We start from the raw sequence: 72089 nt of genomic DNA, 5'->3' as shown, positions 1-72089 counted from the left end.
TTTTGATTATATCAAATTAAAAAACCTTTGTACAAACAAAACTAATGCAAACAAGATTAGAAGGGAAGCAACAAACTGGGAAAACATTTTTACAGTTAAAGGTCCTGATAAAGGCCTCATTTCCAAATTATATAGAGAATTGACTCTAATTTCTAAGAAATCAAGCCATTCTCCAATTGATAACTGGTGAAAGGAAATGAACTGACCATTTTCAGATGATGAAATTGAAACTATTTCCACTTATATGAAAGAGTGTTCCAAATCATTATTGATCAGAGAAATACAAATTAAGACAACTCTGAGATACCATTACACACCTGTCAGATTGGCTAAGATGACATGAAAAAATAATGATGAATGTTGGAGGGGATGCAGGAAAACTGGAACACTGATGCATTGTTGATGGAGTTGTGAACGAATCCAATCATTCTAGGGAGCAATTTGGAAATATGCCCCAAAAGTTATCAAACTGTGAATACCCTTTGATCCAGCAATGTTACTACTGGGCTTATATCCCAGAGAAGGGAAAGGGACCTGTATGTGCCAAAATGTTTGTGGCAGCCCTGTTTGCAGTGGCCCAAAACTGGAAAATGAGTAGATGCCCATCAATTGGAGAATGGTTGGGTAAATTGTGGTATATGAATGTTATGGAATATTATTTTTCTGTAAGAAACGACCAGCAGGATGAATACCAAGAGGATTGGCGAGACTTACATGAACTGATGCTGAGTGAAATGAGCAGAACCAGGAGATCATTACATACCTAAACAATGATACTATATGAGGATGTATTCTGATGGAAGTGGATTTCTTCGACAAAGAGAAGATCTAACTCAGTTTCAATTGATCAAGGATGGACAGAAGCAGCTACATCCAAAGAAAGAACATTAGGAAATGAATGTAAACTGCTTGCATTTTTGTTTTTCTTCCCGGGTTATTTATATCTTTTAAATCCAAGTCTCCCTGAGCAACAAGAGAACTGCTCGGTTCTGCACACATATATTGTATCTAAGACCTACTGTAACCTATTTAACCTGTATAGGACTGCTTGCCATCTGAGGGGGGGGGGTGAAGGGAGGGAGGGGAAAAATTGGAACAGAAATGAATGCAAGGGATAATGTTGTAAAAAATTACCCTGGCATGGGTTCTGTCAATAAAAAGTTATTTAAAAAAAAAAAGATAACTCTGAGATACCACTATACACCTGTCAGATTGGCTAAGATGACAGGAAAAAATAATGATGAGTGTTGGAGGGTATGCAGGAAACTGGAACACTGATGCATTGTTGGTGGAGTTTTGAATGAATCCAACCATTCTGGAGAGCAATCTGAAATTATGCCCAAAAAGTTATCAGACTGTGCATACCCTTTGATCCGGCAGTGCTACTCCTGGGCTTATATCCCAAAGAGATACTAAAGAAGGGAAAGGGACCTGTATGTGCCAAAATGTTTGTGGCAGCCCTGTTTGTAATGGCTAGAAACTGGAAAATGAATGGATGCCCATCAATTGGAGAATGGTTGGGTAAATTGTGGTATATGACTGTTATGGAATATTATTGTTCTGTAAGAAATGACCAGCAGGATGAATACAGAGAGGATTGGCCAGACTCACATGAACTGATGCTAACTGAAATGAGTGAACCAGGAGATCATTATTTACCTCAACAATGATACAGTATGAGGATGTATTCTGATGGAAGTGGATTTCTTCGACAAAGAGATCAAACTCAGTTTCAGTTGATCAAGGATGGACAGAAGCAGCTACACCCAAAGAAAGAACACTGGGAAATGAATATAAAGTGTTTGCATTTTTGTTTTTCTTCCTGGGTTATTTTTACCTTCTGAATCTAATTCTTCCTGTGCAACAAGAGAACTGTTCAGTTCTGCACACATAATATTGTATCTAGGATATACTGTGACATATTTCACATGTATAGGACTAGTTGCCATCTGGGGGAGGGGTTGAAGGGAGGGAGGGGGAAAGTCAAAACAGAAGTGAGTGCAAGGGATAATGTAAAAAAAAATTACCCAGACATGGGTTCTGTCAATAAAAAATTATAATTATTTTTTTAAAAAAAAGATGACAATACTACCTAAACTAATCTATTTATTTAGTGCTATACCAGACTCCCAAAAAAACTATTTTAATAACCTAGAAAAAGTAACAATATAAAGTTCATATGGAAAAACAAAAGGTCAAGAATTTCAAGGGAACTAATGAAAAAAATCAAATGAAGTTAAGTCTAGATCAGTGGTCTTTAAATTTTTGTTCTCATTATCTTTATCCTATTAAAAATGATTGAGGATCTGTCCAAAGAGTTTTTGTTTATGTGGATTATAGTTATATTGATCACATTAAAAATAAAAACCAATTATGAATTTGTAGACTCTCTGAAAGGATTTCAGAGATTCCTCAGGATGCTCTGGACCAGACTTTGAGAACCATTGAATTGTACCAGATCTAAAATTATATTACAAAGCAGAAGTTACCAAAACCACTTGGTATTGGCTAAGAAATAGACCAGTTGATCAAAGGAATAGGTTAGGTTCAAAGGACAAAATAGTCAATAACTTTAATAATCTAGTGTTTGATAAACCCAAAGACCCCAGCTTTTGGGATAAGAATTCACTGTTTGACAAAAACTGCTAGGAAAATTGGAAATTAGTATGGAAGAAACTGGGCATTGACCGACACTTAACACTGTATACCAAGATAAGGTCAAAATGGGTTCATGACCTAGGCATAAAGAATGAGATTATAAATAAATTAGAAAAACATAGGATAGTTTACCTCTCAAACCTGTGGAGGAAGAAGGAATTTATGACCGCAGAAGAACTAGAGATCATTATTGATCACAAAATAGAAAATTTTGATTATATCAATTTGAAAAGTTTTTGTACAAACAAAACTAATGCTGACAAGATTATAAGGGAAGCAATAAACTAGGAAAATATTTTTACAGTCAACAGTTCTGATAAAGGCCTCATTCCAAAATATATAGAGAATTGGCTCTAATTTATAAGAAATCAAGCCATTTTCCAATTGATAAATGGTCAAAGGATATGAACAGACAATTCTCAGACAAAAAAATTGAAACTATTTCTAGCCATATGAAAAGGTGCTCCAAAGTCATTATTAATCAGAGAAATCCAAATTAAGACAACTCTGAGATACCACTACACACCGCTCAGATTGGCTAGAATGACAGAGAAAGATAATGTGGAATGTTGGAGGGGATGTGGGAAAACTGGGACACTGATACGTTCTTGGTGGAATTGTGAATACATCCAGCCATTTTTTTTATTATAGCTTTTTTATTTACGAGTTATATGCATGGGTAATTTTACAGTATCGACAATTGCCAAACCTTTTATTCCAGTTTTTCCCCTCCTTCCCTCTATCCCTCCCCCAGATGGCAGGTGGACCAATACATGTTAAATATATTAAAGTATAAATTAAATACAATATAAGTACACACATATCCAAACAGTTATTTTGCCGTACAAAAAGAATCAGACTTTGAAATAGTGTACAATTACCCTGTGAATGAAACCAAAAATGCAGGTGGACAAAAATAGAGGGATTGGGAATTCTATGTAGTGGTTCACACTCATTTCCCAGAGTTCTTTTGCTGGGTGTAGCTGGTTCAATTCATTACTGCTCTATTGGAACTGATTTGGTTCATCCCATTGCTGAAGATGGTCACGTCCATCAGAATTGATCATCATATAGTATTGTTGTTGAAGTATATAAAGATCTCCTAGTCCTGCTCATTTCACTCAGCATCAGTTCATGTAAGTCTCTCCAGGCCTTTCTGAAATCATCCTGCCCGTCAATTCTTACAGAACAATAATATTCCATAACGTTCATACATCATAATTTATTCAGCCATTCTCCAATTGATGGGCATCTACTCAGTTTCCAGTTTCTGGCCACTACAAAGAGGGCTGCCACAAACATTCTTGCTCATACAGGTCTTTTTCCCTTCTTTAAAATCTCTTTGGGATATAATGTATCAGTGTCCCTGTTTTCCCACATCCCCTCCAACATTCCACGTTATCTTTCCCTGTCATTTTATCCAATCTGACAGGTGTGTAGGCATCCAGCCATTCTGGAGAGTGATTTGGAACTATGCTCAAAAAGTTATCAAACTGTGCATACCCTTTGATCCAGCAGTGTTACTACTGGGCTTATATCCCAAAGAGATCTTAAAGAAGGGAAAGGGACCTATATGTGCAAGTATGTTTGTGACAGCCCTCTTTGTAGTGGCCAGAAACTGGAAACTGAGTGGATGCCCATCAATTGGAGAATTGCTGAATAAATTGTGGTATATGAATGCTATGGAATATTACTGTCTGTAAGAAATGACCAGCAGGATGATTTCAGAAAGTCCTGGAGGGACTTACATAAACTGATGCTGAGTGAAATGAGCAGGACCAGGAGATCATTATATAATTCAACTACGATACTATATGGTGATCAATTCTGATGGACGTGGCCCTCTTCAACGATAAGATGAAACCAATCAGTTCCAATAGAGCAATAATGAATTGACCCAGCTACACCCAGCAAAAGAACTCTGGGAAATGAGTGTGAACCACTACATAGAATTCCCAATCCCTCTATTTTTGTCTGCCTGCATTTTTTGATTTCCTTCACAGATTAATTGTACAGTACTTCAAAGTCCGATTCTTCTTGTGCAGCAAAATAACTGTATGGACATGTATACATAGATTGCATTTGACATATACTTTAACTTATTTAACATGTATTGGCCTACCTGCCATCTGGGGATGGGGATGGGGGGAATGAGGGGGAAAATTGGAATAAAAGGTTTTGCAACTGTCTGTGCTGAAAATTTACCCATGCATATATCTTGAAAATAAAAAGCTATAAATAAAAAAAGAGTGTAGCTGTCTCTGTTGTGGGATTGCTGATAAGACCACTGCAGCCCATATCTCAGTACCTCTCTCTCCCTTTTCGTTGAAAGAATCACTGCCTTTCATCCTCTTGTCTTGGTCTCAGAGGCCTTTAGCCTAGGGACCTCCTATTAGGACAGTATCTGCTTCAAAAATTACAGGCCGGTCTTTCATTCGACCCAAAATGAGCCACCACCTTGTTTCTTTTATCCATGACACCCTCTATACTTGAAGTGTCCCCATTCTCCTTTGTTCCCTCTCCCAAGAAATTTCTGTTTGAGTCTCTATAACTCCTAGCAGCAAGAGGCCATAAGGTATCTAGGAACAAACTCCAGTTGGCTCTCCTCTCTGTAAAGTTACAAGTACATCACTTCTCTGCCTCTGGAACTTGCCTAGACTCAACCTATCTTAAAACTATCACTCAGGTTCCTGTATCCCACACCAAGCATCACCTCCATGCCTTCTCTAGTCTGGCAAGTTATGGTCTCTGCATCCCCTGGTTTTTCAGGTGTTGCCCACCCCCTGTGAACTTCTTACCCAGAAACTACAAACTTATTTGATTCTTTGATTACCCAACTATCTCCCATTTTTTATTCATCTTTGAGAAAGAAGAGAATGTAGTTAGAGTATTGACACAGAAACATGCTAAAGGCTTCCCAGGCTGCCTTCAGGCAGTAGTAGCCCCAATTGTTCTTGTCTCTGCCACTGAGGATATTTGTCTTGATGCCATTGAAACACTACTGAATTCACACCATAATCAGCATTTCTCCTCTTAACAGGCTAGCCAACGTAGAAGTGACTGTGTTACCCGAGTCAAATTTGCCCATCAAACATGTAAACATATTCAATCCTGCCATCTTTCTACCTGGGGTAGAAAGTGAGGATGAAACTTCAGACCATGACTATAATTTATCTGGATATCCCCAAGAGGAACTGAAAGAAACCCTCTTAGAAGGTGCAGACTTTGACTGGTATACTGGTAGACTCTACTCAGAAATGAAGAAGGAAATTTGACTTTTGATTATGCCATCCCACTACCACAGAAGGGACTGAGGCTTCATCACTACCTAATGCCCGGTCAGCAAAATAAGCTGAACTTGAGGCAATAGCCAGTACTTGTGAATTAGGAAAAGAAAAAAGAACTAATATCTACACGGATAGCAGGTATACATTTGAGGTGGCACATTCTCATCTCAGGCCAGCCCATTAAAAATCAGAAATAGGTTTCCCCAGGACATAGTAGTAATAAAAATTCTAGGGCACAGCCAAGAAAACAGCATTCATGCCAGTGGAAATGATTTGGCTGACCAAGCAGCTAACACTGCAGCTTCAACTACTGAGGGCACAGCTCCCTTAACAGAAGCTGCTATGAAACTTTCACTTTGTATGGCCTTCACGTATCCATCTCACCATTGAGAGAAGTAATTCATTTTGGATCCTTACTCTATTCCAATCAATATTAATCAGTGTGATAGAATTATAACAAAGTTCTGTATAGAAGGCCCCAGAGTTGTAAGCTGCAGATACAAAGTTCACTTGCTCAGCCATAGCAAATTAGCTAAAGGCCCTCCATTTTTGTTTTGCCTTGTCATGGTGACCAAGCCCAGCATGGCAGAGATCACAACTATACAGAAAGTCTCTAAAAATATTTGTGCCTCCAGACCAATCACTTGTCTAAGAGAAGCAGGTGATCATCTTATGACCACTCAGGGCACTGACTTTGATAGCTTGTACCAATCCTCCTGCCAAAATTAAAGAGTAGCCTGTCTGTCTTATATGGAGACACTCCTTGCTTCACTCAACTTTTGATCCTGCTGACATCTTTCTATGGAATTATTCTATATTTGCTATAGCTAATTATGGAATGACTGGACATCTAAAACAGGGCCCTGGAAAAAGGAGACATATCAGTTTGTGAGGAAGATCTAAGATCTACTTCATTAGAGAGGACCATGGACTCCATTTTAATGAAGTGCCTTTGGCTCAGACCTTGGCCAGTCTCTCTTATAAGTGGTATCATTTTAATCCCCACAATGTTGGCAACCTCAGAAGAGACAGTGATGCATCAACTCAACTTCTTTTGGTTGGCCCCTGGAAGGGACCCAAAAATAAAGTACAGACCAGGTAGATTTTTCTCCAATGGCTCCACCATGGACACTAGCCCGGGGACGTTGGGCTCCCCTCACTGTCTGACCCAAAATTCTCTGTGCCTGAAGTGAGTCTCTTCAAGCTTGGTGAGTCTGCCTTGATTTACCCTAAATTCATTATCATTATGAAGAGACCCTGATTGGGCTTAGAGGGACTGCTTGGATTTGTGATTAATTTATCTAAATTTATAAGTTCTGGAGCACTCAAATGCTATTTTTATATAAACTATATGGTCATTATTTTAATTTTTTAAACATAGATTACTGGAGAGGAGGATTTCCTCCATTTTTTCTTACTTTCATTTTATTAAGACCAGGGTGATTCAGGGGGCGGAGCCAAGATGGCAGAGAGCATACACGACTTTCTGTGACCTCCTCAGACCTCTCAAAGCAACAGCAGATGAAGCCTCTAAATTGGTTTTGAAGTCAAAGAACCCACAAATATTTGGAGAAAACACATTCCCAGAAAAAGATACCTTGGAAGCAGGCCTGTTTCAAACAGGCAGGGGGATAGTCTGCTGAACCCAGACTCAGCACAGGGAGATGGGGCAAGGAGCTGGGGCGGGGAGTCAGAAGATTGCAGCTTCCACACATCTAGGAATCTTCTGTGAGCCTCTTAGGCTACGCTGTTCTGGTTGCAAGCAGGTGGTTTGGTAGATTTGCTTCAAAAGGCAAATTGTAAACCACTGAGCGCTGGAAGAATGCAGGACCTAGCCCCATTACCCAGCACCAGAAGTCAATCAGCAGAACTGCCCCCCCCAGGGCAAATTAAAGCAGCTGTGGCTCCTTTGCTTTGAACAGACCTCAAGCCTTTTAAAAAATGAATAAAAAAACAAAAAGAACTCTCACCATAGACAGCTTTTATGGAAAGAGAGAACAGACCTCAAATCCTGAAGCAAAAGCAACTAAGCCCCAAAAAGAAATGAGCTGGTCCCCATTTTCACAAGGCTTTCTTCGCAAGGTGCATAAAGTATCTTAAGAGAGAAGAAAAATGGGGAAATGAAATGAGATCACTGCAAGAAGGAATGAAAAAAGCATATAATGCCTTACAAAAGAGATATGAAAAAGACACCAATTCGCTGAAAAAAAAATTGTGAAATGAAAAAAGAATGCAATGAACAAAAGACCAGGGATATTTAGCCGTGTAATTGTTAGTTCCTCATTGTCATCCAGCTAGCCACACAAAAAAACCTTCCTATTGGAATAGGAATAAATAGAATAAAATAGATTTTATTTTGCTTTTAAATTTTTCAATAAGGAGTAATAGAATCATTTTTGTCATCAACAGAGAAATCTCTTAACTTGGTTGAGAGGGAACTTTCTCAGTTCATAATGTGGTGAGGAACTCATTCTATGATCAGTCTCTTGATGGGTAGGTTTTAGGGAGAGATTTCCCACTCTATTGCTCTTGAAAGACCAATAATATGAGATAGAATTGACAGCCTTAGGGAGAAAGATTCCTACCACAAAGTAAGCTGTCAAGGCATGTGATCATGCTGGGAACAATTCCACCCTCTTCTGATCTAAGAAGAAAGCTTATTTCACTTATGTTTACTTAGGATTAAGTCAGTTATTGACAATCCGAGGTAAATTTTGACCAAGTTTTAAAAGAGAGTAGGTATAAATTTTGACCTTTAGGCCCTAGTTGACCAGTCTTAGAACTCTAGAGGTTAAGGCCAAAAGTTGAGAATTGGAAGTATTAGAGAATTTGTCAAAACAAATCCCTGAATATCAGTGTTTGCTATAGGAAAGACACCCATCTAAGGCAGATAGGAAATTTCCCCCCTTGCTTCATATTTGAGGAAGGTAATCTTCAGTGCCTTCAGTTGGGGAAGATCTCAGAAAGATAAAGCAGATCTTTAGGAATCTAGTCTAATTGTTCTTTTGAAGAAGTGCCATTCTTGGTTGGGGATGCCCACAGGAGAGATGGGGTCAGGTGTAAGGGGAGAAATACAACCAACAGGATCCCAATTAGGACATAATTGGATTCCCTGTCAAGGAGATGACTAAAGAGTTATTAAGCTGGGTAAAATTTGGTTTGAAAACACAAAAGGTTTAGAAGACTATTTTGGCTAAAGCATGGAACCTTTGATTACTTAGTAATTTGTGAAATTTTATTGAACACTCTCCCAAAAATCAGCTTAGAACAAATGAATTATTGATATTGCTAAATTCTTCATTATTCTCAGTTTTTCTTCCTGTAGTTATACCTTAGGGGAAAAAAGTCCAGAGAAATGGAACTTTAATCCGCTCTTTTATGTAGAAGGGACTAATATTAGGGACTAAATACAAAGTACACTTAAAATAGGTGAATGCAATTGGCAAATTAGGCTAAAGCAATTTTGTATTGTTACTAAATTACATTTTTATAAGATTCTAAAAGTATTAACATAATTAGGAAAAAAGAAGGATTATTCTAGGATGATAGGTTTTAAGTTCCTTATTTAATAGAGGAGACATGTAAGATTTTGACCTCAAAACCTCCTAGAGAAACACTTCAGGCCTGATTTAATGTTATGTCTTCTTATATGTTCGGGGTATGGGTGTTCTGAAGCCAAGTTTAGGAATTTAGGTTCTTTACTTCAAATAGAAAGGAACTTTATACAATGAGGAAAATCTTTAAGAGAATCGGAAGTGTGTCTGTTTTGTCTATGCTATTCATGCTAAGCCACAGCTAACAGTTGTTTTACCTCCATGCTTTCTTTTGGCATGATCAAACAAAAGAAACAAGCTATGAAAAATTAATGAACTTTCCAAAAAAAAAGGCTTAAAAGAGGACAAATCTCTTTTTTTCTCTGTTTTCAATACTGGTCATGTTGGAGATTGATGAGAAGAAAGACAGATACCAAAATTAATTGAAAACTAAGATACAAAAATAAATTTAGAAACTAAATATATGGGGGAAAAGATTAATAATCAAATTCCTTTCATTTTTAAATTATAATTTGCATAACTTTATAAAGTATTTTGATGAGCTTATGAAATACTAACAAACTCTGTAGAGTTTAACGAAAACCACAGAAAATTCACAAATCAGTCCCTAAAGGGACCTTTTACAATGAGTAGGGATTGATTTAAAGCTGAAGTTTGAGTTTTAAAAGCAGTCTTATTAGTCATGAGATATGTTTAGGAGAAATTCAATGAAACAGGAATTCAGGGAAGTGTTAAAATAAGAAAACCTCAGGAAATATTGTAGGAGAAATTAGATTAAAAATCCTGTGAGCTTAAATAATTTCACAACTCAGAATTTAAAAAGGAAGCATTTGCTAAACCTAGGAAAGTTTCAGTTAGCCAATCTCTACATCTGAAGTTTCAGGCTATCAAAGTGTGATATTGATTTTAATTTAATGTAGACTCTTAAGGTATACTTTTAAACTGCATTTTAAAGTTGGGATAAGTTTATCATAGGAAAGAATGTATTATTATAAATCAGAATAAGAAAAATTTAGACCACCTTCAGAAAAGGATAAAAGTGGATAAAATCAGAGTTCGTTCACCTATTGTTGTTTACTGCTTTTAAATAACCAACTGGAGGGCACCAAGCAAGCTCTGATTGGGAACCTGATTGAAGGTGAATCCCAAAGGGCTCTCAGAAAAAAAAAAAAAAAAAAAAAACTTGTTTTGAAATCAGAAAGCAATTGAAGCTAGGTGAAATTCAATGATGCTACTTGCAGTTTAAATCAATTGTTTAGATAAATTAGAAACATGGTAAAAGTTGTGTTGAAATCAATTTTTAAAAATCAGTTGGTTAGTGAAAATAAGTCCAAATGGTATAATATGGCTATAGTAAATTAGGGAAAGAATTATTGAAGAAAAAAATGAAGAATATGCATAAAAGATGGATATAAAAAGAAATTAAATGCATGCACACCTAATAGAGCATGCTCAGATTAGAAAAGGTCAAATTAAAAGGAGCATATAGCTTATAAAAGTAAAAAATGCTGAAATTTTGAGAAGGAAAAGCAAAACTTGTAAATTGTTTTTAAAAATACTTAATTTTGAGTAATTTGAAAATAAATAAATAAAAAATTACATCCTCAGCCCTTCAGAAAGGTGTAATCTCTATCAGATATAGTTTTCCAGTAGTCCAATTCCTGTTACATTCCTGTGCCATAGTTGGGCTTTGGCTAAATCCCTTGGGCATTGCCAAAATAGCTGGATGAACGATTTTTCCAACATAAAAGAGGTTAATTTTGAGTAGATGATTTCTTCTCTAACATCATCCTGCTAATTAAAATCTGTGACACCATACAGTGAAGAACTTGTTATATTAAGTGAGTTGGTTTTGAGTCTATTTGTCTATCACTTATAAAAAATGAAACAAAAGGGGCAGCTAGATGGTGCAGTGGATAGAGCACCAGCCCTGGAGTCAGGAGGACCTGAGTTCAAATTAGACCTCAGTCATTTAACACATACTACTTGGACAAGTCACTTATCCCCAATTGCCTTGCAAAAACAAGAAACAAAACAAAATAAATAAAATAAAACAAAACTATGTGATTGGAACCAAGATTGCCTAAAATCCCTTAAAAATATTGATACGACTGTGCATTTGTAACCATTAAATAACCAAAAAAGGGTTTACTAGAGGGATCAAGTAAGTGGAAGAAAGAGTACTATTTTGTATAAAGAAAGAAGAAACATTAAAGATATGTGGATGGGTAAAGAAAGTTAGAGTTTGTTTGCACTGGTAGTGTAAATTCAGGGTTTGAAAGTAAAGTGTTTTGGAATTTTGAAAAGGAAATTTCAGGGAGTCTTAATCCCAATCAATATAAAACTACAAAATACATTCATAAAATAAATCTTTATTAATTGATTGATAAAGGATTATCTCTGTGCTCTGATTTCAATATTTATTCTAAAGGACTAGTAATTCAGAAAATTTGAAGAAATTGGTTTGGGTCTTTGAGTAACTTAAACAAAAAATAAAGCAATAATGGGAATTTAGGAGTGTCACAATAATTTTTTTTAATATAAATCAATTAAAAATATTGGAACTTTGTGCAAAATAAAGTTTAATTATAGCCACAAGTCATTAGAAATCAAAATTGACTGAGTTGGAGATATTGTAATAGTAGTAAATTAAAGAATCCAATCAGTCCTTGTATGTACAAAAAAAATAGTGAGTGTCTACACCTGTCTTTCTGAATTGTTGAGATAAACACAGCCTGGCTTATGTAAAGAATGAGAGCTATACTACTCAGAATTTATGGGAATACAATTGAGCAAGATACTAATCCATTTATAGGTATCTTTTTCTAAATGGCATAGAATATTAACAAAATTGGGAAATACAGGCTAAACATATTAAAGTATTATTAAAAATAGATTTAAGCAATTTCAAGACATAGAAAAAGGCTGATACGTGGTGGGCACTGCATGAACCATTATGATTAGCATGAAAATGCCAGGGGTAATGAGATAAATGACTTTCTATGAATTGATAAGTTTAGAAGGTAAGCTGTTATCATTTGTTTGGTGATGTCTTAAATGCAAGAAAGCTAAGAAAAACTGTTAAAGTATTTCTTCCTCTTTTCAACCTAAATACTGTTACATTATAAATATATCTATTATATGATTATTGGAGTACATTTTTAAAAACCTAGAAATTAATAGTAACTAGTAAATAGTTTAAAAAAATAGTAAATGACTTACTGTTGGAAGAAAACCACAGTAAAGTCCTCTTAGGACATCTTTATCTGTGAGGTTCTTTGGGATGAGCCCTACTGACAAGTTATTGTGAAACTTCAGCACTGCCATTTGAGGAATTAAGAATTCTCCCACCCATAGTGGAGAAATGATATTTTGGAATAGTAAAGGAGATGTTATTTGGGATCATTGTGAAACTCATATATCTTTTAATGTTATTACTGAATCAGCTATTCCCTGTGCATGAACTTGTAGTGAAGAAGTGGAGATAGTGCAAAACAGGTCTCTTGGGATTGCATGACTGAGGAAGATAAGGCATTCCTTCCCAGAACTTCTACCACCAGTTATACTTTTTTAGTTCATAAAGGGGTGTTATTGTATTACATATTGGATGCTAGATTTAATTAAGCAAGAGTGTGTTACTTCAGACATCATCCCAGGACAATTTGTATAACAACCCCTTGTCCACCTTCTGAAGCTTTAATCAGCTTGCCTTTCAAGTCACATTGGCCATCTGCTACCGTGTACCCCTCTTAGAGCACTTACAGAAGATTATTATTGTGCCCAAGTCAGTCTTTGACTAACGTTGAGTTATTTCCTAATTTTAAAGCTATATCTCCCTCTGATACCATAGCCTTCACTAAGGAAATTGTACCCAGGTACGGTTCACTTTTCTATATGGACTCTATGGAGGGAATCTCATCTCAGTCTTATCCCAATGTATTCTAGAAATAGTCCAATGTTATCACTTTGGCTTTATCTGGAGTCCAAAGTGGGGGGAGAATGATAGTTACTAATAGATGAAATTTGTGAATAGATAAAATAAATTCTAGATGAGATTTTGAGGCTAATATATGAGGAAAACAACAATTATCTAGCTCTATGCTAAAAATTAGTGAAAATTTGCTCTTTAAGGAAGAGTTTCTTTGGACTTGAATTTGCTGCCATTCTAAGTCTTGAATCCAGGTATAAATGTCTTGACCCTGCGTCAAACTGTTGGTTCATTATTCAAGGGAAATGCCATGTAACTGCAGTTAGAGGACTGCCATAGGAAAGTATCTGTCTCTGGGAATGTCAAGAAAGCAACCTTGTGAAAGTGAGGGTAGGAGTCTCTTAACCTATCTCTATCTTGGTGAATACAAAATTTTCTCGCCTGGCTAATTCTGAGTCTGGCCATGACATCCTGTCATATATCTGGCTGCTTATGACTCATAAGAAATCAAACAGAACTAATGCTGCTGTGTCCTTGCCTTTCTCTTCACATAGCAAATTCCATTTATAAGATTTATAAAAGAAGAAAAAGATGGATCCTATTGCTGATACATGCTAGTATAGGGAGGGATCATTTTGAATTGCCATTTGAATCCACAGATAACAGAGACCCAATTGATGGGTTATTTAGTTTATAAGATACCAACAAACATATATAGAAGAACTGTACATGTTTAACATATATTGGATTACTTGCTATCTAGTGAAGAGGTTGGGAGAAGGGAGGGAGAAAATATTTGCAACATAAGGTTTTGCAAGGGTAAATGTTGAAAACTTTGCATGTATTTTGAAAATAAAAGGCTATTATTTTTTAAAAGATACTACCCTATAATATTCTTTCATTATACTAATGATTTGTAGTAGATGTGATACAATTTCCAAAATTGGATTAAGAATTTTACATGTAAAAATTGTTTGAACCATCTATCTAATAATATTAAGAGAGATTATTTTCCAATTCAGGCCCTCATGATGCAACAATTAAAATTCTCTGAAGTTTTGGGTGAATTGTGTATTTTTAATATATGAATTCTTCTTATAGCTCTATTCTATATGGAGTTTGAGTTAAGCCTGAACACCTGAGACATAGATTTAGAAGGAAGAAGCCCCTTTAAAGCTTATCTAAAAACATAACTTGTTTTAGAAACATAAAGTTAAATGCCTTGAATTTTTTAAATCTACATCAAGGATATGTGATCCTTAATAACTGAATCCATCTAAACTATGAAGCTATGATTATTGGAACTTGGTATTAGAACTCATGGGATTGGATTTAATATTATTCTGAGTCTGATTCCAGAATTGATATCATGAAATGCCAGTAACCCTGGCATCATGAATCATTGGCCTTATAGGATTAACCCCATAGGGTTAACATCCATGAATTACAGGTGAAGTACTTAAGGGGAAGACTGGGAGAATGATCCTTGGCATGAGCTGACCTAGGTTTCTCCTTACTTGATTTCCTCTTAAATGGAAAATATTCCCCCTTTTAAACCTGGCTCAATAAAGTTGGCTATCTATATGATTCTAGACTGGAACTGGCATGAAGTTAAGGAAGTAAGGGAGCTCCCTTACTATATAATGTCCCTATTTTCTTTCTATGGAAAATGTCTATAATCATGGCAGGTTAACAATATAAATACAATATTAAATCTTTATTTCAAAAGTTAGTATTGGAACATATCTGAGCTTTTACAATAAAATACAGGTATAAGATTTGAGCTATTATTTAACCAAAAATTTTAGACCTTCCTAAAATTAATATGAGGATAATTATGTATTGATGGAAGAGTTTATGGTATCAAATTGTTCTATTAATTATTTAACAGAAACATTTTTACTTTGGGATTAAAAAAAAAGAATGATAGAATATCTTCTGTTATCTAAATGGGAAAAGCCAATCTTATTTGTGTTTATTATTATCACTCAAATGTTGAGCATGTCTTGAAAGGCAAACATTTATATAGTGTCAAAATTGACTACTCAGTATATTTATACATCTCAATGCAGAATTTTTTTATAATTGTAATTATTTGGGTAACTTTTAAATGAATTAAGTTGTGTATCAGGGGTCATTATAAAACTGTTGTAGCTTGCTTTTTTCTTTTCATTTTTCCCCTTTTGATCTGATTTTTCTTGTGCAGCATGATAAATGTAGAAATATGTGTAAAAGGATTGCACATGTTTAACCTATATGGGATAACTTGCTGACTAGGGGAGGAGATGGGGGGAATAGAGGAAGAAAAACTTGGAACATAGGTTTTGCAAAGGTGAATGTTGAAAACTATCAGCATGTATTTTGAAAAAAACCCACTATTATTATAAAAAATTAAAAATGTTCTATTAATAATTCCCTAGCAAAATCTCATCCTCCTAAGGAAGGGATGAGCAGTTAAATGAAAGTAGTGATACTTTTCACTTGGTTTTAATACTTATAACAAGATTAGATGCTTAAAAATGCCAAATATAAAATTGTTTTTAGAATTTTTTTAATTAAAAAATTTTCAGCTATTATTTGAATTTGTCAACCTAAAATATAAATTATCTGGTTTGGTGATGTTTATGTTAGTGCTATTAAGGTTTGAGCTGGTTCTCACTACCCGACCTAGTTATTGCAATAGCTAACTACAATTGTATTTAGATCTATTTTGTCAGTTTTTTAACAGAGAAGGAGACCTCTGCAAGTGACCTGAACTAGAGTAGCAAATCCACAGCTGCTCTCAAGTTCCACTCATTCCAGCATTCCTAAGAGGAGAGATCTCCAGAGGACTACAGGACTGCACAGAAAGCTCACAGCATCATAATGGAGTAGCTCTTTGTCAAAATTGTTTGAATCTTTTTCATAAACTCAGAGTTTTCCCAGAATCATATGTGGGGCAGACAATGCTAATGTTGCTGTGCTTGATCAAATGCCCTTTGGACTCCTAATTTTCATATCTTGTAGGGCATATTTTACCAGGGGATACCTCTCCCTCATAATTCTTGTCAGTAAGAAAATCATCTCCAATATTCATTGTTCATTTAGGGTATAATGAGTTTCTGTTTAATCAAATGGAACATAATCAGTATGTTATAAGCTGTGCCCATTTCCTTCTTCTCTAATGTAAACTTTGTGCCTCAGAAAGGGGACTGCCCCCTTCTGGTTTTGTGTCACCCATGGAGAACTGCCCTCCATGCATTTAGATTATAGTGATCCATAAAAAGACTGGTGGCTTTCTGTGGATCGAAGAGAAGGGGAATGAGTGAAGCGATTCATTTGGAGTCCTACTCTATTCTAATTAGTATTAATTAATTTGATAGATCATATCAAAGTTCTATATATAAGTCCCAGAGTTGCAAGCTACTGATTTTAAGTTCACTTGCATAGCTATAGAAAGTTAGCTAAAGGCTAATCCTTCTTTTGCCCAAACCCAAGCCTTGACCAAATCCAGTGTGGCAGAGATCACAACTATATGTAAAGTCCCTGAAATTATTTTTGCACCTTCAGGCCAATGACTTGTCCAATAGAAGCAGATAACTATTTTATGACTTAGGGCAATGACTCTTATAGCTTGTACCAATCCTCCTGCCAAAATTAAGGAGGAGCCTGTCCATCTTATATGGAGACACTCCTTGCTTCACTCAACTTTTGGTCCTGCTGGCATATTGCTTATTTTAGTTTGTCTCACATGTCAATAAATGGAATTATTCTGTATTTGCTATAACTGTTCTGGAATGACTGCACATCTAGCCATTTAAAAAATAGGGACCTGGAAATAGGAGACACATCAGTTTATGAAGAAGATCTGAAGTCCACTTCATTAGAGAGGACCATGGACCCTTTAATAAAATGCTATTAACAATACATCTAAGCCTCTGAAGCCAGCTCATGGACAGTTTCCTCTCCCAGATGCACCCTTTTACATTTGGCAGATCAGCTTCATTTACTTGCCACCATGGTTACAAATATACTTTGGTTATGGTCCGTATGTTTTCCTGCTAGGTGAAGTGTTGACCCTGTCATACTGCCATATCTTCTGGGGTAATAAAAATCCTCAGAAAAAAATAATTTCATTAAGGGGAGAAGTCGTAAAAAAAAATACATAGTGATAGAGGGTACCCATTTTACAGGAGCTTCATTAGTTAAACTGCTTTCATCCCAGCCAATCACTCAGCAACTCCATTGTTCACTCCCAGTGAACTCCCAGTTCACTCCCAGTAAACAGGAATAGTTGAAAGAGTTAATAGGATACTTAAAATCTCTCTTGCTAAATTCTCTAATGGTATCTCCTGTCCAAAAGCCCTTCCTTTTAAGCATTAAATGGATCTGGATCTCCAGACCATTTGATTCCCATAAGCTCTGTCCTTATGAGATAGTAACAGGACACTCCATGTCATTGTACCCATGAGTGGGAAGCATAGCAGCTAAAGGGACCCTCCCATAATACTGTATTGTAATCTTCTGGTTGGTTTTCTGGAGGTCTCTAGAGCAGCCTTCGTTTCAGCAAAGTAATCACCACGAGAATAGCCAGGCGTTAAAGTCCAAATTCTTTATTGTCTCCTTGCCCGGGGCCCGGGCTAACTTGGTCTCAGTGGAGGAAATGCAGGAGGACAGGCCAGCCACCACGGTGGTGTGAGATGGAGTGAATCTGTCTGGCTGAGTTTGTCCCAGCTTATATGCTCTATTATAATTATATTATCATAGGTGTGAATCTTGTAGAATAGGTGTCAATCTTGTAGAAATCTATTAAGTACTAAGTACATGTGCTGAACTAGAGAACTCACATGCTAAAAACTAGATAACCATTGTATTATCAATTCCCACTGAGTGGAACCTTGTAAGAATCCTTGTTTCAAGTACAAAGTTCTGGCCCATAACACTCTATTGGCTCAGAAAATAACAGAGACTTATCAACTTGTCTTATAGTTCCATTCTTTGGGAATCCCAATTGAGGTTCAACCCTGGTTAGATAACCAGGTGACTGAGTCTACTAAATATGCTGTCTCTGAAAACACCCTTTGGAGCCACAGTGGAGAGGTCTCTTTGATGTCTTGCTCACCCCTCCCACTGCAAACTTTGGGGAGTGGAGTCCTAAATCTACTTGTCCCCTACCTAGATTACAGAACCTACAAGTGATCTGACCTTGAAAATCAAATGGGGTCGAAGCAGCCAACTTCTAAAGTAGAGAGCTGTTCCTTAAGAAACCAGATGTGGGCTAAAGGTTGCAGTTACTTCCTCTATACACTGAGTCTTTTCTCTCCTTGCTTCTGTCCTCTTTATGTCAATTTCAATTTTCATGGAAGGAGAATTCTTCATTCCACTTTTACATTGCATTTATTTCAAACTTGTATGGTTCATTATGTTTATTCTAGTCTCCTAAATAACGCATTTGATTCCTCTGTCCAGCTGCTGCAGCCACAGATTTCCCTGAACAGAACTCTCATTATATTCATGCAGAATACAAAAGCCTGCCCTAATAAGTCAGGTATCAGACCTATGACTTTTGTCCACAATAAAAGCAAGTGTAAAGGTCTTTATTCAGTTTCTGGATTAGTGTGGGAATCCCGGAAAGGCTTTTGCTCAGAGCTTGGAGTCATTAAATACCCATGAGTAAAAACTATGAGTTTTACTCACTTTGCCTGGGATTCACCTTCTAGTACCCATGCCTTTGCCACTGAATTGCCTCCTTCCACAGGACTATTCTTTTTATGTAGTTCTGTTCCATATTGGATATTCCCTCCTTTCTGGGAAGGCCTCTCTGCTCGTCTACACCCTGCCCAAATTGTCCCTATTCCAAAGAACCATTCCACTGAAGTTCCTCTCTGGTTAAAGTTGTTCCTCCTTTGGCAATGGAAACTTGCTTTCCTGCCCATCGTGGTCCTGTTGCTAAATTCTCTGAAGACTTAGGGATCTCCTGGCCAAAAGCCACATTATCAAAAGCCATTAATGATAATGTTGGATTCCTGACTGGTACTGCAGCCACCTTCAGTGCCCTATACCCATCTATTGGGAACCTCTCTGCAGAATTAGGTATCATGGAGCATAGAAGGAAGTTTATCACCAGCCTCCAAATGTAGGATGATTCACTTGCTGTAAGAAATCTTCGTAAGTCTCAGCCATGTCCTTGGAGTATTTTCTGTGATTGTAAGGAATCTCAATGAATGTCAGCCAGGTCCCTTTGTATAACCTTGTACTGACTGAGAACATAAGAACATGCTTGCAATTATTTGATAAGACACTGGGAGGCACAGAAAAAGCATTCCACTTTTCCTTTAAGACCTTCCTTTGAGCCTTGGCATGGGCTTCACCCCAAAAAGCTGTCCAGTTCCCTGAGTGAAACCAGCTGGCTTAAAGGAATGAACTATTCCCCTTGGTGGAAGCCCCCATATCTAAGAGGCTGTTCTGTCCAGGGAATCATATATCACGTAATAAAGCTGGCATAGTGCCTTCTTTGTTCTCAGCTTATATAAACCTCATAGTGGGGTACACATTTTAGAATCTCACCCAGGTGGGATGGATGCCTTGCCTGGGTCCCTCCCCCCCCAGGGACCCTGAATAGCTGTGATTTGGGATTCCCCAGGCAAGAACCTCAGGTGTTGGTGCTTCCGCGAGTGGTGATATACGTTGTTTGTTTCTTAAATTGTCTTTATTGTTACAATGATCAATATGTTTGTTGATTATGTATTACTTTTGTGTTATAAATTTCCTCTTTCCTTATGTCTTATTTGAATTGGGGTTCAGAGCAGTAATAAAAATGTACCCACGCCCTTGAAGGATGCTTAAAATTATCGTTCTGACAATGGCTATACTCTTGTAGTGTACCTATGTATAATAAGTGAAGTGATTCAAGAATTATAAAACTGTTCCCTCCACAGAACTCTGGTTCTGTGCCCTGAGGAGGGAATGGTCACAACCCTCAGTATATGAAACAATCCATGAATTGTTGTATTGTCATCTATTCCTGTGCTTGTTGGAGAAAATCAATATAACCCTGGGAATGACTTCCCACTTACTATTTGTGTCTAAAATCTCTACCTTTCCTGAAACAGGTGAAGATCTCCTGCCCAAGAGAGTTTCAAGTTTGCAAACCATATTCCACACTCTGAAAGTAATTAAACAGTGACTTAATCTCTAAAACCTGTGTTTTGTGTAGCTCAGCTATTCAGTTTAAAGACCAATATAGTAAAATTTTCTTCATATTAATGATTCTGGCTTGATGAAAGAAAGTGCAGCTGTCATAATCAGTTATTCCAAGGATAAGCCATATCCATGAATTAAGCAATAACTTTGTCTAAAGTTCAAATTGAAAGAATACAGTTGAAAACTGAATATTTTGAGAAATAAAGACTTACCAAAAAGAGTGCCCATGTACTATCTGATTTTACTGGTAAGAAAATGAAGAGAAATGAAATAAAGTTATTTTGTGTATCAGTTTATCTAAATTTGTGCATTTCTGGGATTCACCTACTATTTTTTCTAGATATTTGCAGGAAATTTAAGGTTGTTTATTTCAAAGGGCTCACCATAATTCACTGCACATTCCCAGTCTTCAACCTGTGCTTGGGTCCCCCAAAATTTTGTCTCCTACATTCTCCACACTTAAGTCTCAAGCATTCTTCTGCCTCAGATGAAGGAATTATTGATCTGTACCTCATAAAAAGATGAGTATAGATGAATTTCTTTACATAATAAATCAATATCTCTCACTTTGCAATAATTTTAATAAAAATACAAATAAAAAGGAAAATAAGGAACTGAACAAATTTATAGAGAAAATGGATGAGAAAGACTTCTAGTATCTTCTAAATGGGAATGCAAAAGAATATACACATTTCACAGTAGCACATGGAACTTTTACAAAAATTGACCATGTCAATTTAGAGCACAGACACATTGCATAACACATGGAAAAACACAGAAATAGCAAATGACTGACAAACCATAACTTTTTTCTGATCATATAGTTTTGACTTTATTAGAAGCATCTCACACAGTCATTAAATCACATCTCCTCAGACATAAGCATACAATCAAATCAAGATGATTCAATTATTTAAAGACCCAACTACAATTCATTTGAGCTATAATATTTAACATTCCATACAAGGACAATAGGGTGTAACTGGCATTGTTATCAATGAATAAGCTGTTCCTAACTCGGAAACGAACCTCTCTGTATCACAAGTTCTCTTTCCTTCTCTAAGCAATGCCACAGGATCCAGGATATAAGCTTCTAATAAATATTTTTGTTTAGTTTTTAAAGCAAATACAAAGATAGACTCATTCAGAGATCAATAGACATTTTATCTGTTGCACTACAAGTACACTTTTGAGGGGAAATCTTGAACAATGGCAAATTAAGCAGACAATTTTCTGGAGGTTTAAAGTCAGAAAATATTTGGGCATAAATGTGTTTTCACCAAGACTACACAAACAGAACAATTGCCACAAGGTACACCTGAAAGGGGGAGCTAGGAATGTGAAGATCAGGGCAGTAAACAAACCAATGCCACTTGTCTTTTAATCAAGAAAGTGTTTTCCAGGTCAATCAACCTGCCCAAAATCAGTTATTCAATGAGTAGAAGTACCTACTATATTCTAGGCACTGTGCTAGGTGGTGGGGAAACAAAAGAAGGCAAAACGAGCCTCTGCTCTCAAGTAGTTCAAAGTCTAATAGGGGAGACAATATGCAAACAACTATGTACAAACGACCTATCTATAAGACAAATTGGAGATAATCCACACAGGAAAAGCACTAGTATTAAGGGGATTTGGGAAAGTCTTCCTGTAGAAGGTAGGATTTTAGGTAGGACTAGAAAGAAGGCATAGAAAAACCAGCACGTCAAATTGAATACTGAAAGAATTTCAGGCATGGGGATATACAGTGAAAATGCACAATCCAGAAAGGTGGAATTTCTTGTGCAGAGAATGTCAAGGAGGCCAGTATCACTAAAGCACAGAGTCCATAGTGGGGGAGTGAAGGAAGGGAAAAGGTTATGAAGAGCTCTGAATGCCACAAGCTTTCTAGTTGCTCCTGAAAGTGACTGGATGTCACTAGATTTTAATTAAGACAGAAATAGCTTTCTTCACTCTTCAATTTATATTAAATTTGCCAGAACCCTAAGGATGGATAGTTTCTTTCTGATGTGAAGGATTAATGTAAGTATTTTGAGACTATAACTTTTGTCAAGATGTTTTCAATCTTTTTGAATGTTCCTGGCTATCATTCCAATTAGAAGGGAGCTAGTTCTGGTGAGTTCTCAGGGCACCAACAGCTTTTCACAAATAATAGGAATGGTTCTGAGGGTCAGTCATCATATGTACAAGTGGGACAATGGAAGATTCCTTAACTCCAGCATCCCTGGTGACAGCAAAATGGAGACAAGCAGGAAAGTACTGAGAAGTACACTTTGGGTGCTCACTAGAGCAATTTTTACATTACTACTGGGTTCTCAGTTTGTCTAATAAAAACTTTAAAACACCAAGAAATTAGACAGGTTAACAGAAGTTCATCCCACTCATACCTAAACAACTAATTTCTTCTCGAATTCTTTTATTTTTCTCTAAACACACATTTTAATGATTGCTCTGATTGCTTTCCACAACTACAGTTTTTGTAAGCCCAGCTTTCAAGGCATCCTTGAAATCGAGACTCTTACTCAATTCTTTCACCTCCAATTCCAGCTTAATTTGTTGCAGATAGCTGAGACCATGGTAACCAAAGTTTTCTGGCCCAAAATTGTATAACGTTGTGAATACCATTCCTGGTGATCGCATCCTTGAATCCTGATGTCTGAGACTGTCCTGTTGTGAGTAAACAGCCTTTGGTCAAAAGTCCTTCTGAGGAAATAGAAAACCTGCCATCCTTCACATTATTTGGGCAAGTATGACAACCATCTTGTTCCTTTCTAACATTTTCTTGATTTGGGATGATCTTCTGTCTATATGCCTTCATGCCTGTGATAATGAAACAGAATATTGTCACATGAATTACAAACTAGAAATGAAGAAATCCTGTAAGTACTTGTCATTGTTTCCTTTCATGATATAATAGGAAATCTGACATACAGAGCACACTGACATATTTGCCTGTCTGATACAAGGGTCACAGAACTCATGCTTATACTTTGGGAGGACTTTTATGGTGAATGATTTCTAGAGAGATGGCACACTCCTCTTTTCTTAAGTCCCAACAGTTAAGCAATCCACTAGAGGGAGATCCAGCCATCTTTGAAATCATTACCATTTTTGTCCAAGAAAGATTTGGAGTATCTACTCTAATTCTCTCCAAGGAAGAGAGAATTGTCTCTGCTGAGGAGGATGTTCAATTTTGTAATATCTCTTAATGTATTTCATTGCTTTTTCAAGGTACTTGGGCAAACCAGTCAGTGTCAGTTCTGGTTTATTCCATTCGATGTTCACATGGGAATGCTTTCTTTCCAGGTTTTCAAATAATGCCTTTTCAATCCGAGCCTTTTTCTTCTGATCTATTGGTTTCAGAATCACTACTTCTTTGATGATCTGAGGCAAGAGCATCTGAAAGAGATCAATGAAATCTTCATAAGCATGTGCAGAGAGGTCTAAATCTTTGTCTTTTGGTTTAAATACAATGAGTGTTTTCCCAGTTTTGGGTTTGTTTACCAATTCCATTACAGTATAATATGTTTTCTCTATTTCTCTGATTTCTTGGCCCAGAAGACGCCAGAGAGAGGTTTCAACCTCAATTCCATTCTTCAGGTTTGGGTAAACCATCGTTTCCTCTTCAGGTTGTTTCTGAGAGAAGTTTTCTTCAATGAAATGTTGAGCTTCTAAAATATCCTTTGGGTTTCCCCAGAGGATTAAGTCTTTTTCTTCAGCTTTAACATGGATGTTATGAAATGTTTGAGTCAGTGATTTTTGCATTTCAAGTACCAGCTTATTATCTGGGAAATGAACATCCTGATGGGACACATTCTGTATTTCCCTCTGAAATGCTCTGGTAAAAGCGTCTTGAGCCAATTGTCTGTCCCATGACTTACTTGTCTTGAAGTCTAAATACACATTGCCAATAGGACATGAAAAAGCACTTTTGATTTGAACTTGATTCTCAGTCTCTATTCTGCCTAGAGTATCAGCAAAGACATATTTGAAATATTCAAACAAATGTGCAGGAACTGAAATAAGGTCCAGTTCGTCTTCTAGCCTTTGTTTTGGGCTTGAGTAAAGAACAAGACTGTTGCAGTCATTTCTTATAATTTCTTCAATTTCTTCGATTTCTTCAATTTCTTCTGCTGAGGCTGAGCAAGACAATTTTTTTTTCTTGTCATTTCCCAGCATCTTCTCCCTTAAGAACTGATAAATTTTTCCAATATCTTCATAGTCACCAATCAGTCTTTCAGGTCCATAACGGCCTCCCTCTATTTGTATATCTGGACAGAGGCTAATAATTAACTTCCTTAGCTCTATAGAAAGCTTGAAAGTCAGCTGGGCTTCCACATGAAAAAATATCTTTTGAATGAAGAAATCATAGGAGCTGGTAGCAACTTCTTCTTCTGAGTGCTTCTCATCTGGAAATTCCTGTGGGATTGACTGAATCTGAGAGAAAATCTGACTTGTTTCCAAAGTATTGTTCTCTTCTGGGTTTTCATTTGTTTCTATGAAGATGTCCACATGTGATGATGTATCATTTGAATCACTGATGTTTATAGAATGATCTCTCTTTGCTATCACTCCTTCCTTGGCTTGTCTTTTATAAAAGTCTACCCAGAAAGTGTCTTCAGTGGGACCAGCTTTGACCTTGCACTTGCCTCCCCTAGACTTCCATGGGTTCTGGAAATACTTTTGTAGTTTCTTCTCCATTTCAAAGAAATTCTCAGACACCCGGACCAGGATCCGATATGGTGGGCTGTTGGCAGCATTGTCGGTGGCCATCAGTGCAGGGTAAGGATTCGTGACTCAAAGAGCTAGAGCTGTGATGTTTCTTTCTTGGACTCTGGAAAGGGAAAGGGGGAAGGAGAGAGGAGAGACAAAAAAGTGTTGTCAGTTCCCTACCCCCACGTCTTATAAAAGTAGTAATTGGTTCAAACGGCATAAACATAAGACAGAACAAAATGGCAACATAACAATGAAACCATTAAAAGAAAATGATAATTTCCAAGGATAATTTTTTTAAAGTAATTATTTGAAAAAGAATTATGGGGGAAAATTTTTCAGATGCAAATAAAGCAGTTCTATGGAAAATAAACACACATATACTTTAAGACAGAAAATAAGAGGAATAATGTGATGAATATTCAGTGAAATTATTAGAAAGCCAACAAATGAACAAGCACGAAATAAAAAATCAAAGATATTAAAAATTTGAGGAGAAACAGATAAACTGAAAACAAAAATATTCTAAAGCAATGATATCTAAAACTGATTCTTTGAAAAGACTAATGAAATTGATAAACCTTTTATTAATTTTATTAAAAAGAGGAAAAAAATCAAATCAATAAAATAGCAAATGAGCAAAGTGAAACATCAACAGAAACAGAAGAAAAAATAATAATCAACATATGCATAGAATATTATGTCAAAAACTGTATCACAGGTCCATGAGACATGCATTGAAGCTGGATTTATTACAAGAGAAAAGAAAATGGATGTGGGAACCCCACATATTAAAGAGTTTTCAGGCAGATCAAGTCTGTTATTTAAGTTACAGAGAAAAAGTAAAAATCATAGAAGAGGGAGAAAGAATCAATACCCTCCAAAAGGAAAAAAGAAATCGTGAATAAATAAAAAGTCAAAAACAATTCTTTCCCCTTGGGAACTGCTAGACCATGAACATATGTGAGAGTCTGCTTATTTACAAAGGTCCCAGTTGCAGAAAGTTTCTCAGTCTGGAGCAGACTGACTGGAGCCCATCTTGACTCCCATAGACACACAGGGTGCATGGGTTGCAAAATCAAATTGTGTCATCTCAGGGTGGGCTTCATTCTTGACATGTTCAAGGCCTCTTGCATACTCCAGCTTCAGTGTTTCTGCAAAATACAGTAACTTTAAAAGACAAGTTCAGGGGATTCCTTACCATTCACTCCCCACACACTCATGGGAAGAGGCAACCCTTTGGTTTGCCAATATCCACATAGTGTGCACTTGGTAAAACATTCCTGTGGAATGTGGACCCAGGGAGGGTCTCTAAAAACAAAAGAAAAAACACTTCACAAGGATAGAGAGCAACAGACTGAAAACTAAACAGGAGACCTTGAGCACTTTTACATCTTGCCACTGATACAGAATAATTCCAATTATAAAGTGAGACCAGAATCAGAACCATAAACAAAGTACCATACAAAGGTATAGAAAGAATGTTCAAAATTACGGATTAATCCAGAAGGAAAATCATACAACATCAAGAAAACTGAGATAAATTGGTATATAGATATAGAAAATAAAGCCAAAGAGGTACAATAACAGACATAAATATTAAAAAAAAAAAAAACATTAAGTCTCGCTGCAATTGAGTAACACTTCCCAATATCCATCCAATCAACCCATTTCATTTTGGATTTCAGACATCCAATGTAGCCATCTGATCCCTGACACATATCTTTTTGGGGCAGTTTGAAAATGATCATGTCCTCATGGACTTCCTTTCTGTTTCAAAGTTATTTGTAAGGATTCTTTAGACATTTCTGCTAAAATCTTTTATAAAACAGATCTCAATCCAAGATTTCAATTCTAGTCACCAAGTTTACTTCTCTAACAACTAGTATATGTGGTGGAAACCAGATGGATTCTTGGGTTCTGACATGATAAATAACAGAATAAAGGAAATATCAAACTAGGAGCCCATATTTCACATAAAAATTCAGACAATTTAAGTTATAAAATACCTTATACTATATTTGTCTTTATCTAACCTCTGTACCTGTTATGTTAAGTATAAACATTGTTAAACAATATAACAACAATGTTATATTGACATGTAAAACATTCAAATGCAAACTAAATGTTTTTAGTACCACAAAAAACAACTCCTAAGACCTTCCAAATTACACACATATATTCATTTGATCTTGTTATTTTCTTAGCATGTTTATTTTTTTGTTTTAGTTTTTATTTTAACAAATATTTTCAAACTCCAAAATTAAATATTACTTAATTTAATTCCAATTCCAATTCAATTATTTTATTTCTGCTTTAGGAAGAGCAGAGACAGATAAAGAGCTAATCTTCACATTAAATACATATTATAAAACATTTTATAACATGACCTATGTTACAGTGATGGCGTTCTATAAAAATTATCAAGTTAACTACAATTGTAGCAAAAGACTTGGGATGTGACAAGTAGCTACACTGAAGGAATCAATTTCAAAACAGTGCTTATTGGGAAAACATTTTTACATTCAAAGGTTCTGATAAGGCCTCATTTCTAAAATATATAGAAAATTAACTCAAATTTATAAGAATTCAAGCCATTCTCCAATTGATAAATGGTCAGAGGACATGAACAGACAATTTTCAGATGAAGAAATTGAAACTATTTCTAGTCATATGAAAAGGTGTTCCAAATCACTATTGATCAGAGAAAGGCAAATTAAGACAACTCTGAGATACCACTACACACCTCTCAGATTGGCTAAGATGACAGGAAAAGAGGACGAATGTTAGAGGAGATGTGGGAAAACTGGGACATTGATGCGTTGTTGGTGGAATTGTGAATGAATCCAACCATTCTGGAGAGCAATTTGGAACTATGCTCCCAAAATTATCAAACTGTGCATACCCTTTGACCCAGCAGTGTTTCTACTGGGCTTATATCCCAAAGAGATCTTAAAGGAGGGAAAGGGACTCACATGTGCAGAACTGTTTGTGCCAGCCCTTTTTGTAATGGCAAGAAACTGTAAATTGAATGGATGCCCAGCAACTGGAGAATGGCTGAATGAATTATGGTATATGAATGTTATGGAATATTATTATTATATAAGAAACAACCAACAGGATGATTTCAGAGAGGCCTGGAAAGACTTACATGAACTGATGCTAAGTGAAATGAGCAGAACCAGGAGATCATTATACACGGCAACAGCAAGATTATACGATGATTAATTCTGATGGACGTGGCTCTCTTCAACAATGAGATGATTCAAACCAGTTCCAATTGTTTAGTGATGAAGAGAGCCATTTACACCCAGAGAGAGGACTGTAGGAACTGAGTGTGGACCACAACATAGCATTTTCACGCTTTCTGTTGATGTTTGCTTGCATTTTGTTTTCTTTCTCAGTTTTTTTTTATCCTTCTTGATCCGATTTTTCTTGTGCAGCAAGATAACTGTACAAATATGTATACATATGTTGGATTTAACATTTATTTTAACATATTTAAATGTATTGGACTACCTGCCATCTAGGGGAGGGGGTGTGGGGAAGGAGCAAAAAATTTGGAACAGAAAGTTTTGCAAGGGTCAATGTTGAAAAATTACCCATGCATATATTTTGTAAATAAAAAGCTTCAATAAATTTTTTTAAAAAACAGTGCTTATCAAATAATTTTTTGATCATTAAATATGCTTGTACCACAGGAAACAACAAGTGTTATTTCCACATTAAATAAGAATCCCAAATAAAACTGAGTTTTCCATTGGTGTAACACAAATTATTCTATAAGTTATTCTCTTCTAAGAGAACTAATTAAACCAAAATTCATTTCTTCAAACCAAACTGAAGATGTTTCTGATTTCATTTCAGTTATTAGAATAACAGTTTGGTCCCAGAAACTATTACATCAACCTCCCATTTTTTTTAACATCACTTGGAAATATTTATGGATCTTAATTTATACAGAAATACATGTCTAGAAACAGGCAGAAATGCTCATAGTGATTTAGGAAATAAAATGGACTATAACTTCCAGCTGAATACCTCAGATTTTATACCCATTCACTTTATTAAACTAGCTCAGATGTGTTCCAGCCTAGTCTACGGAGTGATGTACCTTTTATTTCATAAGCTTCTTTTACCTTTGCTAATTATTCCCATAGCATGCAAAAAGAATGAGCTCTTTATTCCAGGGATGTAATATTACACAGGACTATGTAAGTATTAGCATCCTGAACAAGTTACTATTGTGCTATAAGAAATGTGGAGCAGTGTTATGGCCAGAACTTGAAACAAGGTGTTAACTCACTAGAATTGATAGAAACAATGTTTATGTACTTAAATTTACACCTTTGAGAGTTCACACATTAGCTCACACATTAGAGTTCACAAGTTCGAGGCTCACAAGTCAGGAACCCACAATCCCACTCTTTCGGAGGAGGAGTCAACCTTTGGGTTCACAACTTTAAGAGATCATATATAAAGAAGCTCTTGGAGCCTCAGTGAGGACTCAGTGGAGGAGTCAGTTGGGGAGATTGAGAATTGGAGATTCAGAGCTGGAAGCTAAAGATGGCAGAGGCAAAGGACAAGCTGCAAGAGCTCTTGGAACCAAGGAGGGAGATAGGCCTCTAAGAAAACTAACCAGGCTATTTTGGAAGAGACAATAAAGGATTTGAACTTTTAACAGCTGGCTGCATTTGAGGCGATTATTATTGAACTGAACTGAAACTAAGGCAGCCTCCAGAAGTCTCCTAAGAAACTGCTCCCAGAGAATGATTATATTTTAGAAAAGAAGAACACCACAGAACACGATGCTTTCAGAAAGACCTCTGAAGACTTATAAGAACTGATGCAAGGTAAATATTGTATACAGTAGCAACAATATTGTACCAATGATCAACTATGAAAAACTTGGCTACTCTGATGCGTACAATGATCCACAACCATTTTAAAAAACTCATGATAAATTAAGACAACTCTAAGGTGTCACTTCACACCTCTTAGATTGACTAAGATGACAGGAAAAGATAATGATAAATGTTGGCAGGGATGTGGAAAAACTAGGACACTAATACATTGTTGGTGAAGTTATGAAATGATCCAACCATTCTGCAGAGCAATATGGAACTATGCCCAATATTGGATCTGTATCCCAAAAAGATTATAAAACAGGGGAAAGCACTCACATGTACAAAATTGTTTGTAGCAGCCCTTTTTGAAGTGGCAAGGAACTGGAAATTGAGTGGACTTCCATCAATTAGGGAATGATTGAGTAAGTTCTGGTATATGAATGTAATGGAATATTATTGTTCTATAAGAAATGATGAGCAGGCTGATTTCAGAAAAGCCTGGAAAGACTTACATGACCTGAAGCTAAGTGACGTGAACAGAACCAAGAGAACATTGTACACAGTAGCAAAATTATGTGATGGATTTGACTCTTCTTAACAATGCAATGATTCAAAGCAATTACAATAGACTTGGGATGGAAAATGCCATCCACATCCAAAGAGCGAGCTACGGGCTCTCTAAACGTGGATCTAACACATAGTATTTTCAATTTTTTATGTTGTTGTTGTTTATTTGTTTTTGCTTTCTCATAGTTTTTCACCTTTTTGATCTGATTTTTCTTGTACAATATGACAAATATAGAAATATGTTTAAAAGAATTGCATATATTTAACCTATATCTGATTGCTTACTGTCTCAACTAGGTGTGATGCTGGGGAGAGGGAGAGAGAAATTTGGAACAAAGTTTTTCAAAAATGAATGTTGAAAACTATCTTTACGTATATTTGGAAAAATAAAATGTTATAAAAAGGAGAACTAATCAAATGGAAAAAAAGATACAAAAGCTAACTGAAGAAAATCATACATTAAAAACTAGAACTGGGCAAATACAAGCTAATGACTATAGACATCAAGAATCAATCAAACTAAAAAGTATAAATAAATGGAAAAAATATAAAATACTGCTTTGAAAAAACAGCTGACCTGAAAAATAGATCCAGAAAAACCAGTTTTAAAATTATTGGTCTACCTGAAGGCCAGGACTAAAAAAAAAAAAAGCATTCTTCAAGAGATCATCAAGAAAAACTATCCTAATATACTGGAACCAGATGGCAAAATAGTCATGGAAAAAATCCATTGATCACCTCTGAAAAGAGATCCCACAAGGAAAACTCCAAGAAACATCACTGCAAAACTCCAGAATTATAATCTCGAGGAAAAATACTGAAGGCTCCCAGAAAAAAATTAATAATTCAAGTATCAAGGAACCACAGTTAGGATTACTTAGGGCTTGGCAGCTTCTACAATAAAGGATCAGATGGCCTGTAATATCATATTCCAAAAGGCAAAAGATCAGGGATTACAACCAAGAGTCAATCAACTAGCCAGTGAGACTAAGCAGGGGAGGAGATGGACCCTCAATGAAGTAGGGAACTTTTAGTCATTTCTATTGAAAAGTTCAAAATTAAACAAAAATTCTATCTACAAACACAGGATTCAAGAGAAGTATAAAAAGATTTAAAAAAGGAGAAAAAGAACACATTTTTAAAGGTTAAACTGTTCCCTAGAAATATTTCCTACATGGGAAGATGATACTTGTAACTCTTGAAAACTGAATCTTTTATTAGGGCACTTAGAATGGGGTATACATAGACAAAGGGTGTCAGTATAAGTTGACTCTGATGTGATGATATTAAAGAAAAAAAGGGGAGGAAATAAATTAGATCATATAAAGAAGCACAGAAGACCCATTAGAATAGAGAGAAAAAAGGGAGGGCATTGTCTGAAGTTTAATCTCATCAGTTTTGGCTGGGGAATAACATCACACTCAGTTGAGTATAGACCCTATGGGGAAGTAGAAGGAGAAAGGGGAAAGAAAAAGGAGGGACTAGATGGGAGGGCAGAAACAGTAAGAGAAAAAGGTTACAGAAGGAAGGAGGGGATGATAAAAAGGAGGGCAAGTTGAGAAAAGGTTTGATCAGAAACAAAACACTAGTGAGGAGGGATAGAGTAGAAAGGGAAGGGGGAAAAGTATATACAGGGGAGAATATAGGGTGGAGGGAAATACACAACTGGTAATCATAACTGAATGTGAATGAAATGAAAGCAGGGATAGCCATTCTGATCTCAGGCAAACAAAAGAAAAAACATCTAATTAATGGTAAAGAAGGAAGGGTTAAGGCACTATAGACAATAAAGTAATATAAATACTAAATTTATATGCATTAAGTGGTACAGTATCCAAATAAGTCAGTTACAGGAAAAAAAATAGAAAGCAAAACTGTATGGGGGACCTCAGCCTCCCCTTCTTAGAATATACACAAAATAAGCAAGAAAGAAATTAGGGAGGTTAATAGAATCTTATAAAACATAAATATGATAGACCTCTGGAGAAAAAAGTATTGGGATAGAAAGCAATATACCTCTTTCTCAGCATGGCACCTACACAAAAATATACCATGTATTAGGACATAAAAACCTCACAATCAAATTCACAATCAAATTTTGCCTTTCTGCGAAAGGCAAAAATAGTAAATGCATCCTTTTCAGACCATGATGCAATAAAAATTACATTCAATAGAGGGTCAGAGAAAGATAGATTAAAAACCAATTGGAAATTAATCTAGACCTAAAGAATGAGTGGATCAAACAAAAAATCCTAAAAGCAATCAATAATTTCATCCAAGAGAATTATAATAATGAGACAACATATCAAAACTTATGAGATGCAGCCAAAGCACTTCTTAGGAGAAATGTTATATCTCTAAATGCTTACATGAAGAAAATAGATAGAGAAAAAGGAGATGAACTGGGCACAAAACTAAAAATGCTAGAAAAAGCAAATGTAAACAATATATCTAAGATTGTCATTAATATTTGGGTAGTTTGAAAGAAAGATTGGGGTAAAACTGAGGTGATTCTAAAAACCAAAACCATGTAGAAAAAGGTAAAAAGAGTGATTATCTTATACAAATGAAGTGAATGATAAGAACTGACACCGGCATTGGGTGGAGGAAGAGAGCTGGTAGTTCTGGCATCCTATTCACATCAGGAACGGGGTCAAAGCAGAACAATACTTACATACATACATACACACCACACACATACATTCAGAAGGGCATAAAAGCCTTCTAAATTCAGAAAAAATAAGAGTGCACGTGAATTGGGAGGGGGGAAGTGCAGTTTAATAAGAATGGAATAAGGTGTGTAAATTAACAGGATTAGGATAAAGAGGTGGTGAAAGGATGGGTGGGATAAAGAAGGGATTCTTGAAAGGAGGAGTAAGTTAAGCAGTACCAAGGCAAGGTATCAGGTAGAATTATAGCAAAAGAGTCAGGAAGGATAGGAAAGAAGAGATATGCATAAGCATAATAATGATCAGGAATAGAATTTTTTAGAAAAAAAATAAGGGTAGTGATCATTGATCTCAAACAAAATTAAAGCTAAAATAGATTTAATCAGAAGAGAAAAACAGGGAAACTATACTATGTCAGTCATATTAATCAATACTGTTTTATACTATTTAAAATAACTTTTAAAAAGGAGAAGATTGGAATATTGCTGTGGTATAGGATATGATGCATTGGTGGATTTGGAAAAATATGGAAAAACTTGTAATTATAAAGAAAGATGTTATCCACCATCAGAAAAACAGGACAAACAGGACAAATATACATATGTATGATTATAGATATTTATGTATATGTATGTATATATATGTATATTAAGTATAAATTATGAAGTTTGGTGTTGAAGACCATTGTTGGAATGGAGAACTCTGAAGAATTGTAATGATAACAATATCTACATGTGTATAATCTTATAAGGTTTAAAAAGGCCTCCTTTGAGAAATGAGATTGAGAAATTAAAAATGAAAATATTTCACCAGGAAATAAATAATAATGAAATCCTCCAGAATTCTCAAACTTCAAAAAGGTCATTCATCACCATAACTTCAACTTATAGACTCCACTACCTTCAGTATGTCTATGTCTATTGTCAAAGACTGACTTGGCCCCAAACCTATAGCTATAGAGGAACCTGAGGTGCAAAGAGGTTATGAGTGATAGTCCAAGATCATGCAGCAAGTGAGCATCTGAAGTGGGTTTTGAAGCAATACAGTAATCCAAGACAATTTCAAAAGATTTGTGATGGAGAATATCATCCTTATCCAGAGAAAGAACTATGGAGACTGAATGCAGACTGAAACATACTATTTTTACTTTTTAAAATTTTATTTTTGCTTCTCATGTTTTTTTTAAATTCTTCTTTCATAACATGAGTAATATGGAAATATGTTTAACATGACTGTACATGTATAACCTATACTGGATTTTATTGTCTTGGGGAAGGGGGAAAGGAAGGGAAGGAAGGAAGGAAGAAACATTTAGAATTCAAAATCACAAAAATGAATATTGAAAACTATCTTTACATGTAACTGGAAAAAATAAATACTATTAAGTGGGAGGAAGAAAAGAAAAAGATTGACTTGGCAGTCCTGCTCTTTCGACTCTGTCTTTTGGGGGAGATTCTAAGTTCTTCTGAAATATGGAAACAAAAAAATGACCTCTCTAACATAGTAATAAAATTGTTAATGTATATTTTTCACATAAATGTTAGTATATATTCTTATTTTGGTTCTTAAGAAATAGAATTTTAATATGTTACTTGGAAATGATTCCATGATACTGGTGGGAAATGAAAATTTGTAAATAAGTCCTTTATGAAATGAGGAAACAGGAGGTTTTTTTTGACCTACCATGCAGGCCTTCAATCAAATAAGAAAGTTAACACAGCAAAAAGATAGTAGTCAGGGGAAAATGAATATGAAATCTGAACAAAAATTCAAGATGATGAGATTTCTGATGAATAATATAACTTAGAGGAAAAATGGAGATTCTTGGAGAGAAAGTCAAGCAGGAAAGGAACTGAGTAAGCGGGAATTCTGAGCCCTCCCTAGATTGGCAGGATCTATTTTTCTTGACCTTGCAGTATTCTTGTTGTGATTAGCACTCAGGGAAGAAATAGGCAACCTAGGGCACTTAGGAATTGTTGATGAGATTTCTGATGATGAAGCCATCTACAAAGAAGAATATTCCTAATGTGGAATCCAAGCAGAGAAATTGATGGTACATGTTAAGGACCATGCCTAGGTGAAGGAGCAGGTCAATTCTCCTAGAGCCTCCACAGCTGCAAATCATAACACTTGAAGGAGTTGCAAAGCAGCCTTTACTAATGCAAATATTCCTTGTGGATTGGCAATGAAATAAATTGGAAGCAAGAGGAAAGAAGAGAGAGGTCAGACCATGCAACTGCCTCTCAGTGGAGAAGTCAGAGAATGCAACTGCCTCTCAGTCTCTCCTTGTATCATCATCATCCTCTCACATGAAGAGATCCATTCTACAGGTCTGAGTTAGGCCTCCAGCAGCCACTGGAAGGTGGCTCCCATATCACAACAGGTACAGCAAAAGTGGGGAATTGGGAAATATCAAAAGAAAACTCTGAAAAACAATGAAAACTAGACCAAATTCTCTAATGAATCCTGGTGCAAGAAAAATTGTAAATCAAACATTAGCAAGTACAACATATCACACAAACATCATCAAAGTATGATCTGGTAGTATCTAACTCAGGGATGTACATGAAGGATTGATACTATTAAGGTAGGCTCAGTATTAGCAAAAGTATAATCACAATTGACCATATTAAGCAATCACATGATCATTTTAGTAGATTTAGAGAAAGCTCTGTTTGATATTTATTCCTATTAAAAAACAATAGAAAGCATAGGAAAAAATGGAGCTTCTTTTGAGTTGATAAATACTATCTCATTCATATCTACGTAAAAAGTACAAGAAAACATAATCTGTAATAACATAATCTGTTATAATCTGTAACATAATCTGTAATAAGAAGACGTTAATGTAAAATCAAGGTGGAAGCAAGTGTCCTTTATCACCATTATTACTATTGCAGTAGAAATGCTAGCTATGGCAATAAGGCAAAGACAAAGAAATTGAGGGATTTAATCATCAGACATTGAGAAAACAAAACACCACTTTTTGAAGGTTCTATGACTATTTACTTGCAAAGCATTGCCAACTAAATTAGTGAAAATAATTAATAGCTTCAGTGAAATAGCAACATATAAAACTTCTCCACATTACCAGCAAAACACAACAAGAAGAGAAAGAAAAAGGCCACTTACAGTAATTGTAGACCATATAAAAGACGTGAGAATCTACCTGGAAGAAATGCAAGGAAATATAGTAATACAATTTAAAAAACCCTATTCACAGAAATACAAATCTAAGAAGTTGAAAATATTTCACCAGGAAATAAATAATAAATGAAATCCTACAGAAATCGAAAAAAAATACAACAGCTCACTGAAAAAGAAATAGTTACTTAAAAATCAGAAATGAGAAAGTAGATGCTAATGACTCCATGAGATATCAAGAAACAATATAACAAATCAAAAGAATGAAAAAATAGAAAGAAAATATTAAATATTACTTTGGGAAAAACAACTTACCTGGAAAATAGATCAAAGTGAGATAATTTAAAAATCCTTGGTCTACCTGAAAGTCGTGATATCCTAGAACCAGTGAGTAAAATAGTAATCAGAAGAATCCACTTCTCACCTCCTAAGAGACACAAAGAGAAAGCTGTAAGGAAGCTGAAGTAGAATGTATTATGCTGAAGTTAAAAAAAAAAAAAAAGCAGGGATAGCAATTGTGATTTCAGACAAAATGAAAGAAAAAGTAGATTTGAATGAAAAGAGATAATAAGCAAGAAAACTACATCTTGCTAAAAGGAACCATATACAATGAAGTAAAATCAATACTAAACTTATAGGCACTAAGTTTTTAAAACACCTAAATGTTTTAAAAGGAAAGGTAAATGAGTTACAGGTAGAAAGAAATAATAAAACAGTATTTCCCTTCCATAACTAGATAAATCTAACCAAAAAATAAACAATAAGAAGTTAAGAAGATGAATACAATTTTAGAAAAATTAAATATGATAGACCTCTGACAAAATATACCTTTTTTCCCCTCAGAAATACACACAAAATAATTTTGACCATGTATTAGGGCATATAGAAATAAAGGGCAATACCATAAACAAATTAGGGGAGCATGGACTAGATTACCTCTCAGATCTATAGATAACAGAAGAATCTATTACCAAGTAAGAAATAGAAATCATTATGGGTTGTAAAATGGACAATTTTGATCACATTCAATTAAAAGGCTTTGGCACAGACAAAGCCAATGCTGCTAATATTAGAAAGAAAGCAGAACACTGGGTGGAAAGAGAGGAATATTCACATCAGATTTCTCTAACGGAGGCCTCATCATCTTTCAAATATAGAAAGAAATGAGTCAAATTAATAGTAACATGAATAATTGAAAAATAGTAAAAGAATATGAATAGGCAGTCCAAACATTCTGGAGAGCAATTTGGAACTATTCCCAAAGTGCTATAAAAAGGTGCATAGTTTTTGACCTGGCAATACAACTCCTAGGTCTGTATTCCAAAAGGATCAAAAAAAGGGATAATATGAAAAAGACCTACCTGTACAAAAATATTTATATTTGCTGTTTTTTATTGTGGGAAAGAACTGGAAATTGAGGAAATACCCATCAATTGGGGAATGACTAAAAAAATTGTGGTATATGATTGTGATGAAATTCTATTGTCCTAAAAGAAGTGATGAACGTGATGCTTTCAGAAAAACCTGGAAAGATTTACATGGACTGATGGAAAGTGAAATGAGCAGAATCCAAAAAGTATACATACTACGAGCAATATTGTACAACAATCAACTTTGAATGACTTAAGTATTTACAGTAATAGAAAAATCTAAGATAATTCTGAAAGACCTGTAATGAAAAACACTATCCACTTTCAGAGAAAGAACTGAAGGAATCTAAATGCAAGTGGAAGCATAATGTTTGTTTGTTTTACCCCCTTATTTTTCTTGAGGTTGTTTTTTTTTTTTGCTCTGCCTCTGCTTTCACAACAAGATTTAAATGGAAATGCTTTTTGCATGACTTCATATGTTATTAGTTTTATAAAATAGTTTTTCTTCTCAATGATTTGGGAGACAAGGAAAGTGGAAGAGAATTTGGAACTCAAAATTGCAAGTGTATGAAGGTTAAAATTGTTTTTACGTGTAATTGAGAAAAACTATTAAAAATTTTTAAATATATCATCCCTTTAATTATGACTAATGGCATCTTGAAAGGGGAAATTATATCATATTATTTAAATTCATTTTAAGGATCCATTAATTCATTCTATAAACATCAATAGTCTGTTTTAGTTTTATCTGCTAATACTGTTTTTAAATCTTTTAGCAAATGATAATCCAAAATTTTGAACCAAGGCCAGAGTAAACCAGTTAAACTTTTCCCTGTTTTAAACCAGATCATAAAACATCATGGTTTCTTTTTTGTTATTCCTGCCTTAGTTAGGAGTTTTATCTTATCCCATGCTTCAAGGAGCATCCATCCTCTCAAAGGATTTTCCTCTGGAACATTGTGTTTGCATTGTGTTTCTTTGTGTGTGTGTGTGTGTGTGTGTGTGTGTGTGTGTGTATGTGTGTGTGTCATCATTCTCTCTGTAAATGTATACACACATTAACACAAATACAATAAATGTGAGTTCTTCCCACTAGCTTTTAGCTTGAGGTTTCAGTAGAAGCCTAGATTTTACCTCCCCTTATTGGAGAAAGTACCTTTTCCAGTTGGAGAAGTCAAAAAGATTCTTTTATTAGCCCAATTTGCAATCTAGAGAAGGTATTTGTGGAGACAGTCTTCAAGAATGCCCTGGCTAAGGTTTTAACCATTTCAAAAAATCCTTCCAAATGACCACACAGCTTAACTGAACAGTCTTGTAACAGTCTTATAACACAGAATAGTTTTAGGAAGTAGTCCTATATAATTCCTTACCTCCTGTCAAGACCAGGAACCAGACCTAAAGAGATTGTTCAGTCAATGCTATAGCAACATTATTAAGGCATGAAGGTCATGATAAACATTCCAATGGAAATTTCTGGTTGAAAATTCTAAAAAATAGTTGTATTAAAATAAGTTCTGTGTTTTACACGAGTTATTTTTAGATACTTAGAGGGGCAGCTAGGAGGTGTAGGGATAGAGCACCAGCCCTGAAGTCAGGAGGACCTGAGTTCAAATCTGACCTCAGACACTTAACACTTCATAGCTGTGTGACCCTAGGCAAGTCACTTAACTCTAATTGCCTCAGCAAAAAAAAAAAAAAAAAAGAGAGAGAGAGAGAAATTTCTACTTTGTTATCTATATAAAAAGACTGCTTTTATGGATTTCTTTTATAGACTCTCACATACTTTGGGTGCTCCCATTTTCTTGTTTTCAATAATCTCTCTTTTCTTTCAAAGATTGACTCCACATAGGTTCATTTCAACCGAAGATAAATCACAAAATAAACCCTCAAAAATCAACTGCATTTCTATGTAACAATAAGAAAACAAGACATGGAATAATATGGAAATTTCATTCCAAGTAACTAGGAAAAGCTTAAAATATCTGTAGATCAATTTTCAAATGCTCACAAAACACTTAAAGAGAAGCACTTACAAAGGGTCCCTTCAAGAAATAAAGAATAATTTAAATGACAGCTGGGCTGTGTCAATAGAATAAAAATGAAAATACTACCAAATTTAATTTGGCCTTTTAATGATATGCCAGTTAAACTAAATATTAATAATTAAATTAAATATAAATATAAAGGATCCTTAATAGATTTTTATAAATTTTTATAAATATATATTTTAATAAATATAATATATATATAATTTTATTAATGACAAAATTTATTTGTAAAAATCAAAGATCAATATCAAATAAGGCAGGCACTGAAGATTTCAAATTATATTATAAAGCAGCACTCATCAGAACCATCTAGGATTGGTTAAAAGTGGGTTGGTTATAGCTTTGGTTATAGATAGGTTCCAATCTATCTATAGATAGATTGAAAAAAACAAAGTAGATAGAAAATTGGAAGATTGGGGGGGGGGAAAGAAGTAGATGGGAAAAACTAGACAAGAGAGAATCAACAACAATTAATTTTTAAAAATTCAGTGTTCAATAAGGTGGAAAACACAAGTTGCTCTCATGAAAAAATTCCCATTTGATAAAAATGACTGGGAAACTCAAAAGCAATATTGTAGATATTAGACTAAACTTGCACCATATTCCAGAATTCTTTTTAAATGGATACATATCCTTATTATATATACAATAAAAATATGGAAAAGAAGTATATATACCTCTCACAATTATGGGTCGGAGATGTATTCTTAACCAAATGAAGGAGTAGAGGCAATTACCAAAGATAAAGTGACTTTAGATTATGTAAAATGGAAAACCTTCTTCTACATAGACAAAACAAATGCATTTTGGAAAAGCAAGAAAGTAATTGAATGAAAAAAAGTATCTTTGTAATAAATTGCTATTACAAGGTGTTTGAATCTAAGATATACAAACAATTAACACATACATAAGAGAACAAAAAATGTTCACCCTTATATAAATACTAAAATAATATCAACCACAAATTTCCAAAAGAGGGAATGCAAAGTAATTTCAACCACATGAAAAAAGTTCCTAATCACTATTAAGAGAAATCTAAATCAAAATAACCCTGGGTTCCATCTCATACCTTGAAAATTGGCAAAATTACAAAAGATGGAAATAATCTGTGTTTGAGGGGTTATGGGAAGGTAGGTTCACTAATGATTTGCCAGTGCAGCTATGAACTGGTACAACCATTTTGCAAAGGAATTTAGAAATATTCAAAGAAAATGACTGCAATGTTCATATCCTTTGACTTAGAAAATACATTACTGGATTGATTTCTCAAGGAGGAAACTTTCAAGAAGAAAGATCCATATAGAAAAACATATTTTTAGCATCACTTGTGGAGTTAGCAAAAAATCAGAAACAAAATAGATTTTAACCAGTGGGGAATGGCTACACAAATTGTGCTGCATGAATATAATGGAATGCTACTGTGCTATAAAAAAGGATAAACATGAATACAGAGAACTATAGAAAAATCTATATGAACTGAGGCAGAGTCAGGCAAGAAGAACCAAGAAAGCAAAATATACTCAAAGATTTCAACAATGTAAACGGAATGAGCAACCACACATGCAAAAATTGAATTTTATGCAATTCTATTACAATTTGATAAGTTTTTTTCTTGTTTGATCACTTCCTTGCAAGAGCACATTCATTTTGTCTATGCAAAAGCTCTTCCATTTTATGTAATCTAAGGTATTAAATTTGTCTTTTGTAATTGCCTCTGTTCCTTGTTTGGTTAAGAATATATACCCTACTCATAACTGTAAGAGGCATATGATCTGTTCTCTTCTAACATTTTTATTATATGATCTTTCTATATATTTAATTTTTGCAATATATAATGCATACATTGCAAAATTATAAAAACATGTTGAAAGAAGAGGGTAAGAGATCTAGAGGTATTACATACTATGCATATTTTCGAACTTTTTCACTGTTTCAGTTCTGCTCATTATTTTCTTTTTGCATTATTGTCAACAATGTTGAAGAAAGAAATAAGAAGCTGGCTGCCAAATCCTTTAAAGGATAAAGGATTGCAGATTTACTACCTTTCTCTAGCCCGATAAATACCTTGCAGAGCTCAGGGGAGTATAACAACAATAAGACAAGAAACTAAAATTTGTGAAATGGAGGTTAAAGCAATACTTAGAAGAAATTTTCTCTCTCTAAAAGCTTACGTTAATAAACAAAGGAAAGAGCAGATTCATGAATGGGACATCCAGGTTTAAAAAAAAAAAGGAAATAAAAACAAATGAACAATCTGCAATTAAGCACCAAATAAAAATCCTTAAAAATCAAAGGAGTGATTAGTAAAAGTGAAAGTTAAAAAACCACTAAACTAACAAACAAAACTGAAAGCTGGTTTTGTGAAAAATTCTATAAAACAAATATTTGGTTAATTTGCTTAAAAATAAAAGAAACCCAAATTACCAGAGTCAAAAATGAAAAAGGTGAATGCACCAGTAGTGAAGATGAAATTAAAGCAATTATTAGAAGATATTAGTCTAATAATTTGCCAATAAAATTGACAATGAAAATATACAACATATATTGCCCAGGTTAAGAGAAGAGAAAATGGAATCCTTGAATAAACTTATCTTAGAAAAAGAAATTGAATGAGCAACAAATTAGCTCCCTAAGAAAAATCTCCAAGACCAGTGAATTCTGCCAAATCTTTACCTATTTAATAAAATAGATAAGAGGAACCCTACCAAATTCATTCTATGACACAAATATGGTTTTGATACCCAAACCAGGGAGAGCAAAAGAAGAGGAAAAAAAATAAAGCCTAATTTTCCTAATGAATACTGATGCAAAAAAATTTAAACAAAATATTAGCAAGGAGATTACAACAATATATCACAAAGATCATACGCTAAGACCAGGTGGTATTTATACCAGGAATGTAGGAGTGATTCAACATTGAAAAAAAACTGTAAGCATAATTATCCAATCTTCAAAACCATCTTTTATCATTCTTTTTAACTGTTCTATAGAAGAAACTAAGGGTATTCTTAAACAAAATGAGACAGAGGGTACAATAGAGCTATTCACTTTATCTCATTTTTATCAGATTAATCCTGTCCACTACTAGGTACAAATCTGATATTATAATAAGTATAGCATCATGGGATGAATATATGGTATGGAACCCTTGAGGAATTTTGCATTCAAGGTAAGAATCCTGCTCTGTCATTATAGAAATATTGAGATTTTAAAATCCTGAAACTAAATGGGCAGTACCTTTTTTTTTGTTGGCTATCAATAATTATATGCAATTTTGTCCCATTAAAATACAGTCCTGTACGGGTGACGACGTTGTTAATACTGTGTAGCATTTTATAAAAGAGAGTCTGATATGTCATCCACTATGATTAAGAATGCACATTACAGACTATGGAGAAATTAGAGGAGCAAGGGAAAAATTAGCATTCACATCTAGAGATAAAGGAAGAAATTGGGAGCAAACAAGCTATAAAGATGATCACAGAAAATAAAATGAACAATCTTGATTGTATAAAATTGAAAAGGCTTTTTGCACAAACAAATCTAATACAATTAAAATTAGAAGGGAAATATGTTAATGGAGGGAAATCTGTAACAAATTACCCTATTAAAGAGTTTATATAATGTGTTGTATATACATATTAAATTGATTTAAATTTTTCAGACATTATCCATTCAACAACATTTAAATGTTCAAAAGCTATGAAGAGCTAGGCTTCAAAGGAAGAAATCCCAGCAATCAACAACCATATTATAAAATGCTCCAAGCTACTAATAATTAGAGAAATTCAAATTAAAGGAACTTTAAGGTTCCACCTCCCACCCATCAGACTGGCTGTCAGAGATGAAAAAAGAAACATACTCTCTCACCTATCTCTGTCTGTCTCTGTGTCTGTGTCTGTCTGTCTCTCTGTCTGTCTCTGATTCTGTCTCTGTCTCTGTGTGTGTGTCTCTGTCTCTCTGTCTCTCTCTCTCTCTGTCTCTCTCTCTCTCTCTCTCCCCCTTCTCCCTCCCTCCCTTCTTCTCTCCCTCCTTCTTTCTATCTGACTGTCACAAACACACACCCTCCCCCCACACACTTTCCAGCTTTCTTTTGTGTGTAATCTTCCTCCATTAGATTGTAAACTCCTGGAGACAAGGATAGTCTTTCTTTTTGGTATTCGTATCCTCAGTGTTTCCCACAGTGGATAAATTGATAAACAAATAATAAATACAACAAACAACAAATATTGCACAGGCTGCAAGAAAACACACACACCAAAAGCATTGCTAGTAGAGACTCGAATTGGTTAAGACATACTGGAAAGCAATTTATAATTGGGCCTCAAAAGTTACTAAATTGTGGCCTAACTATATCACCACTGGGCTTAGACCACATAGGGAGCAAAGGAAAAGGACCTATATATACAAAAATATTTATAGTAGCTCCTTTTAAAGTAGCCAAAAGCTGAAACTAAGGACTCTATCTATGGTGAAATAACTAAACTGTGGTCTATGAATGTAATAGCAGGACAATATTTTATTGTGACATAAGGAATGGACAGTTTCTGAGGAAACTGGGGAAAATTCTTAAGATCTGATAAGACTGAAATGAGCAGAACTAGAACTTACATAATGATATTATAGAGAAAAAAGTTTAAAAACTTTTATAACCCTAATGAATGCAATTCAGAGGACAGCTACCCACTCCCTATCAAAGAAGTGATGGACTTGAAATTCCAGAATCACAGCTGTCTTTTGGACATGGTCTCGATAGAAATTGGTTTTGCTAGAACATACATCTTTATTGTGAGGCTTTTGGCTTTGTTGTTGTTGCGTGGGAGGGAAGTGCCAGTAGGAAGAAGTGATGATAAATGCTTGTAAAAATAAATTTAAAAAACTCTGAAATAAGAGAATTACTTTTCCTAATCCAATTAAATGGGTTAGATGTTCTATATGGGACATAATATCAATGATCATTAAACATAATACTATTATATATTATAATAAAGCATTTCCTTAAATAGACTATGCACTTATATTCCCCCCCCCCCCCAGCAAAACACACATCACCCAGGTAACGAATAATCCTTTTGTCCACTTTTAAGTATTCAAAGATGGGGAGTTGCCCATCTATGGCTGGCCTCTTAAAACTCTACATCCAGTTCAGAGAGCCGAAAAGGGGTGAGTTTTGCCCTCATGAAAGATTTCAGAACTCTAAACAATGAAATGGCCAATTAACATCCCAGAAGACTGATAATGAAGCATGGGACCCACATCTTGACGGGTGAGGGAATAAGAGCTGCCCAAGAAGACACATTTTCAGCCACAGCCAAAACAGAGATTTGTTTTCCTTGATTATGCCTCTTTGTTATAAAGACTATCTTTTTCTCCCTTTTTTTAATGAGTTGGGGTGCTAGAGGTAGCTAAAACAGAAATGCGAGGAAGACAAAACAAAGCAAAAGATGGTCCCTAAGGAATTGTAAAAAACAAAACCAAAAACCAAAAAACCCTGAGCAGTGTACAACAGAAGGAAGGCCAGAAGGAAACATCAGCAGCTTTGAAAAATACAGATTTAAACGTATTCAATCAAACAAATTTAAGCTATAGATGTCAAATCCACAGGTACGTGGACCATCCTCTTTTTTTCCATTGTATGATGTCCATGGAAATGTTTGTTTGATCCGGCATTGGTTGAGTTCGGAATAATAAATATATGAATAACTTGAAAGAAAATTAAAAGATGCAAAAAATAAGAGGTATTTCGAGCAGTCCCACCTTCGGGCCGTGCTCCACCTAGGGGATGGCTGGGGGCGGGCACGTAAAGCAACAGTGAGGAGGGGGCCGCCGAAGGTAGGCGGGGGGAGGAGGGGATCGGCGAATGCGTAGGGAAGGACCCCACCCCTCCAGACAGAGAGAGATCGGGGCGCATCCAGCTGCGGATCCATCCATGGGTAAAGTCCAAAAGGCCTTGGATGGAGAGCCGGAGTACGGCTGAGGTGGGGGGTGGCCCACACCTCCACGCCCCTGGGGATTCAGTGGAGGGAAGAAGGGAGCAAAAGGGACGCCCTGCGGGACGTTACTTACCTCCTACACACAGGGGACTCCCAGTGGGGATCAAGCAGGCCGGGGGTGCGTGAGTGAGAGGCTGATGGAGCTTGGGATGCTGGCAGCCCCTTTTCGCAGAATGCGCAACACCCCAACCCAGGTGAAAACCGCAGAAAGGCGGAGCCCTGTGACGTCACCTTGGGAGGCAGGGCTTGCTTCTGGTAGTGAAATAGAGAAATGAATAAAATCTGGACCCAAAACTCCCAGCTAATTGAGTACTTTTTAAAGGACAATAAAATTGCCAGGACTTTTTTTTTTTTTTAACAGAAAAAAAGGAAGAAAATCAGTCTATTAGTAATTTTGAAGTGCCTAGTACTGTGCTAGGCCATCAATGGGTATGGAAAAAGACCCTGCCAGTCTCTGCCCTAAAGGAGCTCATGATCTAATGGGGGAAAATAGTAAGCAAAATATGTCAACGAGCTCCCTACAGGATCAAAAGAAATGATTAAGAGAAGGCTTTAGATTTCAGAATGGTTAGGAAAAGCAAGGGTGTGTGAGAGACCGAGAAAGAGAGACTGACTTGGGCTTCAGGATAATCATTTTGGTAACTTAATGGAGGATGGGGAGAGACCTGAGGCTGATGAAATAAAGGAAAGTATTAGTTGAAACTCTTTTGCCCAATTTGAATTGCAACAAAAGTGATAAATGGATGAATGTTTACAAAAACATAAAGTACCCAGATTTACAACAAAAAGAAATTGAAGGAACCATAAAAGAACTTGGCAGGTGGGAGTGGGTGGGGGGAGGTCGTAGAGAAGGAAGCCAGACAGCAAATAGATTTCCAAGTGAATTCTAGCAAATATTTAAAGAAAAACTAATTTTAATTTTACATCAATTGTCTCTTAAAACAGGAAACTCCTCTGAGGAAAAAAAAAAAGATTTTAAATACTAAAAACTAAATATACCCCCAAATACCAAATTTAAATATCAAAAATTATCATTTTAAATACTACTAAATTAATACTAGGGCAAGTTAAAGAATAAGACTGACCACTGTGAATAGCAACACAAAGATACTGAATAAAATGAAGCTACCAGAACACATTACAAAGATTTTTACTGTGTTCAGATTACATTTATACTAGGAATTCTGATCAGGTTCAATATTAAGAAAAATTTAAAATATAATAAGCCACAATAATATGAAAACTAGAAAACATGGAATTATATCAATAATTACTTGTCTATCTTAATATTAGGTACTGTATTAATAGTATTTTTTCTGATGACAACTTTTCAGTCATTTTAATTAAATTATGAATTCTAAAATTTCTTCCTCCCTTCCCCCCTCACTAAGATAGTAAGGAACTTGATATAGGCTATATATATGAAATTATATAAAACATATTGCCATGTTAGGCATGTTGAGAAAGAAGAAACAGACAAAAAGAAAAAAAACTATGAAAAAAGGTGAATATACTAAGCTTTCCTCTCTACATCCAGACTCCATCATTTCTTTCTCTGGAGGTGGGTAGAATTTTCCATTATGAGTGTTTTGCAATTGTCTTAGATCACTGCATTGCTGTGAAGAGTTAAGTCAATCGTTGTTGTGAGGTAAATTGTAGAGAGCTTGGCAACTTCCTGCTTTTTCTCCACCATCTTGGATTCACTTCTAGATAAATACTGTTGATTCTATTAATTAAAGGAATTCAGCCTTTATTCATATACTTTCTGATATGAACCCTCAACTAGCTTATTCTCAGGAATTGTTAAAAGGAGAATCATAAACAGGTCAATTCTCCCAGCCTATATAGAATGAGAAGCTGAAATTGTTCTCATTCAGCCTCTATTGTCTCAAAACTCTTACATGGCCCATTTGGTTTTCCATGTCTAGAACACCAGAGTCTTAGATTTAGACTTAGATTTAGCATCTTTAAACAACCTTTGAAACAAACATGATGGGAACCAAGTTTTCCCAGACTACCTTTTAGGCAGTCTCAAAATCTCAATATACAATTTTGTTCTTGCCTTTATTTCCCCCTCCTTCCTAGAGATTTTCCAATTAACTGTGTCAAACACTGAGATTGTATTTCCCCAATAAAAGATGTGTTCATGCTGTAGATCTTTGCTAATTCCTTTTCTGGACTAGCCCCCCTTGGGCTATCCCTCCCACCTCATGGCATCTTCACTTTAATGACTTCTCCTGGTTAATTGTGAGTTCCACTAGGGAAGTTATCTTTCCCTTTGTTAATTGCTCATAAAATAAAATAACAAACCTTTGTAAAGCGCGATGGATGTCTATGACATAAATTCTTTTTATCAATTGAACTCTGTTGTTCTCCTAAATCTAATTACCACTCCTAGTGCCTATTTTACCTCTTCATTTTCTTTTTTTTTCTACATAAAAGAATGATATATTTTCTCAAAAGCTTAGTCTATCATGAGAAAGCACAAGAGGCCTTTCTAATAAGACTAAGGATAAAGCAAGGATATTTATTCATAACACTATTTTTAAATACAGTAATAGAAATACTAGGTGTAGCAATTTAAAGGGAGGGTGGAAATAAAGAATACCAATAATTAAAGAAATAAAATTATAACTTTTTACAGTTGATGCACTTGATGCATATTTTAGGAAGCCATAAAGTAAACAAAAATAGCACAAGAAATAAGCAAAATCTTCAGTAAAATAGCATTATATAAAACAAAGCCACAAAAAATTGTCCACCTTTCTGTATTTTAGCAACAAAACTCAGCAGAGATAGAACAAGCAATTCCATTTCAAGCAACCACAGAATTTATAAAATATGGGGGAGTCTGGCTACAAAGCCATACTCAAAAATTATGTGAATATAACAAGAAAATATGCTTTAAAAAATAAAGGATGAATCAAATAATTTTAGACAAATAAATTGTTCAAGAATGAGACATGCTAAGGATAGGTTAGAGACCAGATCTGTGATTTCATTGTTATAGAGAAATCCTCAAGGAGGAAGCTCCTTCCATGTCAGCTAGCTTCTCTGAAACTTAAACTTTTAGTGAGTTGCTGAGGGCCCTGAGAATTTCAGTGACTTGTTAAGAAGCACACAGCCAATGTGTGTCAGAAAAAGGACTTGAGTCTGGCTAGGTCTTCAGAGTTTTAAAGCTAGTTCTTTATTCACGGCGTTACATAGCTTTTCATGAGTCGAGCTCATCTAATAAAAATAACAACATTACATTAAACGAGCTACAGATTTCACCCTATACCAATTAAACTTTCAAAATTCTACTAAACTTCATATGGAGGTACATATTATCAAAAAGCTCTAGGGATATCATAGGAAAAAATAAGAAGTCAGTGGAGTAGGCATATTAGATCTCAAATTATACTACAAAGCAATAATTATCCAAAGGATTTGGTGCTATTTAAAAAAAATAGAAAAGGTATCTCATGGTGTCTTTCTCCTTACCCCTCCTCCATGCCTGGTGGTATTTCTCCTCACTCCACTATGCTTCTCAACCCCACTTCTCTTTATAGCTAGCTAACTCTTTTGGGTGCTAAGTCCCTTTTGAGATTCTGCCTGCCATCTTAGAGCATGCCCCAACTTCATGGGGCATACCTTTCTCCTGGTAAATGCCAAGTTCCACTAGGAACTTGCCCTTTCCATCATTAATTATTAAAACTCTTTTTGTATGCTCTCCCAACTCTATTTCATATTTACTATTACTGGTGCCTATGGCATCCCTTCATTTTGTCTGTAATCTCTTCCCTAAATAAACCTGTCTTTTGCAAAGAGAATGGCTATTGTGAATTCTTCACATGACCAGACCTGAACGTTGGATGCCTACCATCATCTGGTGTCTATATCAGCCATATCAGTAAGGTCCTGTAAAAAATAAAGTTGGTGCCCATCATTTGGGGAATGCTAAACAAATTTTGGGATATGAAGGTAATAGAATATTATGGTGATATAAGAAATGTATGAACTGATTCTGAGAAAAGTGAGCAAGACCACAAGAACAAATTCTATAGTTCATCTGAAAAAAAAAACTTAGGCTTTAAAAAAACAATCAATACAATGACTCCAGAGATCATTGTGCCCCATGAGTAGCCAAGCCACTCAGTGATGAAACCAACACAATTTATAGGCACCATCCCTCAAGGGGATTGATCATCAGGACCTTCTGGAGAAAGAAAACTGAAGACAATGAAGACAATTCTGGAATTGTGAGTTATCTTCTTCAGCATGTTCCTTAAACAAATGCATCATTACCAGTATATTTGTATGTGTGCTCACATTTTTTTTGGTCTGTGTTTTAATGGAAGATTGTCTCCATTGTGTTAGGGGAAATGCTTTGAAACTACTCTTCTCTCTCTTTTTTGATAGCAACCACTACAGGTATATAATTTTTCCAATCACAAGTAAAAATGTTTTTCAACATTCATTTTTCTAAGATTTTGAGTTCCTTTTTTTTTCTTACTTCTTCCCTTACCTCCCTTGCCCAAGACAGCAAGCAAAGTGATATATATAGGTTATACATGTATGATCAATTTTAAGATATTTTCATACGAGTCCTGTTGGGAAAAGAAAATCAGTACATAAGGGAAAAACCATGAGAAAAACAATAACAAAAATGACAAAAAGGTGAAAATATTATGCTTCAATCTTCATTCAGTCTCCCTAGTTCTTTCTCTGAATGCAGATGGCATTGAAACTATTCTTCTTGCTGTGCCATCCAGAGAAATACCTTTGCTGTCAAATTCTGTCTACTGACTGATTGTTAAAGGGTAATACAGTGAATGAGTCCAGTGTTAGGATAGTTATTCCTGAACATAGTAGCAGCCACCATCCAGGGCACCCAAATTGCCAGTGCCACTATGAATTAGACAAATGAAATGCAACAAGTATCCTGATATTACAAATTCTGCACTGTAATTGGGGAACACATGAGCCATGAGCCAGAGGTGCTCCTGCAGGCTCACAATTGACAACTGCCTTCTCCCTTACTCTTCCTTCCTTATCCTAACTGTAACCTCAAGCACAAAGCCTCAGGCACTTCATCTGATGGGTGAAGGAAGCAATTCCTTTTTAGATTTACCATCTGAAGGCTAACAGAAAACCTTACAGGTGGTGAGGATTCCTGGGAACATGGGCTAAACAGTGCAAGGTCCAGAGAACAGAAAGAGTAAAGCTTGACTGGAGCTATTTAAGTGGATTCTTCTTCCTCCAACCCCTCTATGATGTAAGAGATGGTTTTTATGGGGAACTGTGGCCAAATAAACACTACAGAGGTAATATGGCGTAGTAGATACAAAGCTGGCCTGGTTTCAAGTCCCACTTCTGACATTTATCAGGCTATGTTGTCCTTGTAAGTCATTTAAGTTCTTAGCACCCTAGGCAAAATGGAGCAATACTGGTATAAAGAATTTCTCACCTATAGAGGTTCCTTACCAAGTCCCGATGGCCATTGAACTAAAGGAGATAAAGAAGTCCAAGAGTGGAATTGTCATGTTCATGTATCTGGTGAGTGTTAAATTCATAGAAAAAAAAGAAAATGTAAAAGAGTCACACCTCCTGGGACCATAACAAATTCCTATTATCTACTCATCACTATGTCCTCACTTTTTCATGGCAAAACAAGTTTTCTTCCTTGATTCATTTTTCAAACCATCTTCCTAAGTATATTTTCTGACTCTTGGCCATTTTCCTTTCTCTTTTCTCCCTAAACTGTCTCCATTTCTGCTATAGCACATCTCTTCTCAACCTCTCGACTAAGGACTTCACCTCATAGTTAATGAAGTAAATTGAGGAATTCACCATCACCTTTCTCTTCTTCCACTTTAACATTCAACTGAAATCTTTTCTCCCAAATCTCCAACGATGAGCTAAATCAAATTTATGAAAATAACAGCCATTCCCCAATTGATAAATGGTCAAAAGGGATGAATAGACAATTTTCATAGGAAGAAATCCAAGATATCAAAAACTATATAGAAACATGTTCAAAATATCTAATAAAGAAAGAAATGCAACTTAAAGTAATCCCAAACCCCTACAAAATGACCTTAAAAATTGTATAAGATGGCAACAATGGAAAATGCCAAATGCCAAAGGGGACTTGGGAAAATAATCCTATCAACTGGGGAATGGTTGAACAAGTTGTGGTAAATGTATGTGATACAATACTATGAAGTTGTACAAAGATATAAAAAGGGTTGGTTTCAGAAAAAAATCTGAGAAGACCTGTATGAATTGATATAAAGCAAAGTGTGTAGAACCAGAAACTATATAACAACTGCAATATTATAGATAATCAGAGTAAACCTAATGAAAGGAGGTAAATTTGGCCTCATCTGGTAGATGTAAATGAGCCTGGGTGGGATGGGCATATTGTGCCAAGAGTCCATTATAACTACTTTATGAGGGACAGAAAGCCTTCTGGGCCATTCCCCAACAGAATTTCAGAATAAGTATTTTCTCTCCAGAAAGTCAATTAACTTCTCAAACCCCCAGCAAAGAGAGATTATGTACCCAATGTAGAACAATTATACTCATATACACAAAAAAAGAGAATCATAACAAGGCAAAATTTGGCTGAATTTACAGTGGAAGAGCACAGTAATCCTTAAAGAATTCACTCAGCCCTCCTTTAACAACCATTTTCCTGTAGGAAGTCACAAATGGTTCCATTTGTGCCTGGTATTTCCTTGGAATTCCTTTCCTTTCTCACAGACTTTGACAACACATTGCCTCCACTCCACTCTATTGCCCTTCAGAAGCAAACAACAGGCATTGATTTCTGCTCTATTGTTCAGAAAGGAGAGGGACTGACATAAGTAATTTTCTTCCTAGGACTAGCCTGAGGTTTAGGGACTTTCAAAGTTATAGAGGCTGCCTGGGACACCTTACTCCCACTCTGTTTCCAGTAGGAAAAGAGTGCCAAGGAAGGAAAAGGTTGGAGGGATACTTGCTGACTCCAAATCCAAAATGAAATATCTTTTTACTGAATAAGTAGACTTCAATGAAAAAATTCTTTTCTTACAGGTCCTTAAGGTAGAAGAGAAGGTATTTTCTTTCTCTTTGAAATCACATTTCATAGGCAAATATTGATTCTGCCTGTGTGAAGGTTCAGCACTAAAGATAAGCTGCACTGTTTTCTATATCAAAATCCTTCCGATGGCAAAGCACTTCATTTTTCAGGCAATGCATAGTTCAGCAATTCATTCTGTCCAAAGCCAGGTTTAGCTGATTGAAATTACTGAACCAAGACATACAGGGGAATCATTCAGTGCCAAAGGAGGATGTGGGCTTTCCCTTGTGTTCTTACACCTGTAGGGATGGGCTCCCTGGGACATCTCCACTTACCATCACAGTCCCTACTTCAGATCAACACGCTTTCTCTCTAAGATAGCTTATCAGAGTTGAAGGTCAGACTGTCAACACTCAAAGATATTTAAGAAATATTTCTTGGGACAGCTAGATGGCGCTGCAGTGGATAGAGCATCATCCCTGAAGTCAAAAAGACCTAAGATCAAATCTGACCTCAGACACTCAACACTTCCTAGCTTTGTGACCCTGGGCAAGTCACTTAAACCCAATTGCCTCAGCAAAAGGAAAAAAAAAAAGAAATATTTCTTGGCTCCCGTGAGAAGGGGTTGTTACATTCTTTGTATTTGTAGCCCCAGTGCCTGGAACATACTAGGTACTTGGTAAATGCTTATTGATTGGAATGGATAGTATTGGCAAACATTCTCTGCTGATGGACACTCTGGTGGGATCAGTTTTCTGGCCACCAGATGGCAGTATAGCCTTACTCAACAGATGGCACTCAAGGTCTGTGGTGACAGAATATAAATCAGGATCTGCTTTTCCATCAGTGAGCCAAACACTTCCAAGAATGATCATGCAAAAAACAAAGGCCTAATGAGAATAATAACGCTAATATTACCTTTCATCACTATAAACTGTCGGATTTGCAATGCTCTTTTCCCCTACAATTCTGTAGAGCAGGTCACAGAAAGTTTATTTTGGGTTGAGTGAGACGGATGAATACTATCAGTCTAGAGAAAGAAGTCCCTAAGAAGTTGGGGCCCATTAAATAGGATGGGATGGACTCTACTTACCCCAAGTGCTTTCTCTTTGTTCAATGGGGAATCTCAACCCTTGGAAAGGAAAGAAGGGCCCTCTTGACTATTATGGACCCAATCAATCAAACAGGCATTTATTGGCTGCCCACTCAGTGTCAGGAACTGTAATAATGAAGCACAAATCCTTTCAACTTTATATTTTCCATCAGATGAAATAAAGCCTGTTCCATGTTTTTAGTGTTGTTATGCTTATTGGAAACTAGAGTCTTTTATTTTAATTTATTTATTGCTTTGGAGACTTAGGCAGATGCCAAGTTCTGATATTTCTTGGGGAAGCCATGAGTATGGAGCCGAAGGCTCCCTATGAGACAAATATAGAGTAGAAAGAACAAATCTTGCCTCTCACATTTCATACCATGGTACCACATTTGGCACCACTTACCCTTTTTTATTATAGCTTTTTATTTACAAAACATATGCACGGGTAATTTTTCAACATTAACCCTTGCAAAACCTTCTGTTCCAACTTTTCCCCTCCTTCCCCCAATTCTCCCTCCTAGATGGCAAGTAGTCCAATACATGTTAAGTATGTTAAAGTATATGTTAAATACAATATATATTTATACAGTTATCTTGCTACACAATAAAAATTGGATCTAGAAAGATGGTAAAAAATAACATGAGAGGAAAACAAAAATGCCAAGCAAACAATAACAGAAAAAGTAGAAATGCTATGTTGTGGTCCACACTCACTGCCCATAGTTCTCTTCTCTCTTTGGGTATAGCTCATTCTCTTCATCACTGAACAATTGGTAGTGATTTGGATCATCTCAATGTTAAAGAGAGCCACATCTATCAGAATTGATCATCATGTAGTACTATTGTTGAAGTGTATAATGATCTCCTAGTTCTGCTTATTCCACTTAGCATCAGTTCATGTAAGTCTCTCCAGGTCTCTCTGAAATCATCCTGCTGGTCATTTCTTACCAAACAATAATATTCCATAACATAACATTCATATACCACAATTTACTCAGCCATTTTCCAATTGATGGGCATCCATTCAATTTCCAGTTTCTAGCCACTAAAAAAAGACTGCCACAAACATTTTGGCACATAAGAGTTCCTTTCCCTTCTTTAAGGGCTATTTGGGATATAAGCCCAGTAGTAACACTGCTGGATCAAAGGGTATGTATGCACAGTTTGATAACTTTTTTTTTCTCTCTTTTTTTTAATTTAATAGCCTTTTATTTACAGGATATATGCATAGGTAACTTTACAGCATTAACAATTGCCAAACCTCTTGTTCCAATTTTTCACCTCTTACCCCCCACCCCCTCCCCCAGATGGCAGGATGACCAGTAGATGTTAAGTACATTAAAATATTAATTAGATACACACTAAGTATACATGACCAAAACGTTATTTTGCTGTACAAAAAGAATCAGACCCTGAAATATTGTACAATTAGCTTGTGAAGGAAATAAAAAATGCAGGTGGGCATAAATATAGGGATTAGGAATTCAATGTAATGGTTTTTAGTCATCTCCCAGAGTTCTTTCTCTAGACATAGCTGGTTCAGTTCATTACTGCTCCACTGGAAATGATTTGGTTGATCTCGTTGCTGAGGATGGCCAGGTCCATCAGAACTGGTCATCATATAGTATTGTTGTTGAAGTATATAATGATCTCCTGGTCCTGCTCATTTCACTAAGCATCAGTTCATGTAAGTCTCTCCAGGCCTTTCTGAAATCATCCTGTTGGTCATTTCTTACAGAACAGTAATATTCCATAATATTCATATACCACAATTTATTAAGCCATTCTCCAACTGATGGACATCCATTCAGTTTCCAGTTTCTAGCTACTACAAAAAGGGCTGCCACAAACATTAGTGCACATACAGGTCCCTTTCCCTTCTTTATAATCCCTTTGGGATATAATCCCAGTAGTAACACTGCTGGATCAAAGGGTATGCACAGTTTGATAACTTTTTGAGCATCGTTCCAAATTGCTCTCCAGAATAGTTGGATCTGTTCACAATTCCACCAAACAATGTATCAGTGTCCCAGTTTTCCCACATCCCCTCCAATATTCATCATTATCTTTTCCTGTCATCTTAGCCAATCTGACAGGTGTGTAGTGGTATCTCATAGTTATGTTAATTTGCATTTCTCTGATCAATAATGATTTGGAGCACATTTTCCCATGACTAGAAATAATTTCAATTTCTTCATTTGAAAATTATTTGTTCATATGCTTTGAATATTTATCAATTGGAGAATGGCTTGATTTCTTAAAAATTTGAGTCAATTCTCTATATATTTTGGAAAGGAGGCCTTTATCAAGAACCTTTAACTGCAAAAATGTTTTCCCAGTTTATTACTTCCCTTGTAATCTTTTCTGCATTAGTTTTGTTTGTACACAAACTTTTTAACTTAATATAATCAAAATTTTCTATTTTGTGATCAATAATGACCTACAGTTCTTCTTTGGTCACAAATTCCTTCCTCCTCCACAGATCTGAGAGGTAAATTATTCATTGTTCTTCTAATTTAAATAAATATAATCTCATTCTTTATGTCTAGATCATGAGCCCATTTTGACTTTATCTTGGTGTACAGTGTTAAGTGTGGGTCAATGTCTAGTTTCTGCCATACTAGTTTCCAGTTTTCCTAGCAGGTTTTGTCAAATAGTGAATTCTTATCCCAAAAGCTGGGATATTTGAGTTTGTCAAACACTAGATTACTAGAGCTATTGACTATTTTGTCCTGTGAAACTAACCTATTCCATTGATCAACGAGTCTATTTCTTAGCCAATACCAAATGATTTCAGTGATTGCTACTTTATAATATAATTTTAGATCAGGTACAGCTAGGTCACCTTCATTTGATTTTTTTCCATTAGTTCCCTTGAAATTTTTGACCTTTTGTTCTTCCAGATGACTTTTGTTATTTTTTTCTAGGTCAGTAAAATAGTTTCTTGGGAGTTTGATTGATATAGCACTAAATAAATTGATTAGTTTAGAGAGTATTGTCATCTTTATTATATTCGCTCCATCTATTCAAGATATTGAATATTTTGGCAATTGTTTAGATCTGACTTTATTTGTGTGGAAAGTGTTTTGTAGTTTTGTTTTCCCTTGGCAGATAGATGCCCAAATATTGTGTACTATTGGCAGTTATTTTAAATGGAATTTCTCATTGTATCTCTAACTGATGGATTTTGTTAGTGATATATAAGAATGCTGATGACTTATGTGAGTTTATTTTGTATCCTGCAACTTTGCTAAAGTTGTGCATTATTTCTAATAACTTCTTTGTAGATTCTCTGGGGTTCTCTAAGTATATCATCATATCATCTACAAAGAGTGATAATTTGGTTTCCTCATTGTCTCTTCTTATTCCTTTAATCTCTTTTTCATCTCTTATTGCCAAAGCTAGCATTTCTAATACAATATTGAATAGAAATGATGATAGTGGGCAACCTTGTTTCACTCCTGATCTTATTGAAAATGGCTGCAGTTTATCCTCATTACATATGATGCTTACTGATGGTTTTAAATAGATGCTACTAATTATTTTAAGGAAAAGTCCATTTATTCCTATACTCTCAAGTGTTTTTAATAGGAATCAATGTTGAATTTTATCAAATGTTTTTTCTCCATCTATTGAGATGATCATATGATTTTTGTTAATTTGGTTATTGATATAGTCAATTATGCTAAGAGTTTTTCTAATATTGAACCAGCCCTGCATTCCTGGTATAAATCCTACTTGATCATGGTGTATTATCCTGGGGATGATTTTTTGTAGTCTTTTTGCTAATATTTTATTTATTATTTTATCATCAATATTCATTAGGGAGATTGGTCTATAATTTTCTTTCTCTGTTTTCAACCTACCTGGTTTAGGTCTCAGTACCATGTCTGTGTCATAAAAGGAATTTGTTAGGACTCCTTCATTCCCTATTTTTTCAAATAGTTTATATAGCATTGGAGTTAAATGTTCTTTAAATGTTCGGTAGAAATCACATGTAAAATCCATCTGGTCCCGGGGATTTTTTCTTAGGGAGTTGATTAATAGCTTGTCCTATTTCTTTTTCTAAAATGGGACTGTTTAAGTAATTTACTTCTTCCTCTGTTAATCTGGGAAGCCTATATTTTTTGAAGGTATTCATCCATTTCACTTAGGTCGTCAAATTTGTTGGCATAAAGTTGGGCAAAGTAACTCCTAATTATTTCTCTAATTTCCTCTTCATTAGTGGAAAGTTCTCTCTTTTCATTTTTAAGACTAACAATTTGATTTTTCTCTTTCCTTTTTCTAATTAAATTTGCCAAAGGTTTATCTATTTCATTGGTTTTTTCATAAAACCAACTCTTTATTTATTAATTCAATAGTTTTTTTTTTACTTTCAATTTTATTAATCTCTCCTTTTATTTTTAGAATTTCAAGTTTCGTGTTTGATTGGGGTTTTTAATTTGCTCTTTTTCTAGCCTTTTTAGATGCAAGCCTAATTAATTGATCTTCTCATTCTCTATTTTATGCAAGTAAGCCTGTAGAGATGTGAAATTTCCTCTTGTTACCACTTTGGCTGCATCCCACAAATTTTGGTATGTTGTCTCATTGTTATCATTGTCCTGGGTAAAATTATTAATTGTGTCTATGATTTACTGTTTCACCCATTCATTCTTTAGGATGAGATTACTTAGTTTCCAATCACTTTTTGGGGTATTTTCCCCTGGCTTTTTATTGAATGTAGTTTTTATTGCATTGTGATCTAAAAAGGATGCATTTACTATTTCTGCATTTCTGCATTTGAATTTGAGGTCTTTATGTCCTAATATATGGTCAATTTTTGTATAGGTTCCATGAACTGCCAAAATAAAATGTACTCCTTTCTGTCTTCATTCAGTTTTCTCCAAAGATCTATCATACCTAACTTTTCTAGTGTTCTATTTACCTCTTTAATTTTTTTCTTATTTTGTAGTTTGATTTATCTAGTTCTGAGAGTGCAAGGTTGAGGTCTCCCACTATTATAATTTTGCTGTCTCTTTCTTCTTGCAGCTCTCTTAATTTCTCTTCTAGGTATTTGGATGCTATACCACTTGTTGCATATATGTTTAGTATTGATATTGCCTCATTTAATTTCCTTCCTTACCTCTTTTAATTATATTAATTTTTACTTTTGCTTGATTTGAGATGAGGATGCCTATTCCTGCTTTTTTTTTTACTTCACCTGCAGCATAGTAGATTATGCTTCAGCCTTTTACCTTTACTCTGTATGTATCATCGTGCTTTAAATGTGTTTCCTGTAAACAACATATTGTAGGATTCTGGCTTTTAATCCAGTCTTCTATCTGGCTCTGGTTTATGGGAGAGTTCACCCCATTCACATTTACAGTTAAAACTACTAATTCTGTATTTCCTGCCATCTTATTATCCCCAGATTATGCTTTTATCTTTTCTTTCCTTTCCCCCTTACTTCCCCTCCCCCGTATTAAACTTATTAACAGTATTAAACTACTTGCCTCACACAGCTCTCCCTCTGTAGAATCATTCCTTCCCCTTTAGAGTCCCTCCCCCTTTCTTAAAACTTTTCCTAACAATTTCTTTATTCCCTTCTATTTAGCCTACTCCTTTCCTATTCACTTTTTCCCTCCCACTTTTCAATGAGGTGAGAGAAGTTTCTCTGTAAACCAAATATGTCTAATATTTTCTTTTGAGTCAAATCTGATGAGAGTAAGATTTACACAATGTTCATCCCCTTCCCTTCTTTCCTTCAGATATAATAGGTTTCCTTTGCCTCTTCATGAGATGTAGTGTCCCTCTTTTAACCTCCACTTTTCCCTTTTTCTGGTACAATCTCCTTTCCACCTCTAGTTCCTTTTTTTATATTATAACAGTAAAATCAAATTATACACGTACTCTTTATGTATACCCATAACAGAAATACAGTTCTCAAGAGTTCTTTTTACCTTTTTATGCTGCTCTTGAGTTTTATATTTGGAGGTCAAATTTTTTGTTTAGTTCTGGTTTTTTTTGTCAGAAATAGATGGAATTCACCTGTTTCATTGAATGTCCATCTTCTTCCCTGGAAGAAAATCCTCAGTTTAGCTGGGTAATTTATTCTTGACTGAATTCCAAGTTCTTTTGCCTTTCAGTATATCAGATTCCAGGCCTTTCGATTATTTAATGTGGATGCTGCTATATCCTGAGTGGTCCTTATTGTGAATCCTTGGTATTTGAATTGTTTTTTCTGGTTGCTTGCAGTATTTTTTCTTTGATGTGATAGTTCTGGAATTTAGCCACAATAATCCTTGGAGTTTTCATTTTGGGGTCTCTTTCAGCAGGTGTTTGATGAATTCTTTCAATGGCTATTTTACCTTCTGTTTCTATGACATCTGGGCAGTTCTCTTTGATTTCCTGAAAAATAGTATCTAGGCTCTTTTTTTCGTCATGATTTTTAGAGAGTCCAATAATCCTTAGATTATCTCTCCTAAATGTATTTTCCAGGGCTGATGTTTTCCCAAGTAGGTATTTAAGATTTTTTTCCATTTTTTTCATTGTTTTGGTTTTGCTTGACTGATTCTTGGTGTCTCCTCAAATCAGTCATTTCCATTTGTTCAGTTCTGATTTTTAATGAATTATTTTCTTCATTTATTTTTTTTACTTCTTTTTGTATTTGTTCAATTGAATTTTTAAGTGAGTTATTTTGTTCTATGGAATTTTTTTTTCCATTTTACCAATTTTTTAAGGAGTTATGTTCTTTTTCCAACTCACAAATTCTGTTTTCCTGGGAGTTATTTACCTTTTCCAGTTCACAAATTCTGTTTTTCAGGGAGTTGTTTTCTATTTCCACTCTATCTTTTAATGAGTTGTATGCCTTATCCAGATCCTCTTGCAAGGTTTTCATTTCCTTTCACCATTCTTCTTCTACCTCTCTTTTAAGATACCTTTTAATTTCTTCTATGAGAGCCTTGTGTGGTGGAGACCAGGTCATATCCTCCTTTGGGGTTTCATCTGGAGACAATCTGCTTTTAATCTCCTCAGGGTTTGAAATCTTCTCTCTTTTGCTATAGAAGCTATCTGTAGTTAGAGTTCACTTTGCCTTTTTACTCATTTTTTAAAAAAATGCTGGAGTCTGCTTTTGGGGCAATAAGGGCTTTCCAAGTTTCCTCAACAGGCAACAGGAAGTGGCAATGAAGTGGCAGCAGAATAGCAGCAGCTGGCTAGGATCATGCTAAGTCACTCTCAGTGCGGGGTATGTGTGGCCAAATCCCATGAGACTCCAGTGCTTTGGGGTAAACACTTTACCCTCTGTGTTGTTGGAAGTTTTATAACTTCTCTGATGATCTACTGATTTGTAACCAGAGCAGAGTAGGCACCACTGTGGTAGAGTCCTCCCGGCAGATTTTCCGCCTGCAGAAACCACCCCCCACCCCCCAATCTGCTCAGCATATGCTGTCTTCCCTGCTCTGCCTGCCTGTGCCTGTGCCTGGCCCAGCTTCCTCCCACGCCTGCATGGGATCAAAACAGACCTTTTCTGGTGATCTTCGAGATTATCTTCTGTTGGTAATGTGTTGTGCTCTTAATATTTGTGAGTTCTGACACTCCAGCACTAATTCAGAGGCTGATTTTGTAAATAGCTTGAGGGTAGTAGGGAAGCTCAGAAAGAAGTGTGTGTCCTCTCCGTCACCTTGGCTCTGCCCTCTACTACTTACCTTTTTTGAGCTTTATTTACCTCACTTATAAAATTAGAGAGTTGGACTCCATAGCCCTAAAGTCCTTCCAGCTCTAGCTCTAAGATACTCAGCTAAGTCTTCTGAAGTGCAGGCTGAAGGTTGCTCACTGAGATGATTTTCTTTCACTACCTGTACTCATAAAACATTGGGTTCTTGAAGTGTACCAATATCTAATAGATTTCCCTTCCTCTTTGTACAGAAGGGAGAGACTAAAAGCTTCGAGAGTTGTTTCTGAGTCTCTGGATGTCTTTCTCCACCTCACTCAGCTTCTCATCTGTAACATTCCTCCACTCTGCAGTCCCTTCCTCTCTGATCACTCAGTTACTGCCTGCGCTTCTACTTTAAGGAAAAGTCCAAACCAGCCATTTTTACTCCTTTATTCTTCTCAGGGTCCTGCTCCAGTTCCGAGGACTTCCTTTTCCACCATGCTCCTAGACATCTTCTCCCTAACCCCTCCCCCACCCATGCCCTACTTTACACTTTCTTCTGGTGTGCTGAATTTCCCCATTAGATTGTAAGCACCTAAAGAGCTGTAAGTCTCCTAGAGACTCTTTCTTTTGACTTCTATTTGTATTACCAGAGCTTAGCACTATGCCTACCACATAGATAGCATCTCATAAATCTTTCTTTGTGACTTAACAGCATCTAGCAAATGGAAAATAATACTCAAATGTTCTACTTCAGAAGGGTCTAATAGGATTAAATGAGACCCATGAAAAAGGTTTTGTAAAATATTAAAGCATTTGTGAATTGCTTAGTATGCCATTAACAGTTCAAAAACTATCTTGGGAAAGGTAAGATTTCTGTTATGGATTTAGGCTGGGGACAGACTTTCTGGTACGTGGTTAGGAGATGACCCATGAATTTTGGTGGGATCATGATGGGCACATTTGTTACTTCCCCTTTCTAAAGTCTTGCAGCCACAGCTGATTTACATATTTTCTTAGGGGAACTTCTGAATTCCTCTATCTCTGTCTCTATTTTTTTGCCTATATAATTAGAAGGGTTTATGAAGTATCTAGGTGTGCACACACTTCTCCTGTTATTTTGTGGCACCAAGTAATTGATGTCTGTGCCCACCTCTGTTTTTGACCTAGAGATCATAACACAAGTCCTATACAGAAATGGCATGAGGGTCAGCAATTCAGGATTGACAGTATCCTTGGAAACAGACTAATCACCATGGCAACCAGTGATCTGGCTCTGCCAAAATATCAGGGGCAAAACGCTTGAGGCCTTACAAAAACAAAGATGTCTGCTGACAAGAAAGGTCATTGACAAATGCAGCAGCTCAGCAGCAGGATGCCAGTGACAGGCCCTTGGTTTGACCCTCCTGGTTGTTTTTTGTGGGGGAGAAGGGTGAAATTGGGGATGGGTAATGTTCACATTATGTGAATTACAATCTGGAAAAGACATTAGAATATAAAATGTCATAACAGCAAAGGGACTTTTGTGATCAACCAATCAAATTCCTTCAACTTACACATGAGGAAACTGAAGCTTCAGGAGATTTCATGTGAGAAATGGATGGGTATTTATTTGGTTTTCACAGTTATGAAAATTAATTGGAATAATGAAACAAATTAGAAAATTAAAACCCACAAAGACATCAAAGAATAACAAGGGTAGAGGTTATTTCCCCCAAAAGAATGTAATAATATAAACTCTTCAGGGGCAAGGACTTGACTATGTAATGAAAGGTGACAATTCATGTCATGTAACTTCTGTAACATCCAATTAATGGGGAATCAGGGGAGGGACTTGTGCTTCAGGGTAAGAAATAAAATGCTGTCTTTGGAGTTTTGAAGGTGTGTCTACTAACCTAGGCACCCATTCTTGGAAGAATGTAAAATAACTTTTTCCTTTATTCATCAGTGAATTAGTAGAGTTCTGGGTAAGATATTTGGTTTCTTACGAACATGGGCTCTGTCTAGGATGCAGACATAATGAGTTGGGGGCAAACCCTGTTGAAGCATGAAGAGATGCATCCCATTGATACTTGATTTCAATGGCCTCATGGATTAGCTTCAGTGTCCCCCAGTCATAGAATATCCAACATCTCACAACCATGTTGTTAAGTAAGGCCACTGATGAATCCAGGAAACAGGAAGGGAAATAGAATAGGTTCTGCAGATGCCGGGCAACTCTGGGCACAAACCAAGGGTAAGAACACAGACTATTGAGCATTGTGTTTGCTGGCTGGGGGCATATTACAAGTTCTGAAGTGTCAAACAGACTGGTAAGATGAGGAATTTAATGGTGCAAGGAGTGTGAACCCATGGGGACATAATTGACATACTTCTAAAATAGTCGTAGAAGAGAAGGGATGTCAGAAAATCTAGAATCAAGTAAATATCACTGATCTGGGATTTCTAGAGTGTGGAGATTTCCACACTGGAGTGCAGAAAGGATTTGCACAAAAGATATTTACAAGAAACTCTAGGGGAATAAAAAAGTAAGGCCCCACTGGTTTAATATTTAGTAAACTATTAGGATAATAGTTTTAAAGAAGGATTCCTTTTATGACACAGAGATGATGCTGATAGCTAAACCAGGTATGGTGAAAACAGAAAAAGAAAATTATAGACCAATTTCTCTAATGAATTTTAATACAAAAATCTTAAATAAAATACTAGCAACAAGATTACAGAAAGTTATCTCCAGGATAATACACTATGACCAAGTAGGATTTATATCAGGAATGCAGAGCTAGTTAAATATTAGGATAACTATCAGCATAATCAACTATATCAATAACCAAACTGACAAAAATCATATGATTATCGCAATTGATGCAGAAAAAAAACATTTGATAAAATCTAACACCCATTTCTATTAAAAACACTAGAGAGTATAGGAATAAATGGACTTTTCCTTAAAATGATCAGTAGTAACTATTTAAAACCATCAACAAGCATCATATGTAATGAAACCAACTTGAACCATTCCCACTAAGATCAGGAGTGAAACAAAGCTTCCCACTATCACCATTACTATTCAATATTGTATTAGAAATGTCAGCTTTGGCAATAAGAGAAGAAAAAGAGTTTAAAGGCATTAGAGTAGGTGATGAAGAAACCAAATTATCACTCTTTGCAGATGATATGATGATATATTAGAGAACCCTAGAGAATCAAAAAACTACTAGAAACAATTCACAACTTCAGCAAAGTTGCAGGATACAAAATAAATCCACATAAATCATCATCATTTTTACATATTACCAACAAAGTCCAGCAGCAAGAGATACGAAATGAAATTCCATTCAAAATAATTGTCAATAGTATAAAATATTTGGGAATCTATCTGCCAACAGAAAGTCAGGAACTATATGAACACAACTACAAAACACTTTCCACACAAATAAAGTCAGATCTAATCTGTTGGAAAAACATCAAGTATTCATGGGTAGGCTGAGTGAATATAATAAAAATGACAATATTATTTAATTAATCTACTTATTTAGTGCCATACCAACCAAACTCTCCAAGAAATTATTTTACATACCTAGAAAAAATAATAGCAAAGTTCATCTGGAAGAACAAAAGATCAAGAATTTCTTTTTTTTTCTTTAAAAAAAATAAAGCTTTTTATTTTTAAAACATATGCACAGATAATTTGATAACATTGACCCTTGCATAGCCTTGTGTTTCACACTTTCTCCTCCTTTCCCCCACCCCTTCTCATAGATGGCAAGAAATCCAATATATGTTAAATGCTAAAATATATGTTAAATCCAATATGTATAAACATATTTATACAATTCTCTTGCTGTACAAGAAAAATCAGATTTTAAAAAAGTAAATGAGTAATAAAACAAAATACAAGTGAACAACAACAAAAAGAGTGAGAATGTTATGTTGTGATCCACATTCAGTTCCCACAGTCCTCTCTCTGGGTGTAGACAACTCTCTTCATCACAAGATCATTGGAACTGGCATCAATAATCTCATTGTTGGAAAGAGTCATGTTCATCAGAATTGATTGTCCTAAATAATATTGATGTTGTCATGTACAATGATCTCCTGGTTCTGCTCATTTCACTTAGGATCAGTTCATTTAAGTTTCTCCAGGCCTCTCTGAAATCATCTTCCTGATCATTTCTTATAGAAAAATAATATTCCATAACATTCATATACCATAACTTGTTCAGCCATTCTCCAATTTATGGGCATCCACTCAGTTTTCAGTTTCTTGCCACTACAAAGAGGGCTGCCACAAACATTTTTGCATATGTGGGTCCCTTTCCCTCCTTTAAGATCTCTTTGGGATATAATCCCAGTAGAAACACTGCTGGCTCAAAGGGTATGCACAGTTTGATAGATCTTTGGGCATAGTTCCAATTTGCTCTCCAGAATGGCTGGATCCATTCACATTTCCACCAACAATGTATTAGTGTCCCAGTTTTCCCACATCCCCTCCAACATTCATCCTTATCTTTTCCTATCATCTTAGCCAATCTGAGAGGTATGTAATGGCATTTCATAGTTGTCTTAATTTGTATTTCTTTCATCAACAGTGATATAGAACTTCTCATATGTATAGAAAGTTTTAATTTCTTCATCTGAAAATTGTCTGTTCAGATTCTTTGACCATTTCTCAATTGGAGAATGGCTTAAATTCTTACAAATTTGAGTTAATTCTCTATATATTTTAGAAATGAGGCCTTTATCAGAACCCTTAAAAGAAAAATGATTTCCCAATGTATTGCTTCCCTTCTGATCTTGTCTGCATTAGTTTTGTTTGTACAAAAACTTTTTAACTTAATATACTTTAAATCATCTATGTGGTGTTCAATTATGAGTTCCAGTTCTTCTTTGGACACCAATTCCTTCCTTCTCCACAGATCTGAGAGTCAAACTATTCTATGTTCTTCTAATTTGCTTATATCACCCTTTATGTCTAAATCATGAACCTATTTAGATATTATCTTGGTATGTGGTGTTAAGTGTGGGTTGAGCCCTACTTTCTTCCACACTAGTTTCCAATTTTCCCAGCAGTTTTTGTCAAATAGTGAGTTCTTATCCCAAAAGCTGGGGTCTTTAGGTTTGTCAAACACTAGATTACTATGACTATTTTGCCCTGTGATCCTAATCTATTCCACTAATTGAATACTCTATTTCTTAGCCAGTACCAAATGGTTTTTATGACCATTGCTACATAATATAGTTTGAGGTCTGGCACAGGTATATCACCTTCATTAACATTTTTTTTTTCATTAATTCCCTTGAAATTCTTGATCTTTTGTTTTTCCAGATGAAATTTGTTACTATTTTTTTTTAGATCTGTAAAATAATTTCTGGGAAGTTTGATTGGTATGGCACTAAATAAATAGATTAATTTAGGTAGTATTGTCATTTTTATTATATTCACTCAGCCTACCCATGAATAGTTGATGTTTTTTCCAACTTTAGTTGGATTTTTGGAAAGTTTTTGTATTGTGGTTGTGCTTTTGGGGTAAATTCAAATATTTTTTTGCTTTTTTGAATTTTTTCTTTTGTTTTTGCGTTGGAGTTGGTAATTGTAAAAATTTGATTTGGGGATTTTGTTTTTTTGCTGGGTGAATTGTTTTGTGTTTTTTATTGTTTCTAGGGTTTTTAATTTTTGACGAAAGTGAAAGCCGGATGACCATTTTAAGCCTTTAATTCCTTTTTCTTTTTTGAAATTTTTTAATTTTTGAATAGTTGGTGAATGGTTTGTTTTATTGATTTTTTTTTTCATATGGCGTTGAGGAAAAGTTTTGACTTTTGGAAAATTCTTTTTCCTAATTTTGTGTTTTTTGTGGGTGTTGATTTTTCTGTTTTTTTTCATTTGAGTTAAATGTTTTTGTTTGGTATTGTTGGATTTGCCGTTTTTAATTTAATAGTTGGTTTTCTTTTTAAATTTTTGATTTTTTTCCTGGGTGTTTTGTTTTTGGGTGGTTTTTTTTCTTTTAAAATGTATAAGGTTTTGGGGGTTTGTTATTTTTTTAGGGTAGTTTCTTCGTAAATAATACCCAAATTTTAATTTAAAAGTTGTTTTTTTTGTTTTTTTATATTTATTTTCTTTTAATTATTCTGTTTTTTTTGCATTTGTTTTTGTTTTTGTTTCTTTTTAGTAAGGGGGTTTTTTTTTGGGTAGTTTTCTGGATTTTTAAAAGAGGTTAGGTGGGGAATCAAGAACCCCCGTTTGAATGAAGGGGTTTTTTGGAAATTTTTGAATGTTGAACTTTTTTATTAATTGAATTTTGGTTGGTTGCCCTTCTTTTTTTTTTTTTTTTTTTGCTTTTTTGAAGTCCTGCCGGTTTTTTACAAATTATTGTTTCTGTGATTTTTTTCCCATTTTTTAGTGGGCTTTTTGTGTTTCCTAGTTTCCTGATTTAAAATTTGTGGCAGTAAACTTTTCTTGTTGGGGAGAATTTTATTAGAAGGTGAAATCCTGGGAAGCAAAATCCAGTTTCATATTTCTGGGGGTGGGTTTTTTGGGTTTTTGAAATGTTAGGTTTTTGGGTTTGGAAATACCCAAGATTTTTTTTGGGTTTTTGTTTTTTTTTGTTTTTTTTTCCCTTTTTGGGTTTTTCTTTGGTTTTTTGGGGGTTTTTTTTTTTCCCATTTTTTTTTTTTTTTGGGATTTTTTTTTTTTTTAAAAAGGGAAATTTAAATTTTTTTTTTTTTTTTAAGGGGTGAAATTTGGGTTTAAGTTTAAATTTGGGATATTTTTTCAGGGGGATTTTAAGTAAACCCATGAGGGTTTTTTTTCCCCTTTAAAATTTTATTTTTTTAAAATTTTTGGGGAAAATTTTTTTTTTTTGAGGGTTTTTTTTTTTTTTTTTTAAAATTGGGTTTGTTTTTTCCCTTAAAATTTTTGGGGTTTTTTTTTTCTTTTGTTTTTTTTTTATGGGTTTTTTTTTTTAAGGAAGAGGTTTTCAAATTGTTTTTTTTTTTGGGGTTATTTTTGTTTTTGTTTTTTTTTTGAGTAATAAATTTTTTTTTTTGGGTAATAATTTTTATTTTTTAGAATTTTTTTCTTTAAAGGGGTTTTTTTTTTTTTTTAAATTGTTTTATTTTTTTTTTTTGTTTTTTGGGTTTTTTTGTTTGGTTTTTGGTTTGGGGTTTTTTCTTTTGTAAATTTTTATTTTTTGGTTTTGTTTTAATGGGTTTTTTTTTTTAAAAGGTTTTGGGGTTTTTTAAAATTTTGGGAAGTGTTTTTTGTTTTTGTTTGTTTTGTAAAATTTTTTTTTTTTTTTGGGGGGCGCTTATTTTTTTGGGGAAAGGGGTTTTTTGATTTTTTTTTTTTTTTTTTTGGTTTTTTTTTTTTGTTTTTGTTTTTTTTTGTTTTTTTTTTGGGGGTTTTTAAAAATTTTATTTGTTGTTTTGGGTTTTTTTATTTTTTTTTTCGGTTTTTTGGGGAATTTTTTTTTTTTTAAGTTTTATTTTTTTTTGGGTTTTTTTTGTTTTTTTTTTTTTTTTTTTGGTTTTTAAAATTTTTTGTTTTTTTTTGGGGGTTTTTTTTTTTTGTTTGGGTTTTTTTGGGATTTGGGGTTTTTTTGGGTTTTTTAAATTTGGGTGAAATTTGTTTTAAATTTCTTTTTAAATTTTTTTTTTTTGGTTTTTTTGAAAGATGGTTTTTTTTTTTTTGTTTTTTTTTTTTTTTTTGGGTTTGTTTTTTTAAATTTTGGGTTTGGGAAATTGATTAAAAAGGGGAAAATTAAAGTTTTTCTTTGAGGGGGGGGTTTTTTAATTTTGGGGGAAAAGAAAAGTTTTTTGGGGTTTTAATTTTGGGTTGGAAAAGTTTTTGCCAGAATTTGGGTTTTTTTTTTTTGTTTATTTGCTTTTTCTTTAAAAAATTTTTTGGTAAAATTTCCTTTGAAATTGGACCTAATTTTTTGTTTTTTTGGGTTTTTTTAAAAAGGGTTTCGGTGGTTTTAAATTTTTTTCCCAGCCCCTTTTGGGGTTAATGTTTTGTAAAAGGAGTGGTTTTAAATTTTTTCAAGTTTTTGGGTTTTTTTTTTGGGGGAAATTTTTGGGCCCTTTTTTTTTTTGGGTTTTTTTTTTAAAGGGGATGTTTTAAAATTTTCCTTTGGGTAATTAAAAATTTTTTTTTTTTAAATTTTTTTTTTTTGTTGGGGAAAATTTGGTTTTTGGGCCCTCCCTTTTGTGTTTTTTATTTTCCCAATTTATTTTTTTTTTAAAATTTTAAATTTTTGGTTTTTTTTTTTTTTTTTTTTTTTAAAAAATTTTTTTTTCTTTTTTTTTTTCCTTTTTTTTTTAAAATTTGGGAGGGGGTTTTCTTTTTTTTTTTAGTTTTTTTTATTTTTTTTTTTTTTTTTTGAAGTTAAGGGAAAAAATTTTTTTTTGGGGGTTTTCCCTTAATTTTTTTTTTTTTTTTTTTTTTTTAATGTTTTTTTTTTTCCTTTTTTTTTTTTAAATTATTTGTTTAAAACTTTTTTTTTTTTTTTTGGGGGTTTTTTTTTTGGTTAAAATGGTTTTTTTTTTTCTTTTTAGGTTTTTTAAATTTTTTTTATAAAAATTAAAAAAAGTTTTTTTTTTTTTTTTTCCCTTTTTTTTTAATTTTTTTTTTTTTTTTTTTTTTTTTTTTTTTGGTTTTTTTTTTTTGAGGGAATTAAAAATTTTTTTTTTTTTTTTTGGTTTTTTATTTTTTCTTTTGTTTTTAAAATTTTGATTTTTTTTTATTTTTTTTTTTTTTTGTTTTTAATTTTTTTTTTTTTTTTTTTAATTGGGTTTTTTTTTTTTTTGGGAAATTAATTTTTTTTTTTAATTTTTCCCCCTTTTAGGTTGGTTTTGAAAAAAATTTACCTTTTTTTTAAATTTTTTTTTTTGTTTTTTTTTTTTTTTTCCCTTTTTTTTTTTTCTTTTTTTTTTTTTTTTTTTTTTTTTTTTAAATTTTGTTTAAATTTTTTTTTTTTTAAAAAATTTTTTTTTTTCTCCCCAAAGTTCTTTCTTTTAAACCATTGGAAAAATTTAACCCTTTTTTTTTCCCCGGGAAGGGAAACCCCAGGGAACTTTAAATTTGGGTAAGGAAATAATTTGATTTTTAAAAAGGGTTTTCATTTTTATGGAAAAAAATTTATTTAAGTTATTTAAAATTTTTTTTTTTTTGGTTTTTTTTCCTTTTCCCCTTTTCCCCAAATTGGTTTTGGGGAAACCCAATTTTCCTTTTTTTTTTTTCCCCTTTTTTTTTTTTCCCTTTTGTTTTTTTTCCCTTTTTCCCTTTTTTTTGGGAAAATTTTTTAAAGAATTGTTTTTTTTTCCAAATTAATTTATTTTTTTTTTTTACCCCTTTTTCTTTTAGATTTAAATTTTTTTTTTTTTTTTATAAACCCTTTTCCCTTTTTCTGTTTTTTTTTTTCCCTTTCTTTAAAAAAATTAATTATTTTTTTTTAAAATTTTAAAAAAAATAATTTCCTTTTTTTTTTTTTATTTTTTTGATTTTTTTGGAACAAATTTTTGTTTTGGTTTTTTAAAAATAGTGAAATTACTTATTTCATTGAAACCATCTTCTTTCCCTGGAAAAAAGCTATTTTGTGTTTTTGGGGATCCAGTTCCTTGTTTGGAATATAATTCCAGGCCCTGATCTTTTAAGTGGAGGCTAGTCTTTGGGTATCCTTATTGTGGCCCTTTATTTAATTGGGTTTTTCTGCTCTTGAATTTTTTTCCTTTGTTGAGGGTTCTATTTCCATATATTTTTGGGTTTTATTTTGGGTCCTTTTCGGGGTTTGTGAACTTTCAATGCTTTTTATTCTTTTTCTAGATTGGGCATTTTTTTATAATTTCCGGAAAAATAGGTCCAGGTTTTTTTTTCATCATTTTTCGGGAGTCCAAGATTAGATTGTTTCTACTAGATCTGTTTTGCAGGTCAGTTGTTTTTCCTAAGAGGTATTTCATATTTTCCTTCTATTTTTTCTTTTTTTTTTGTTGTTTTTGTTTGACTGATTCTTGAAGTCTCCAATTTATAAGAATTCAAAGCATTCTCCAATTGATAAATGGTCAAAGGATATCAACGGACAATTTTCAGATGAAGACATTAAAACCATTTCTAGTAATATGAAAAGGTGCTCTAAATCACTATTGATCAGAGAAATGCAACTTGGGACAAAACCTCTGAGACACTACTACACACCTGTCAGAGTGGCTAAGATGACAGAAAAAGATAATGGAGAATGTTGGAGGGGATGTGAGAAAACTGGGACACTGATACATTGTTGGTGGAACTGTGAATGGATCCAGCCATTCTGGAGAGCAATTCAGAAATATGCTCAAAAGGTTGTCAAATTGTGCATAACCTT

General features: G+C 34.7%; 1 protein-coding gene across 1 annotated transcript; it reads right to left on the bottom strand.

Moving 5' to 3' along the window:
• Positions 1–21415: 21415 nt before the first annotated feature.
• LOC111721638 (E3 ubiquitin-protein ligase DTX3L-like) lies at positions 21416–46186 on the bottom strand. The gene is made up of 4 exons (XM_031944373.1): positions 46031–46186; positions 36862–36973; positions 36535–36571; positions 21416–25440 (listed from the first exon to the last, which is right to left on the bottom strand). Exon 4 carries the CDS (start codon positions 25377–25379, stop codon positions 23742–23744), a length of 1638 nt encoding a protein of 545 aa, XP_031800233.1. The 5' UTR covers positions 25380–25440; positions 36535–36571; positions 36862–36973; positions 46031–46186; the 3' UTR covers positions 21416–23741.
• Positions 46187–72089: the final 25903 nt, after the last annotated feature.

This window comes from Sarcophilus harrisii, chromosome X (genome assembly GCF_902635505.1).
Source record: "Sarcophilus harrisii chromosome X, mSarHar1.11, whole genome shotgun sequence".
NCBI lineage: Eukaryota > Metazoa > Chordata > Mammalia > Dasyuromorphia > Dasyuridae > Sarcophilus > Sarcophilus harrisii.
Note: the sequence above shows the minus strand (reverse complement) of the source record. Positions and strands in the feature narration are given on the sequence as shown.

What these genes read in the sequence shown, in the direction of transcription:
- LOC111721638 (XM_031944373.1), bottom strand. Translation starts at nt 25,379, where the DNA reads ATGGCCACCGACAATGCTGCCAACAGCCCACCATATCGGATCCTGGTC.